Source organism: Poecile atricapillus, chromosome 16 (genome assembly GCF_030490865.1).
Source record: "Poecile atricapillus isolate bPoeAtr1 chromosome 16, bPoeAtr1.hap1, whole genome shotgun sequence".
Taxonomy (NCBI): Eukaryota; Metazoa; Chordata; class Aves; order Passeriformes; family Paridae; genus Poecile; species Poecile atricapillus.
In genome coordinates this window covers 10,373,019-10,433,770 of record NC_081264.1, presented here as the reverse complement: position 1 = coordinate 10,433,770, position 60,752 = coordinate 10,373,019, and the positions used below count along the sequence as shown (strand labels likewise).

The 60,752-nt window shown below is 44.9% G+C and overlaps 1 protein-coding gene across 1 annotated transcript; it reads right to left on the bottom strand.

The window, feature by feature from the left end:
* Nucleotides 1-379: 379 nt before the first annotated feature.
* BICDL1 (BICD family like cargo adaptor 1) lies at nucleotides 380-45,397 on the bottom strand. Its single transcript, XM_058851720.1, has 11 exons — nucleotides 45,062-45,397; nucleotides 40,285-40,500; nucleotides 14,927-15,043; nucleotides 14,247-14,258; nucleotides 12,748-12,894; nucleotides 11,609-11,788; nucleotides 11,147-11,365; nucleotides 9,879-10,022; nucleotides 6,624-6,754; nucleotides 3,981-4,101; nucleotides 380-580 (listed from the first exon to the last, which is right to left on the bottom strand). Exons 1-11 carry the CDS (start codon nucleotides 45,380-45,382, stop codon nucleotides 380-382), a joined length of 1,809 nt encoding a protein of 602 aa, XP_058707703.1. The 5' UTR covers nucleotides 45,383-45,397.
* Between the last annotated feature and the right edge of the window lie 15,355 nt (nucleotides 45,398-60,752).

Genomic DNA, 60,752 nt, shown 5'->3' with positions numbered 1-60,752 from the left:
CCTGCACCGCTCTGTCTTGGGGCTGCTTATTTCCTTCTCCAGCACAAGAATGCTTTTAAGACAATCAGAGGATTCTTCACAGCAGAAACTGGACTGTGTCAAAGCGCCTAAAATATACCCTGAAGTTTATCACTTCACTTACAGGGTAAGAAAAGTTTCTTTCTACTAGAATCACATTGTCAATTTGCAAATCTCCAATTCATGTAAACATTTGGTTCAGACCAGGTGCGGTGTAAATAGTGCAGAGTCTCAAGGGTTAACTCCTTTGCCCCCTTCTTTTTTACTCAGTGGATCAGACTTGGGTCCATCAGCAAGCTGGGCAGCTGCCCCACTCCCCATCTTGAAGCAGGAATGGCTGGAGAATTTTCTCTTTTTCAAATTAATTTTTCTTGAAAAAGGAGAAGAGACGGTTTCCTTCAGCCCCGCCGGGCTCGTCCCCCTGCTGCTCCGGCCTGAGCGCGGGGGAGGGCCTGGCACTCCGCTTGGCGCCGGAGCCACTGGAGAAGGAATAAGCAAGCTGGCTCCATTCCTTCGGGTGTTTGTCCATCAGCTGCTGGTCAATGACCCTGTGCATGTCATCCTGCAGCAGAGGGAGACGACAGGGGCGTTAGTGGCAGCTGCTGCTCGAGGGGAGCTCGCGTGGGGGCGGCTGAAATGGGTATGAAACGTGCAGTGATGAGATGGAGCAGGGATGACGGGAGTGGGGACAGGTCTGTGTCCCCACACGACAGCAGGCTCAGCTGTGCCTGCTGCTGTGAGGCTTTTCAGGGAGTGAGGAAGATCAACCACACAACTGTGAGGGATAAATTGCTCAGGTGGTCTCGCACAGGAGCCCTGTGCCTGCTTGGGACTCTGTGCCACTCCTAAGCTGTGTTTCTCTGCTGTCTGCAGCTTGCAGATGTCCCCCTTTGGGGGAGAAATGAATAAGAAGGACAAATGCAGCTGAAAACAAAGGCCAGAAGAAGGACAGAGATCTGTGCTGAGCAGGTCTGTGTGCTCACCAAGTGGACAGGCAGGGGTGGCAGAGCTGCTGCATGGCCACTGTCACTGGGGCTTCTTTGGGGAAGGTGCCGAGGGGCTGGGGCAGGTGTGGGCCCACCAGATCCTTCCTGGGCTTTGCACCAGACTCACCAAACAGAACTGAGCTCATCCCTTAGACCCCCCCTCCTTCCCCTAGAGCCAGCACAGCAGTGGGAGCTCTGACTGACAGCTCAGTATGAACTGTGGCTTTTCAGATGTACCAGAAATGCTCTGATTCCATCCATGTTTGCACCACAGTGAAGCTGCTTTATACAAAATAATTACCCAGTTCCATTGCCACTAATGATGTGCTAACTCGTTCCTTGAAAACCTGGCTATAAATTTTACAGATTTTAAACTTTCAGATCGATTGCTTCTCCTATAATTGCATACTTAAACCACAGCTTAGTGAAAATGTGTGTACACAAACTAGCCCCACAGAGGAATCAACTGTTCTTGGGTGGTTTGGTCCCTGATTAGGGCTCAGGACACTGTCTGGTGAGAATGAGGATACTCTGGAGGGGCTGGAGTGGTGGAAGTGCTGTTCATTCAGCACAGGACTGAAGGGAAGGTGCTGCCACTGCCCATCAGCCAGCTGGGACTGGAAACTTCATAATGGCTAATCTCTTGTTGCAGTGTTTTCTGCAGGGAAAGGGATTGATAGCCATGACCTGGACCTGAATTTAGGATGAGGATTTCCCCTGTGGGAGCAGGAGGGTGCAGAGCTACACAGACTGGGGAAGATTTGGGTCTTTTTAGAGCAGGGCTGGAGAGAGGAAAGGCAGAGGGAGAGTTGAAGAGGTTGAGGTGAACATCAGTATGAAATATCAGTGAGACACGTTTCCAGAGCTGAAGCTGCCATGTGAAAATGTACAGCACTTGGATTTTGAAGGCACCTCTTCTGCTAAATGAAGTAGGTACCCAGGCTCCTGCATGGCAGATCTGTGTCCTTGATCAACCATACAACAAGGGATGAGAATGATTTACATGTATATTTATATATATATATACACACACCAAAATATCATATATATATATATATAAAAATACAGTATGCACTATTGAGAGTACACTGCATTGGGGTCTGTCAGATGTGAGTCAGAGAGCGAAGCACTTGGATGGGGAGGTTTTTTTGCTTGAGTCCTGTTTTATAGCTTGTATGATTATGTCCTTAGAGAACACTGCAATCTTGCTGACAGCCCTTGGTGAAATGCAGACTAGAAGTGTGCAAGAGCAAAATGTTACCAGATTAAAGCATTCAATTACGCCCAGCTAAAGCAGAGACTTTTATCCTATTTTATCAGAAACTTGCTGCAAACCTCTTTGCAAAACAGTCCCCAGAATACATAAATCACCCAACTTGTTTTGTGCCTCTGTGGCTGAGATGCTGTTGAGGGGAAATGAGGTGGCTGGAAACTATTTTGCTGCTGTGTAGCAACACCTCAGGTCAGTATGGAGACAACTTACTGCCATGAAGTGGGCCTGAACCTGAGCTCAGAGAGCTGATGGGAGCAGGTCTGGGGTTGCTGTGTTACTGCAACAGGACCTGTTCTTAACCTCTAAGCTAGGTTTATTCTAGCACAAAGTAGGTTTCACTTTATACCACCCATCCAGACTGCACTTGGAGCCAGACAGCTCCTATGCAGAGCACAGAGTGTCATTTACTGGACAATGAGGCTGAGAAGTAAAATCCCAGTCTGTCTTTCAAGAAGCTTTCCAGACACTAAATATTTGGATAGAGAGGGTTAATAATATGTGCACCTCAGACTGGCTTTTCCTGTGGTGCCCTGGTAAAGCCTCACCATGGGGTGCAGGATGCTGCCCCTGGCTGGTGCTGGATGGGGAGTGTGGGCAGAATATTGGTGGGTGATGGAGACTCCCACTGGCCCCTCTTGCCAGATGATGGTGAGGGCAGAAAAGGATGTGGGTGATGGTGGCAGCAGATGGAGAGGGGATGGTGGGTGTGGGGAGCTCACCTCAAAGGCAGGAGGGGTGTACGACTAAAGCTGTTGGTACAGGAACTGAGAAAGGCCACTAGATCAGAAACCAAAGGAGCCAGATAGTAAAAAGCCCTGAGGAAGCAAACTGTAAGCAGGAAAAAGAAAAGAAAGAAGAAAAGAAAAGGGAAAAAAAAAAAAAAAGAGAGAGAGAGAGAGAAACGAAAACACAGTGGAGTTGAAACAGGAGCGAGGTTGTATGGGAAAGGTTTCTACTGGTCAGGCTTGTTGTTAGTAAAGCTGGGGTCTTGCATGGTCTGCAACAAATCACTATAAATGGCACAGACCTTTTCTCTTGAGTCTGCTTTATTTTCTGAAGTAGCCCTCCCTTGGTGCTGGTTCTGGGAGGAGGCAGCTTTGTCCACTCTCAAGGGTTCTCTGCCTTCACAAGGGTTTTCCCCACTGACCCCAAGCAGAGCATCTCCAGGGCAGCTGTGGAACTGCCATGACTGTTCTTTACCTTGGTGAAGAACTGGAATTTTAGCTCCTCCTTCTTGATGTATCTTCGGAGTTGGTGAAAACAGTGCACCAACAATCAGCACAACCTCATTCTCCCACCTTTCTGCTCCATCATGGAAATGCACAGACATGCTGTGCCCACACATACCCAAGGTGTGCCTGCCTAGGGACACCTCCTGCACGGACTCCTCCTCACCCCATGCAGAGCAACGTGCACATTTCCGATTCTGCCAGGAGGCACAGTCTGCTTCTCCATTTTAAATGAGTGTTTAGAGCTGTAGAATTAGCAGCTCACAGCCAAAATGCTCAGAGCAGGGAGGGGCAGCTCCCCCTGCGCCCCACAGCATCGCTGGCTCCTGCAGAGCCAAACCCAGCACCCCCAAACACCCAATCCATGGATGCTCAGGCAGAGGACACGACACACCCACAGGGAGAGGGGACACTCCCCCACAGGTGGCCCTGGGGTCATGTGTCCCTTGGCCCCCACCCTGCCGAGGTGCTCACCTGCCAGGCCTCCAGCTGCTGCGAGAGGTTCACCTTCTGCTGGATGGCATCCAGGAGTTGGCTGTTGAGGGACATCATGTCGATCTTGCACTTGGTCAGCTCCACCTCCACCGCGTTCTTCCTGTGGGGACAGAAATCAGGGCATGGCATCTTTTTCTTTCTAAATGAAGAGTTAAGCATATCTAAACAAGTCTACAGTTTATGTCTTTCTCTGGCAAGTCCCCACATCCTAAGGTGTTCATCTCTGCTGTATTCTGGAAAATTGATTAATCTGAAGGGTGGGACACAACTTCTGACATCACTAAAGCCAGCAGATTTCTGATAAGCACACTGTGAAGAATTCTGAAAGAAAATCAGATACACTGCTGTGTAAGATAATAGTATGCCTGGATAATGTGCAAGATCTGCCAATAAAATGGAGATCTAGAACAAGGTCTATATACAAATATTTTCTCTTTTTCTTCTGTTTACATGCATAGAGAAATGGTGCATGCTAAAAATCAAATTACCTGTTGATCACTTGATCAATAAATTGCAATATAAACCAAAAAAAGTCTTAAATAAGAGTAAAATTCTGCTTTCACTTGGGACTTGAATTGAAGGAAGAAATGAAAGAAGAGAGCTTATCACATCATATACTTCTTAAGAATGACAAACTGTTAAAATCGTTTGAATTAAATATTAGGCTTTAAGGAAAGCTCCCAGTTTCAGTGGAGTTCTCCCAGCCCTTGGGAACATCTCTGCTGCATTTCCTCACAGACATTTGGTGGCCACTGGGCATGTCATGCCATGGCCAAGGTTACCCAAAGAGCCCCAAGTGCTCAGTGGCTGAGATGTTCCAGCTACTCCCTGCTTGTGGAAAGGAATTGTCCTTTAAGATGGAGCAATTTCCTAAGCTGCCCAAGCTGCTCACCATGCTGGGAGCACACAGGTGAGCACAAAGCTTAAGTTTTCAATTAACTGCTGTGTGATAGGAAAGCAGAACAGGACTTGCTGGGAACCATCCTTCCTTGCAAACATTTTTGAGAGAAATAATTGCATCTTATTAACTGTAGCTAATTCCTTGTCTCCTAATAGCTCCCTTGTGCTCCCCTGCAGAAGAGCAATTTGGGAATTGTGCTGGGAATTTGTGTTTATATTCCAGGTACTGGTTGCTTAACACTTCCTCTGAAAGGATCCTATTTTCCTATCGCTTCCCATGTTGCCAAACTTCAGCTTCAAGCAAAAATTTTCCACACCAGATGTCTGCCTCGGGCAGTGATTTTATTTCTGTTCAGAGTCAGGGATTTTTGGGGGGATGGGTTCAACAAAAGCAACTTAACCCTTGGGGTGTGAGGTGGGAAGAAAATCACGAGCCTCTCGAGGCAGCAACCAGCTCACTGGGGAGGGATGTTTTCACTTCAGTGACAGGATGCTCTTGTCTGCTTTCACTTGCTGCCACTTTCTGCTCCTTCATCCCCCTCACCTGTGCCCCATTCCTGGGGCTCCTGAACTGCAGGACAGCCAGCTCCAAATATTGCTGCTTTGTTCAGCAGGGTCACAGTGGACTGGAGAAGCTTCCACTCCAGGGCACCTGAAGCAGCCTTTTGCCTTTTGCTGTGACGCTTCCCTGCTGCTGGTTGGATGTTTGCAGGGGATTGATGGCAGCGGCAGTGTTGCCATAGCCACGGCAGAGCCAGCAGCCCACACACTCTAGGAATGTCAGGACTACCTCCCTGCCCCCAGCAGACAGCTGGGATGCTCCTGCTCCTTGCCAACAGATGGAGGTGTTACAGAGGACAGCAATGGGAATTTGGTACCAGCTAGCCCAGCAAGGGCAGCAAGGGAGATCGAGCCACTTATAAAAAGGGATGGTGTGGGCTGATTTAGCTCCTGCACCCTCAGAGGTGCAACCCTCTCCTGCTCCTCTTGTCCTGAGCTTTTCCCTAAGAAGATGGACTGGTGGTGTCCTGGCCCATCTGCTTGTTGAAGGGATTATCAGATGAATCTTTTCTAGCAGAGCACAGAGGGGTAAAGGTGTCTGTCCCTCTTCTCTGGGCAAGGAGAGCTCAGGACAGTTTTTGGCAAACCCGAGGGCAGAGATGGGGAAGGGGGATTTGGGGTATGGGGGGAGCAGAACCACATGGATCTGCAAGGAGGAGGAGCAAAACAAAAAGCCAAACCAGTGGGAGAATCCCAAAAGGAGAACCAGAGAATTACAGAACTGGAGATGCAAAAAATACCTTGGAACAGGAAAGGAGAGGGAATGACCAGAGGAATGGTCTAGGGAAGCCCAGGCAGGCTGTAATGGGGATGGTCAGGAAAGCAGGGCTGTGTGTCCGGAATAGCAAAGAAAAATGTGACAAATATAGGGCAGACCTAGTGTTTCCATTTGGCTCCCTGATGCCCTCTCCTCGTTGCTGTGACTCTCACCAGCACTAGGGATGGCACAAACGTGCTTCACAGAATGCTCCCAAATACCCCCAATTCAGCTGTGGGGCAGCTCTGCCTTTAGTATCTCCTGCCCTGCTCCCAAGCTCCTGGCAGCATTTCCCAAGGCCAGCAAAACCAAGACATCACTTTGTCACAGCTGCTGTGGAAAGCAGGAGAAAGCCACTCCACAAAAGCCGCCCCAGCCTGGCTCTGGCTGTTGGTGCCACTCACTTGGCGATGGCCTCGTCGCGGTCCCTGATGGCCTGGAGGAGCCGTTCGCTCGCCTCCTTGTCCTCGGCAGCGCCGCGCAGCCGGTCCCGCTCCTCCTTCAGCGTCGTCATCTCCACACTCAGCAGCGTCACCTGCGGGCACAGGGAAGCTGTGAAACCCAGCACTGCTCGGGGAAACGCACAAGTGTGGGCGGGGGGAAAAGGCCCATGGGCCAACCTGCAGGTGGAGAGATCGTAGAAAAAGCTGTGTCTGCTGTGTGGGGCTGTTAGTGCTGGTGCCACCCTCCATGAAATGTGCTGGCTTGCCCTGGGATGCTGGCCTGAGCAAGATGTGTCACCAGGATGGCCTCAGTAACATGCAGAACCAGCACTGAAAGCTCTGCAGGGCAGGACCCACCTGTGACACTGCTGTCACTGTGGCATTGGTGCTAAAATGTTGCCCCTCTCCAAGCAGTTTGTCTTGCAGTTTGCACACATCCTCCGGTGTAATTCTGTTGTAATTCTAATCTTTCCAGGGTTAAATTATTGCTAACATAATTTACCAGCAAATAATATTTTTTGAAGGGACTATTACGTCTCCCAAAGTAACATGAAGCCTGTAGACAAAGGATGTGAAAACTCTCTTTCATGCCACAGGAAGGTGTTACTGGCACATCTTACAATTTTAATTAGACTTTGAAATATGTCTGGAGTCTTAAATAGTATGAGAAATGATCTATCATTTCAGTCCTGTGCAGAGTGAGTTAATAGGGTGTGAAATCATGCAAGGATTGCATTAGCACAGCTTCATAATATTTCATACACATTTAATTTCTTTGTCTAGGGCACACACATGCTCTGTTACACTACTCCACCACCTGGAAACTCTTCCAGCGTTTGACCCACCTCCTGCCTCTAAATGCAGCTCAGTAGTGCTTGAATCTTCAAAGAAATCTTTAAATAGAGGGCAGACAGTCAAAAAGGGCTCATCTCATCCAGGGCGTGGGAGGATCTGCCGTTAGTGAGGCACGGCTGGGCCAGGGGGAGGAGGGTGTGAATGTACCCTGTCTGTGCAGAGACTCCCCATGGGACTGGGGAGCTGTGCTGGGGCTGCCAGGGAACCAGGGAGCTGTGCTGGGGCTGCCAGGGAATTGGGGAGCTGTGCCCTCCCTCAGCCCTACATGGGGAGCACCTTAAGAGCAATGATGTGGCAGAGAGCAGTGGTGTTGGGGTGATGTGAAAGGTGCTGAGCACTGCTACAGAAATCCCAGGGGACAGAGGATCCAGACACCCAAAATATGGTGTTTGGGATAGGTTTGGGATTTTAATTGGTTCTGTCTGTGCTTCAGGTAAGAATGGGAGAAAAAAAAAAAGGCAGAAGGTATGAAATAGCTTCTCAGTGAAGACAGAGAAGGGGGTGACTCCTATCTCCACCTGCTCACCTGCTCTCTTGGGCAGGAGCAATGATTGTGTGTGGCACCACAAGATCCTAAAAGCCACTTAGAAGCAGATGCCCTTTGATTGTATCAATACGAGTGCCAGAACAGAGGGATGAGGTGGCAGCAGAGCACTGCCTCCCCCAGGTGGACCAGATTTCCACATGCATCAGTTTTCTGTAGCACTGAACAGAAGACGTTGTTGCCTGTTCAATAGGAGGTGAGAATAATTAATAACCTGGAGCTAGTGTGAGTCTGGATAACAGGCAAAAGCTGTGGGAGACATGTACTTGCTGTGGGAGGCTGAAGCTCCTCTCTGAGAGCAACGGCTGCTGCATTTGTAGCTATGCCCCATCTTTCTCCACATCACACAAAGGTGTGAGAAGAAAACAGAACTGCTGTCCTGCCTTTGCTTACTAAATGTTCAGAGCTTTGGTAGTTGGGGACCCCTAAAAGCAGACCCAGGTTTCCAGACTTGCACAATGGCTGGTCTTCTGGTCCCTACTGGCTGGAGAGTCTGGGGAGATCGGACAAGCCTAAAATCTGTGAATAAGTCTCTAAAGGTCTCTCAGCACTGCCAGGCTGCAGAGATCCAGCCCTTGAGTCCTCTGTCTCAGGTGTGTTTAATGGCAAGGGGGGCTTGTGTGTGGTGCACAGGACTGCAGCAGTACAGCCAGGGCAGTGTCTGGGCTCATGTCTCACTGGGGACAGAAGTCTGGACCTTCAAAAGTGTCTCTTGTGGTGGCCACACTGCTGAGAGGAGCAGTAGGGGAAGGATGGGCTCCAGGGCTGCTCCCCTCCCACACTCTGCCCTGATCAGCTGCTGTGGAAGCAGGACATTTCCCACCCTCACACATGTGCAGCCACCACTGCCAGGGCATTTAATGATTCTCTCACTCTTTCCTCTTTGGTCCCATGGTGGGAGCTCCCACAGCCCTACACAAGGCTGTCAGACCCCAGGTTGTGTTGACTTTCTGAACAGGGATGTGTTCTCCTATTTACTCTCCAAAGGGTGATACAGCACTGCTGGGAAGACTAGCCAAGGACATTAATCCCATTCCCTGCTCCAGTGAAGCTGCTGCTGCTTCTGCTGCAGCCTCTAGATCTCCTCCAGCATCTGGAGTCTTGTCCCACAGAGACAAGGAGTGCCAAGCACCTCTTTGGATGCCTGTGTCTGTTTTGTGCTCTTGGCATAGGACCTCAGACACAGATAATGCTGCAATGGGATTCTGTGCTCTGGGTGTGGAGTTGGTGGTGGGGCTGGACCATTCCTTGCTGCTGAGGTTGCCTCAGCTGGTCCCTGGGGTGCTGCCTGGTGCCAGCTTGGCCACAATTAGGATTTTCTGGGAGTGCTCTTCTGAGGGTTTTGTGATGCTGCTGTGGAAGAAGTCAAGCCCTGCTCCATGCACAGCAGAGCAGCACCGTTATATCCACAGAACTGGTGCACACACCCCACACAAGGACTCAGTGCAGCAATTCAGGTCAGCCTGGATACCTTTGGGTTTCCAATACCCCATATCAAGCAGCCTCATATTTTGAGGTCTTCTGCTGAGAAGAATTTAAATAACAGAGGTTGTCTAAAAAGCGGATTGGGAGAAAGGCTTAAAGGAAGTTTGGCTGCTTGATATGATGCCTCAGATGGCCCCCAGACAATTTGTCAGAAACTTTCATCCTAAATGCTTAAATCCTCTGCGTTTGGTTAAACAAATCTCCCTCATCCAACCATTTTGGTCTAAATCCTCCTGGGTTATTTATCATGTTGGTCTCTTTGATGGATGGCATGTATTGGAGGATGAACACTGGCGTTACAAGACCACATGTAAAGTGTGGGAGTTGCTAACCTGGCTGTGCAGTCGCTGCAGCTCCTCCAAACTCTGCCTCAGTTTCCCCCGTTCTCCCTCCATTAATTCCCTCAGGGCTCGCGAATCCTCACTTGTTCTCCTGATCTGTTCCTCTAAGGTGTCGTCGTCGCTTCGCCGAGAGCTCTGAGAGCGGGAGAGAAATCTCTTGCTCAGATTTCACTTTAAAAAAGGCAATTGTATTAATTTGGTACTAGTTTGGGACAAGGGTACTAAACAAGGAAGAAGAAAATGTCAGTGTGACTTTGGTAGAGTTTTTTGTTCCCATATACCTTCACAACCAAGAGTGCTCAGCCAAGGCTAGTGCTTCAACACATGATGCAAAGAGCATGCAGACCTTGGCATAAACCAAATTTACAGAGAACTACTGCCCATTTGGTAGCCCATATGGCTACAGTCTCTGTTTGTGGACCTTTTACAGGACTTTTACATTTCATTTACCAAATGCAACTTCATCTCTATACTCAGCCTATGGGTACCTAAATGAGGAGGGTGAGTACTCCCTCACAGCCCCCTGCAGGGGCTGCACTGTTTTCCTCACCACAGCACCCCAAATAAGTCATAATGACAATGCAACCAGCTTATTGGGAATGGGAACAGGCCTGATTTGAGCCATAACAAAAAGGGAGATGTTTTGTTTTAATTCTGCACTTCTGTGGATGCTGAGTGGTCCCCCCATGCCACCCCTCCTGCCCAGCAGCCTGGGGACCACATCCTACAGACATCATCTTGTGCCAGCAAAACCCTTCACCTGCCATGGACTTGAGTTTGGCAGCTCCTGCCAAGACATTTCTACCAATGACAATTCATAGGGACAGAACATCCCAACATAGGGGTTATGATGTTTTTGTGATACTATTGCTAATAAAGTAAGGTTATATCCCAAAGGAAATAACCCAACTGTGATATGTAAGGCAATCTGCAATACTTCCACGCTGAAACTCTAACTTACTGGAAATCTCAAAGTAAGCCTACTTTTATTAATTTTCCAGAACAACTCATAGGCCAATGACAGTTGTATGAGCTTGAAAGTTTAGATGGTTTGAGCACTGCAGGCTGAAACCCCACATGCTTTGCTCCTGGCTTGTGCACATCCTCTGGCCCAGAGCTCGCTGCAGGTGCTGCTGGATCCTGAAGGCCCTGATCTTCCAGAAAACCTCTGTGGCTCACAGAGATGGGCAGTCACAGAGCACAGCCCACTCCTTGCATCTCAAATGGTCAGCCAAAGCCTCTCTGTGCCACCAACTTACCGTGGAGTCTGCCCCATCCAGCACATTTTGTATCAGTCTCTTGAGCTCACTGAGAGCTGCCCGCAGGCTCCCGGCTGGCACATCTTTGGCTGATGAGGTTTCTGAGGACTCGTCCATGGAGGAGTCAGTGGACACGGCCGAGTCGGCGCTGTCGTTGCCTCGCAGGTGGGAGCAGAGGTACCGCACTTGGCAGTACGCCTCCCAGAGCTGCAGCCTCAGCTGCAACAAGAGAACCTGGCATTAGCCTAGGGTGTCAGGGCCATGGAGATCCTCCTCCCATGGTCAAGTGGAGCGTGCGATTGCCAGCCCTCACCAATATTTGCCATGCTGGATTGGAAATGGATGCAGAGGTTTACTTTCATATGGTCAAAAGGGTGTTGATACCAGACCCCAGTCCCAATTTTCCAGCCTTTGGTTCAGCTCCAAATCCAGATCAAATGCATTGAACTGGAGGGCAAATACCTGTTCTCGTTCTTGCTCCAGCTCCTCTGCCTCCATGCTCTGCTCTATCTCAGAGAGCAGGGATGTGCTGGTTGTGTGGAGGTTTTGGAGACTTTTCTCCTCGCTGAGCTCCTCCACCTTGCCCTGCAGCTGCCTGTAGGACAGCCTCACCTCCTGGAGCTCCAACTGGCTTTGGTGCAGCTTGGGGAGAAAATCAAGATATCAGAAAAATATTAATGGAGGCAATATGGACTGGATCAATCTCTTGGTTTGTGAGGAAGCTGGGAGGGAGGAATGAGTGACACAAAACAGGCTTTCCAGCCAGGAGGAAAGTACTTGGCTGGTACTGCTATTTATTGGAGCTTATTAACCTCCAAGTGCTATTAGACACTGTTTAGAATCCAGAATATCCAGAAAGATAAAAATAGCAGGTTAATCAGTACTAAAATGAAGAACATTGTGAAGAAGTTGGGACTCAGGTAAAGAAATTTGCTAAAAACAACACAGCAGGAAGTGAATCCAAACAAAAAGTGCTAGCTACATGTTTTTTGAAAATACATACAAATACATATTTAAAAAAGGAAAATATATTCAGGGTTGTTTTGCAGAGCTGAGGATCCAGTGCTTGGTAACCCATAGAAGTGAAATGGAAAAACCTTGTTCTGCCCTAAGGCCTAGAGGTGCCAAGCTTGTTTTCCGGGGAGTGACATTTGGTGATTCATGGCTGTGAATACCATGGAGATGGCTGGGAAACCAGATGAGCACTGGGATCTAAGAGAAGCCCCTTTTGATCCCTCTGGAACAGTGGGATCTAAAGAAGTCCCTTTTGAAGCCAATTCTACTATTAAAAAACTAAATAAAATTAACTGCAACCTCTGTTGATGGAGTCCTCTGGTTCTTTTTGCATTTACCTCACTTCCCCAGCACCCTGCCTCACTTCCTTGCTCAGATCTCCCTCCTAAGCTGCTCTTTGCTGTCAGGATGATTTGTTGATGCTACACATCTTCATGGGGAACACCCAGAACCTTGCTTCCTGCCATTCTTGCATGAGCCATTTCATTCTTCCAGTTGTTCTCTCAGTTCATGGCCAATTTTTTCCCCAAATCATGACTTTTACTGCATCTCCCCATCCCCTCTCTGTCTTACTGCTGAATCCTCACCTGCAGGTCCTTGTCATGGCTTTGTCTCTCCAAGATGAGGACTCGGTCCTGCAGCTCCTCCACGGTTCCCTGGAGCAGGTCGTTCTCCTCCATCATGGCACTGAGGCGATGCTCCAGCTCCCGCTTCCTGTCTGTCAGCATTTTGATCTGCAGGGCAAAGAGAGGCCCTGTCAGACTTTGCAGGGACCAGAGAGGAGAGACACCACATTCCAAAGAGAGAAATGGAACAGCAAAATGCAGAAGGATGTACACAGATGTTCTGTACCTGTATGAGAGAAACTACCTCTGTGTGTGGTTTAAAGCTTAGGAAAGCTCTGAAAGGAAACAACTCCTCCCCCAGGCTTCAGGGGCAGCTCCAAAGGGGCTGGGTGTGCACTGGCAGGTCGGGGAGCAGGCAGGAATATTCAAAGGTATTAAGTGGAGACCAGCCCTGCCCACCCCTTGCACCTTAACATTTGAAAGGCAAAAACTAGTTACTTCTCCTGGCTGGTCCTAATGGTGGCATTTTCTCCTGTGTGGATGCTGGAGAGCACAGGGTGAGCCAGCAGGATCCAGGGTGAGGCTGTGGGATCCTGCTCCTCGCAGGTCTGTGCCACAGAACTGCCCATAGCTGTTCTTAATTTGTGTGTGTTCATCAGGTCCTCACCAGGGACTTTTCTGTCTTTTCACTTATGAAAACTCCTTTCTGTGCTGTGCCTATTTTTAGCCTCCCAGTGATCGGTTGCCTTTAAAATTGGTTCATTTCTTTTAATTGTCAAGGGCAGTGATTTCAGGCGAGGGACAGTGTGCCAAACAAACCCTCCATGACTCAGTTAGCTGGGAACAGTGCAAGGGATGAATCAGCACTAGCCAAGGTCACTTCTTGTTTAACCAAGAAGAAGGAGCTTTTCCCCACATTACTACACACTGGGTCTCTGGGGTCTGGTATGCCAGCCATCCACCAGTCCAGTATAACCCTAAATATTCTCTATGGCCTCCTTTCAGTTCACGGAGCATAGACAAATCCAGCAAATTCACACTGTTTTCTTGGCCTCTTTGGGACCTTGTCTCTTTGCTGCTTTCCAGGTTGCTGGAAAGATTTGGCTGCACAATGGAGTATCAGCCAAGTATGTGGACTAGCTGTTTCTGCAGAGTAAAGGCTGCTGGAGATATTGGAAAGCTGCTGAGGTGACTAATGGTTTCTGAGATGTCTCTACCCACCCCCATCATGATTTGTGTGGGTTGGAGAAAGAAAAATAAGAGGTTTAATGGAGAGATTGTACCTAGAGTTCATATTTGCTGGGCAGACCAGTAATGAACACACTGTAAATAACCATACAACAGAAAAAACATTGCTCTGCCATGAGCCCTGGACCATGGGGAAGGCACAGGGAGAAAGGGATTGGAAAGCAAGATACAGGAAGGAGGTGAGGAGAGAAGGTGTGGCATGCATGGTGACAGGCATGCATGGTAACAGCCATGTACATGCAGGCAAACCCTTTCCAAGCCTCCATACTTACTTCAAGGACCTGCTGCTCCACGCCAAGGGGAGGGGAAGAAAAGGCGAGGGACCAGCAAGGAGCAGGTGGGAGCAGGAGAAAAGAAATGGACAGATTTTAGGAAAAGCTTTTCCATACAGCTTTTAAATAAAAGAAGTGGTTGGGTAGTAGAGCAGGACATCTTCTACCCATCTAGCTCCTGCCTATGTGATCCCCAGTGACCCTGTCAGGCAAGGGAAAAGGAAGGAAGTTGTATCATTCCTGCAAATGTACCTAAGTTAAAACAGGCAGGGGCTCCTTGCTTTCCCAAGTGCATGGCTCAGAGGCAGGAGAGGATTGCTGCTTTCTTTGCAAGCATGAGGAACAGAAGGAAAAAACCCTTGCAGACCTTCCCACCATGCCCACCAGAGTTTAATCTGTACTGGGCAGAGCCCTGTGGGAGTACAGCCATGGTTTGGCTCCTGGAAGATCCTTCTCATCTGTTCTTTTTGCAGGAATGCTGTGGCAGAGGCAGCACTGGAGGATGCTCTGAGCCAGAATCCCAACCAGAACACCATGGAGCAATCCTTGCTGGGGGAGTCCTTTGCCCCAGTGTTGCCATCCCTCTGTTGGCTCCACTGGCTGTGTTTGCTCAGAGAAGGGCATGACACAAGCTCCAGGAGCCCTGGCTGCTTTCTGCAGGAGGGAGGCAGGTGACTCACCTCGGCCTGGAGGCTCTCCAGCCGCACGATGTGTTGGCTGCTGGAGGAATTCTTCTCCCGGAAGTCTTCCCGGAGGGTGTGGACCTGCAGGGAGAGCTGCCGCTCCACCTCAGATGCCTGCAGGGAGACACCAGCTGGAGTTACCCCACAGACCCAAAGCTGCCATCTCCTCCTGCCCAGGGAGACCTGCCCAGATACAACTTCTGCACAAGCCCAGTTTCAGCAGAAACTCTGAATTCTGCATAGTCTGGGTGAGTGAAAATCTCACCTTTGACAGACACTGGGGAGAGCTGCCATTTAAACCATGTTGATTTTTCCCTTGGGGCAGCCAAGGGGCAACAGCCCATAATTTTTTTCCACTGTAAAAAACCACGATGACTCCTGTGTCCCAGAGGAAATTCACTTTGCCTTAAAAATTGTAGCCTAGCTGGGGTTGAGGAGAAGACCAGGAAACACCCCTATTAGATTTACACTCCTAACCTCTGAACATCTTTGGCACAGCCCTCATATAACAAGTACTCTTTGCCTCTGATTCCCAGCTCCTGCCAAGGCCAGATGGAGAAACATCCTCTCCACATGACTGTCAGTGCAGGATCCCTGGGCTTGTCCCTCTTTCCCATTTTGAAGCAGGGATGCCCCACTTATGCAGGGTGATTTGAGGACAGCAAAAAGGCCATTCCTACCTGCAGGATCCAGGCTTGAGGCAGCCTTTACAAATGATAGTTTAGACATGTTAACTATGCTCCAGGCAGCTTTATGGCTGATTTTTACATGTGAACACACTTGTTTAGGCCTGTAAGACAACATAAGGTTTTTATGACGAAATCCTAACGAGACAGTGAAATGGATGGTTTTATTTTTAATTAGCTTCCATCAGATTCCATTACACTTAGGCACAGACCTCCAGCTATGCCACATGGGCTGGAATTGATTCCCCTCAAGGGTGGCATTGCTGTCCTGCTTGGGGTGTGTCCAGTGGCAAAAGCCACAGTGTTTTAGACAGGGAGGGAGGGACTGGAGTCAGCAGCTGTGGGCAGGTTGGGGAATGCATCTTTAGGTCTGGCAAATGGGGCTCTGGATTTTCTCTGGGTGCTCTGACAGTGCCCAAGGCAGAGCTTCACCAAAGGGTGCAATGACTCTGCTCTAGAACCTTGTGACTGGAGCAATGAGCACATAGACCCAGCCTGAGCTGCCCAAAAAGGCAACACTGCTCCCTTTTAAGAAAGTCCCTTATTTTGCACAGTCTGCAGCAAAATATTCCAAATCAGAAGCATGAAGTAAAAGGCTGTTCCAGCTCCATCAAGTGGAGGAAACTGGTGGCCTCAACACTGTTTGCTTGGAGGGGCAGCATCAGACAGAAATGTGGCCACCAAATCAGGCTCTGACCACTGACTTCTGAAAAGAGAAGTGGGTTCCAATAATAAGAAATAATCTTGTCTACCAATTGGTTTTTTGCTCCCTTCTTACACTGTTTTTTTCACTCTTCTTTAAAGCCCCAAGTCAGAACCCTTTGCATATTGCCTAATTTATTTAATAAAGCTTCCTTGCTATAGGAAGGAATTCAGTATAGGAAGGGGTTGGTTATTTTTCTTCCCTTAAGCAACTATAGGTTGCAAAGCATCCTGAGCAGCTATTAATTGGTGACACTAAAGAAGATGGATGGATTGTGCTTTTTTTGAATGATTCACTTGCTTTTGTAATGACTGCTGAAACATCTTCATGCTGAAACGCTCTGCAGGAGCTATCAAGGATGAAAAAGCACCAGATGAAAAGCACTGAAGGATTTTGCCTGCAAGATGCTGACCACACTCCCAAGGAGCACAAGTGGCACCAGAGGAGATGACACACCAGTATTTGACGGTTCACTGTGTAACATAATTTATACGCTTGAAGAATGCTACGTACAGAGAGTATAAATGTACAAGGGAGCAGTAAGGAAACAAGGCAGTATTAATGGCATTGTAAAAATCCCTGGTAAGAAAATATATAGCTGCTCTTGCTCGTTCTGCTCCCCATGCCCAGACAGGAGCAGGTGAAGGGATGAGCTGCAAGGATGATTCAGATTGTGGAAAGTCTGTTATACGAAAGGAGTCTAAAAAAAGGATGGCTTGTTTTATCTCATGCAGTGAATGCTGAGAGAGGACTCCCTATAAATACATCACGGATGAGCACACAGAAGGGAGAAGCGCTATTTAAGCAGAAGCACAATTTTGGCAGAAAAGAAAGATGTGAATAAACCGGATAAGAGTATATTAAGGCTGGCAATAGGAAGATTTCTACATTTCCAAGGACCTGCTGTAGGATTCCTCTTCTGCACCATTACAGTAGTAGAAATGGTGGCAAAAAAAAATAACTCTGTAATGGAGCTGGGTCACTTTATCATGCAGCTTCTTTCAGAGGGCTGCCTGTGACAGAAGGGAAATGAATTGACCTCAAAGGTCCTCTCCAGTACCAGGCTGCTTGCAGGACTATAAGACTTGTATTCACCAGCATTAAATCATCATCTGGAATTTATCTATGTGCTGCCTGGCTCACTGGCTCACACATCTTATTCCCACAGTTATAACCCACAAGGAGGGGAAAAAAGCACTCAGTTACTTTTAGTATTTAGAGCCCTAAAGGCAGACAGGATGTCACAGTGTCACCTCAGTGAACACCATTTGCATACTACCTCATGCAGTTGAGAAAAGCAAAAATAATACTTGCTTTAGCCTCACACAGTGCAGAAAAACACTTTCTGACCAGCTGTTTAGCAGAAGGAAACACAAATGACTGTATTTTGTGTTTCCCTCCACAGGCTAACCAGGAACGGTTTTCATCCAGTTTTTCTAGACACGAAACAAAGTCTTCTGAGCTGAGCTCTGGTCATGGAATCTTCCTTTTCAAGCTACATTTGTTTCAAAGGTTATTAATCCTGCTGCCAAACTACCCTTTCTAATTGATTATAAAATAGAGATTTTAACATCAGCTTGCATTAATTTATGAAAGCCACCTTGACAGTGTCCAATATTTCTCAGGCTTTCTGGTGTATGTTCGGACAGTGTCTGCTTCAGTTCTCAGCACTGCTGTTGATGTGCACCTGCACATGTGTGTTTTAAACCATGAGCTCACCACTGATTACTTTGAACATGCTCTTTTTACATAGTGGCATCAGTGAAGATGTAACCTTCCATCTCCATTTTCTCTTTAATGCTCAATATGGCTTTTGCTGAATGGAAGTGAGTTTCTTCTGCCTTGGCCAGCCTTAGGGCTTTCCCTCTTCATCGCTGTTTCCTAAACATTAAAAGCTAAATCTTTTGTGGTTCTGTCAATCATTTAGCAATGCACTGATTTTGACAGAGACAAGTAATATTCTTTGCAAAAAGGCAGACATATATTGCCCAACATCACAGCTTTGCTCTGTAGTTAAAAATGAATTAATTTCCTCAGTATGAGCAAATTGGCCAACACAGCCACCAGGCAAGATTTGAAACGTATCTGCAAAAGCATAGACATCAATTCACAATTAGATATATCCAATCAACTGTGAGATTTGTTTTCTGGTCTTCAGGCAAGGTTTCAATGAGATTGGGGCAGTGCAAGAAGAAAGGAAGAGCAGGAGGACATTTTGGCTTCTGCTCTAATTAAGGCCTTTTCATCATTGCAAACTTGATTAAGTTTCTCTCATGATTAATTCCCAAGTGCTAAAATACACAAAACTGTGTAGATCTTTGGCGGAAAGAGATGCTTGCCAGTTACAAGAGCTCCATGATGATTAACATCTGGAATATATGAGCAATAAATACATAAAACAAATATAAATAAATTGGACTGCTGATGTTCCTGTGAAGGGGGTGGGGGGGATCTTTGAGAAGTTAGGGATGGACTACAAATTAATGGCCTGTTTAGTCTTAGTTTTAGTCTTATTCAAAAAATCCCTTCCTCTGGGTTAAGATTTGATAAATAAAGCTAACTGTATACAAAATAACTAGCTATAAGTCATGTCAGAAAGAAAAGGAGAATGAAAAAAAAGTTTAATAGACTGTAGCAGGGTGAAGAAACCAATGTTTCCATATGATTTACTTCTACAAACAAGATGATTAAGATTTAACAAAGGATATTGAAGATTTTCTTGCCTAAAATAGCTAAGAAAGAAAAGTCCTAATTAGTGCTAAATTTGTAACACTCAGGAGAGCGTGTTACCCCTTTTATTAATTTGCTAATAGCTGAGTTCAAGGGACTTCCTGTTCCCACTGTGGTCCCATTAACACTTCAAACCACTAATTGCTGCCTCCCCTCGCTGCAGGTTCCAGGATTCCCAGCTCTTCTCTAGAAGGAAAATATATTTGGCTACTAAAACATAACCAGAGGTGGAAACAATAACAACAAATTGCTTTAGATTTATAATTTACCAAAAAAAATATTATTCTGACTTCTGAGGGAAGTCCCAGAGGACGGGGATTCTGTTTTGTCACTGCAGCCAGCACCCAGGTGCTGGAAGAAGCCTGGTTTTCTGGGATATTTGATCCATGCCAATAAATTGCCTGTTTCCCAGACCCTTGGCACGTTGGCACCATAAATCACCCTCAATATTTAGCACATCTAGAGGTTGCTCAGTTTGGGAATCTTTGAGAGATTTTTAGCAAGGCTTTTAATGCAGGTCAACTTCAAATTGTTATTTGAAACATTAGCCTATCTAGGAAAGTTCTTACATAATAGAGGTGCTTGCATGCACCAGCTCTTGAGGTTTTTAGCTTTTATTTGCTGATTTGTGTGCCCAGAAGGATTCCCTGTGGAATTCTCTGTGGAGAAGAGGAGTAGCACCCTGGTGGGCTGGCCAATGCCTACCCAGCTGCTCTCTCACACCCCCCTCCAGCAATGGGGGAGAAAATAAGATTTAAAAGCTTGTGGATTGAGACAAAGACAGGGAGATTACACATTATTAGGGGAATCTGAAGTTCAAACAGTGACAGTAAAGTAAAAGGCAAAGCTCAGCTTGGCCATTGCCTGGGACTGGATTAGCAATGGGGATTTTTGTGGTGAGGGAGAGGATGGAACTGTGATGGAACTGGATGGAACCCTGGTGGGTTGTGATGGTGTTGCTTCCCTTGTGGTGTGAGGAAGTTTTTTTGGGGCTGATGTCATCAGTGGAGCTGTGAAGGGTGTGTGGCAAGTGAGTATTTTAATGACCATTATGAAATTAGCATTTTGCTGAGGCAAGGGGTAGAATTTATTTCCTGCAGGTGCCCAGGCACTGCTGGGGGGCTGAGAGACCCTCTGGGGTGAGGCTGGGGCTGCCCCAGGAGGGACACGGTGAGTTCCACCCCAGCCCCTCTGCAGGGCAGAGCTGAGGCTGTCATTCACCACTGCTGGAAAAATGCACTCATGAAAGGACAAAACACCTTCTGCCAGTGACAGCTGAGGTAAAAGGTGTGAAAAAGCTTCGTGGTTGAAGGAGGAGTAGGAGGGGACTTGGCTTTCTCCAGAGACCTCTTCCCGCTTCTCCCCAGTGCAGCACAAGACATTGGAGCTGGGAAGTGCTGGTGAGAGCCAGGACTGCCCCCATCCCTGCCAAATGACAGAGTGGGGCTGAATCCTCCTCCTCGCTCATCCTTCACTCTGCTGCTGCCCAGATGTGGGGGATTCAAGGCTGAGGAGCTTTCCCTCTGGCAGGAAACAGGCTGCCACAGGCCAGCCCCATTGGGTGGGGGGCCCTACACAGACAACAGGGCAGGGGGACAAGACAGGAAACAAAAGAACACTGTTTTTGCACAAAATGGATCTGTCAAGAAAAAACGAAAGCAAGAGATCTTGATCCAAAGGATTGCAAAAACAAGGAGACTAAGTAATGGAGGAAAGGCACTATTATGACTGTTTTATAAGCATCAGGCTGGGGGCACATTAGTGATGGGAAAAGCCTCACGACTGCAGCATTAAACCTGTTCTGAGAGGATTCTGTGAGACAAAGGGCAGCAGTGGCAGCTTATACTAAGCTCTGCACTACTTCCACATTTCTGGCATTTTGGAAATACAAGAACATGAGCTTTTACTGCTTGCGTGAAAGTGAGAAATTTTTGCTGCAGGTTTGTTCCCTTTCCCATCTGTAGGACAAGTGGAAATGCATAGTGTATCCTTTGACCTCACTCCTATTTACCTGAGTTTTACCATAAAAACCCCAAGAATGTGTTTCTTCTCAACAAGCCCTAGTTATGGAGTGGGTGGCAATGGGTTAATGCAAATCAACTCTGATGCCTCACACCTGAGAGGCAGAGGCCCAGCTGGCTGAGAGAGCAAGGAGCACCTGGGGCTTTCTATTTTGGGATGGGGTGGTCTGGCACCTGCTCCATGAGGTGGAGTTAAGAATGGAGATATTTAGTTCCTTGGTGGAAACATCTGCAAACCTTGGTTCTTCTCAGGCTGAAGCTAGGTTTTCTGATTTTGGAAGGAAAAGTGGTTGCATTGTCTGCCTCTGGTTGCTTCCTATATTTCTCATGACTGGAGGACTCTGAGTGTGTCTAGAGATGGAGAAAAACTACTACTGATTTTTTCATTTTCAAGTGTCCTTGAAAAGTCCTTTCAACAACGACAGTGGACTTTTGCTGCATCACTAAGCAAAGTGTGAAAAAGTAGATGGGGTTTTCCTTGCAATGCAATTGTTATTTTTTTTCTTTCCTGTTAGGTTAGGTGATATATCTGAACCAGTGTGCAAGGCAAACATCTGAATGCTTTGGGAAAGAGCTTAGGGGGATGAATGCAAAATGGCAGCCTTCATCTTGTCTTTTAGTAAGTATTCAGATAACTACCTGATTGAGGCCAAAAACCATTAGCTTGGGCTAAATCAATTTACAGGATTAGGAACTGCTGTTCAGAACAGGAGCAAGGGCAGTTGGATGCCCTATGGGGTTAACCCTACCTATGTGTAACACCTCCAGGTCCATTGTCTGAATGAAAGAAAGAGCTTCACAAGTGGCTGTGGGCTGTTTCAGGAGGTGCTTAAACACGAGCCTCCTTTTTTTTTTGGTGGTTTATTCTTGACCTAAACATTTGGCTCTTGTGGAGAGGAAAATAGAGTGTGTGGAAAAATGAGTCAGCCAGCTTCCTGTGGGAGGGACTGCAGGAGGCACGATGCTTTGAATGCTGCAATAAATTAGCACTGGAGATAATTCAGAGGACAAAGTGTGCCTGGAGGACACGCCATGCTAAGTAGTGCACGAAGTGGCTCTTGCTCTCACTGTGCAAATCCTGCTTTGCAGAAGAAGTGTGGGAGATGGGACAGCTCTGCATTGTGTTGTGGAGCTCTGCACAGAGAGCTGAACATGGGCTTGTTGGTGGCTGTTTGGCTCCTGGACGGTGAGAGGATGAAGGTAATAACATGGAACACCAGCAGGCTCATCTAGTTCTGTGGGGATGCTGCACATCTCCTGGAGTGAAGCATTTGTTACCTATTTGCACATGGAAGCAGAAAGGCTGCAATAGTCAAGTCTGGTGGAGCCACCACATTAATTCACTGCAGCACAGCCTGGTCCTTGTTGCAAGGGGGTCTGGGACCTCCACATTAAATATTTTGTCATTCCCCTTGAGCCTGTGCAAGAGTGCAGTGCCTGAAGTTTTGTATTGCAGAGGGAATGGTACAGTTTGGAAGCTGAGCAGTTCATGTTTTGCATCAGTAAGCTCTGTGGTCTGCTTTCCTAGATAACTTCTAATGCATTTCTAATATTTAATTTCTACTAATAAGTTGGGGTTTTTTTTCCCCTGAAAAAGGCATATTTTACCTTGATAGACCATTTTGGCCATTGCCTTTGATGTAGGTTTTTAATCCAGATTTGCTGGAGCTCAGTCTGTCTATACTACATGAGCTAAAGGCTGAAAAATATTTCTTCCAGTAACTTTCTAGTGAGCCAAAAGTGTGGGTCAGATAAGAGGATAATGAAACAAAAAAATGCCTGACTAGTTTGGAAATAACTGAACTGGAAACATGAATACTTAACCTGGTCATTAAAACCTCTGAAAATTTAAGAAGGTTACAACAGTGGAGACAAAGAAATGTAACATTCCCTCCTGCTCCAAGAGGCTTTGCTGTCTTTCCTTGGTAGCCTGAAGTCAGGACAGCCAATCTCCATTCTTGAAATTTTTTTTTTATGAAATCATTTTAGTCTTAAGACCTTAAACCTGGAGGTGTTCAAATTCAAATGGTTGTGCCTGGAAGACAGAGACAATAATTAAGCTTCTTACAATCTCTTCCTCTGGCTTTAAGCACTCTTTCCCCTTTATTTCAAGGTAAATTAATTGAGTTCTATTGGGGATATCTAATATGTGATGGCAGACTAGCAGCTCTGTCTGCTCTTGCAATCTTTGTGTCTACACCCTATTAAGCTCACAATACACTGTTTTAGGATTTATTAGTAGTAAATCAAGCCAAAAGCTTTCCAGTTTGTATAGACTTGGTGCTCAAACCTGCATTTACAAACGTGTTTGAGTGCATGAAAATAGCGGTGTCCATTCCCATATATGTGAAATGAGTGAGTGCCACAAAAGATGGGACAAAACTCAAGGAGCTGGTTTAAAATATATTAAACTCTCCCAGGAAGCCTTCTGACAGGAAGAGAGAAAACATTTTCTCAAACGTATATTTAAATTTTATGGTAGACTGACCTGGAGATGTTTCATTAGCTTTTAAATCCCTGCAAAGTTTGATTCCAAATAACTTCTATCAGGCTGCTTCTTAAAAACAGTGTTCATGTGTGTTTGCTCATTTCCTTTAAAACTTGATGAATTTATTTCAAAAGTGAGAGGAAGAAGAGATAAGAAGTGTTTTTTTGGAGCTTGGCTTGACTAGAGCAAGATGTGAAAGTGTTTTGTGCAGAAGGCTGATTTCTCATAGCCAATACTGTAGAACTTGTGGCTGCTTTCTGTGGAAAAATAAGGAAACCCAAACCCTGTAGCGAATATTGGCCAGGATGAAAGCTACAGCTTCAAAATATTCCCTTAAAGTTTCCTCTTCACTAAAAGTTTTAACCACAGATAGGTGCAATGGGGTCATAAATGGAAAGTGAATGCCATAAAAATGAGCAAGTTCATCACAAAATTTTGGAAAAAACCCAAACCATGAAACTCATATGGCAGCATGTCACATTCCAACACTTGAATAAAAAGGTACAAATCTATGTTCTTAAAGGATTGTTCTGGAGCTGTTAAGTAACATTTTACTTGAAAATATTTCTTGGTCAGCTAGCATTTGATCTGTCCTTCTAAACACAAAAGAACTGTGCTGAATACCTGTAGACAAAAAGCTTCTAGAGAGATATTATTTAACTTAGCAGCGCTTCTTCCTGTACTTTGTCAGCTTCCAGCTATATCTGAATTTTTCTCCCTCTTGGCAGCATGAAAAGATCTGTTTAGGGCATAAGGTCTTTGGAGCAGACTTTGAGCACAAGGCAGACCTTGCTCTTGGTGATTGCTGACAAAAGATAATTACAATGTGTTAATAATAACATCTGAGCACTTTGATCTACTGAAGCCAAATCTATACTTAATGCATTAACATGGGTAGTAAGTACAGGAATTCTGTCTCCTTTTAGCCCAGCTTTGCTCTGTTTCCACCCAGGTTGAGCCTGTGGACACAGGTGCAGCAGATGCTGGAACACAGCATGTTTACCTTCTGTGCATTGCACAGATGTAAACACTGAGGGGATTAGGTCTTTAATTCCCAGATCCTCAGGGCAGGGCTTGGCCTTCAGAGCAGTCTCACATTCCCAGCTGTACGTAGGGGCAAATATGCAACAGTAATTTCTAGTGTGAGCCAGAGCCTAAGCTCACGGCAGGTGTATTCAAAGCTGAAGATAAATTTTCCAAACAACACCTGTAACCCAGCCTTTGGGAAGCTTGGCAGGTGAGGTGTTCCTCTAGAGAGACTGTGTAGCTGTAGCTGTGGCCAGTGTCTGGATGAGGGGATAGTCTGGAAATATGGATCTCTCCTTGCAGCTTTGTCCTCCTACAATCTTGCTTTTAAAAAGCTCTTGCATGAGTTTTATTTAAATAACATCTTTTGGCAAACTTGCTGGCATTTTGGTACTTTAAGTCCTACAAAAAGCTGTGCTTGGAAATAAGAAAATAAAGCAAGAAGATGTGGAGAGGAAACGTAGCTGAAAAACGAGGTGGGTGCAGCACACGCCGTGGGATGGCATATAAAATATACTATACTCTGCCAAATGATACACATGCAGGGGAATCATTATCAGGGACTGGAAAGAGCCCCTCTCTGTATGAGTTTCAGGCTTCAGTGTATCTGAGTATCACTAAAGGTAAAGTATGCATGGTCCTGTATGGGGGAAGATGCCTCAATCAGCAACCCTTCATGTATTCAGCTATTTTTCTGATGGAAAAGAAGAGCAGCGTTATTAGGGAAGAAAAACCTGCTGTAGCAACATCCCAGCAGCTCTCTTAAAGTAACTGCCTGGGAAAGAGTCCACTGAAAGCGTTACAAAAGCTGTGCTTGGCTGTGGGCAGCCAGTTTGGCACAAGCATGTTAGACTCAGACTCGTACCTGTAGCCAAGGTTTTGCAAATCCAGGTCAGGTGTCATTCCACTGAAAGCCCTTTCCCCCACTGTCTAAGATGTTGCTTAGAGGGATAAGAGTTACTCAAGCTGTACTTTTTTGGCACAGAGGCCGTTGCCTTCTGACAGCTGACTCCATGCAGATACAGCCAGCTCTCAGCAATCCTGGGCTGAGCTGGAGCAGGCACCAGGTAGGTCTGGGACTGACCCACAGCCCTGGTATGGGGCTGCCTACAAACCAGCACCTGTAAGCACTGCTCAAGGTCTTAGACTGGGAAACACTGCATAGACAGAATTAGCAACCTGGCCTGTGTGATGCTGAGAAAAGATCTCTTTTCCCTGTGAAGGTTTCACAGCTGAGGCTTTGGCTGGTAAGAAGCGTGCTTCCCTCCTTCACCAAAGCTCCCTGTTCACCCTCAGCAATTAGTCCTGGAGGAGCAGAGTTTATAAAGACCTACAGCTGCCCTTTAAGAAAAATATTGTTAGTTTTGGCTCCAGTGCTTTTAAGCAGAAGTCAGTACCAATGACATGTACCCTGTTCATGTGCCCTACCTAGGGCCAAAGAAGGGAGCAGGAGACCAGCTGTAAAGTGAAACAAGAAAAACACAACAAAAGTGGTGTAGCAGCGGCTGTTCTTCAGCTTCAAAGACTCCCTGACAAGTTACTGCTGGGAACGTGCTTCATTTTCAAAGCCCTGTTTGAACATGCTTATACCTTACCTGTGGCAACCTTTGTTGCTTTCCAGGTATGTTCATTTATCACTTTATCTTCAGCAGAGAGGGCTGCCTTGCCTGAGTGTGTGTGGATTCTGCTGTACTTGATCGTGGGCTGGTGTACTCCATTTCTTCTGCTACTACAGTAGGATTTTAAACTGGGATCTTCCCTAGCTTTGCTGTACATAAATGATTAACTTTCTCTTCCTCTTGCTGCCTGAAATCAAGAGTAATGTGACCAGCAGCAGAGGAGACTGTGGTATTCAGCTCTCAGCAGTTTTTATTACTCCTGCTGCTGTAGCTGAATTTCTCTATGTGCACAAGCCAGTGGTAGCAGTACTAAATCTCCCGAGCACCTGCTGTGTGCTGGAGTGTCTAAAATGGTGCTGCTTAGAGCTTCTACCAGTACATAGACATGTGAGTGAGTTAGGAGGGCTTTTATCCTATCTGTGCTAAAAATCACCTGCCTTAAGCCACTGATCTCTTTTTCCCCTCCTTGCAAGTCTTGCATGTGGTGAGGTGTGTGCTGGAGCTGGCAGATGGCTGGGGAGCAAACAGGTCCACACAAGCATGCAAACAAATCAGGTTGCTGGTTGCATCACTGCTAACCAGCCTGTGCCAGGACTTGGGTTTTCTTCTGCCTGTCTCTGCCTTGCTTACACTGGCTTCCCCATCACCCCTTGGCTTGGCTGTTTGGTGATCCACCTCCTGGGACATTTCTTCCCCTCCTCTCTCAGCTCTCTCTAGTTGATTAGTCTAAGAGATACCAGCCATGGCTCACTGTTTAATTTGTTTTTAGACACAATGGTGTGCCAGAGATTTGTTTGCTTAATTACAGATATACTGTTACTTCTGCTGTAGTATGTCTGGATTTGGTTTTGTTCCTGAGCCTAGTGCTGATTTCAGCCTACTTCCCTTGGCTCTGCTTAAAGATATTTTTTGTTCTGTTGAGCTAGAGCAGATATCTCCAGTTTGGAAAGTTATAAAGAACTGAGAGGACTGAAGAAGGAACAAGTGGTTTAACCAGGTCACTACTGCAGCACAGGTAGGCTTTTGTCACTTAGATCTTCAACTCTGTAACACTTGTATGTAATGCAGGGCTGCTCAGCTCCATGCGCTGGACTCTCTGCATCTCCTATGTGAAGACAGGTCTCATGTCAGTGCCACACATGGCAAAAACTGGCTTTGGGTGCCCAGGATGCCACATGAGACAACCAACTTCTTCCTCAGCAGACCCACATATCATGTGGAGTAGAGACAAGCTTCATGCAAGTGCAGCATGTGTTTAAACTCTTTGACCTGATGCTTTGGTCATGTCTGCCTGAGCAATGGGGCACAAGGGTACAACCCAGAGCTGCTTCCTCAGAGACAGGAGTCTCAGTACAACCCAGTCAGACAGCATGTGCACATCAAGTGATGATCTGAACCCTGGGTAGTTTTCAGAAATTAATAGCTTAAAGTCCAGCATAATTTTGTTAAGCTCTTGCAGGGATTTGGAATTTCCCAGTGTGATCCCACTGACAACAAGGGACGAAGGAGATAAAGATATTAGAGCCAAGTTTTCGGCACAAGCCTTCTCTCAAGTACTGATTCGAAATACAGCTTTAAGTGTCAAGCTGTGAAACACCAAGTATATCCATGTCTCGAACTTGTTTGTTTGGAGGACAAGACAAATACTACCAGTTAAAAAGCTCTCTGTTGGTTTTCACCCTTACTCAGGTTTGCTGAAAGGGTCTAGGATTTAATATTGTTTATGGCAACAATTACACATTACCAGGAAGGGAGTGTTTTGGCCAGGTCCCCTCACGGAGTCAGAATTTACACGAGGGTTATAAGGCTCATTGGGGCTAATCCCTGCTAGCATTATACATCATCTGACAGTTGCCAAGGAGACAAGGATAATCTGAGTGAAACAAGATATGTGAGAAGGGTATTTATGGACATTTGCCTAACGATGCTGGTAGAATGCACCAAGAAGTGATTATTTGAGTGCCTTTGAAGTACTACCTCTTCTGTCATGAATATGGAGGATTGGTACACATGCAAAAAATATCCCTGTGAAATTAAGGCAGCAGCAGCTTGGCCTTGGTTTTTCCTTTTATCCTGTGGTGGCCTCATCCAGTGCTGTGGGTGATGCATTAAGATTTTAGCCTTTATATTTTTCAAATCCTGTATTGCCTTAGTGCATAACTAAGTGCATAAATCCCACATAAAGTGTTAACTACTGTCTTCACATTTTGGTCAGACAAAACAATTCCTCTAGGCCTAAAACTCAAGGATACCCTACAGCCTCAGGCCCTGAAAAGTATAAACAAAAGTAAATTGGGGGGGAGCAAACTGGGGGTAAATGACTTCATTACCTGAAGCTGTAATTGGAGGATTAACCCCTGATATGCAAACAGACCAAACTTATTTCTGTCTGAAAAGCTCCTCCATCTTGAGTATAGCCTCTGGGAGGCTTTTGACTACTCCAGGTGTATCTATTGAAGGCCTTTAATAACTACTTATTCTCTTCATCTTGTCCAGTTTCTGTTCTAGGCAGCTACTCCAAGGCATCATGGGGAGGGGCAGACAAGGCTTTTACAGTGCTGTGAGTTCCCTGTCCAGCCACCTGCACTCTGTAGCATCAGCAGAGCATACACAAGGATAAACACTATAAAGAAGCCATTTCAGTCTGAGTTCAGTTCAGAGGCTTAATGAAAACTGCCAGCTCCACGTGCTTGAAATATTCACAGGTGCCTCATGCAAAGGTCTCAGGTGCCAAGTGATGTGAGGGGAGGGAGGAGTAGAGATGGTGGTGTACAGGTACTCACAGGCATGGAGGTGTGTGTGCTTTGTCAGTGGCTTTACAGCCAGCCTGCTCATTCCTCCATGCTGCAGGGAGACCCCAGCTGCACCACAGACACCTGGCTCTGGGTGCTTGTGTCACACCCACTGAGCTGTGGGCAGGGTTAGCACCACGGCCTACTTGGTATGTGGGTCTAGACAGGCATTTTGGTAAATTCTGCCACTTTCCCTGACCTGGGGTGGCTTATAGCTCTGCTTAGGGAGATTAAAAGAAGCCAGAGAATTAATATCTTCATTTGAACAAGTTCATGCTTGGAAAGGCTTCTGCACTGTTGGTTTCACACAGCAAAATGTTTTCTTGGCAGGGTGTTCCCTGGCTGTAAACAGGGTCAGAGATTGTTGGAGGAGGCCCATGTCTAGGACCAGGAGTATTAAAGGTGTGTGATCTGGAGCTGTCCCACACTGGACAAATCTTCCCTTCCTGTGCTGAAGTGAGGCAGTGATGTGAAATGAGGGAGAAAGATGCCTGTCTCCTTCCCTCTCCCCCAGTTTGACCTTCTTAAGTCTCTGAGAGTGTCTCTTGATGGAGGATTAAGAAGGATGGGAAGACAGAAGGAATTTCCCAAGTTTTCAATGTTTGATGCAAATAACTCCTTTGAAAGGAGGGAGATGCTGAGAGCCAGCCTGCAGCTGATGGGCTGTCTCGTGATGCCAGAGTTAATCTGGGTAAGCAGAGATTAACTGAGCTGCTGGATTGGATAATGTCTGAAATGGTTTATTGCAGCTTCTGCTGAGAAAGCAGCCCAAGCCTAGGAGACCCCTCCTTGTCTGCAGCTCTGCAGGGTGAGGGCCTGTGCCCATGGCAGCAGTGCCTCAGGAACAGGAAGGCCCCAGGAAGAGGTGGCATTAATGAAATCATCAATTTCATAGGCATTTGGCTGTTCCCCTTAATGCTTCACTAAGAGGCTGATCCCTTGTGCTAAGGTGGAGAGGGAAATAAAGGCTAAGCGGCACAACATTTAGGGAGAATTTGTGCACAAAGTGAAGTACAACATCCAGTAAAGCATAGGGAAATAAATATCTCTGGAATAGAGGCAAACCTACAGGAATAATTTGAGTTGGCAAATCCCTGTGCAACTTCATAGCCGATCAATATATGTTATTTAGACAAACATCACACTGTTACATTCTACCAATGATCTCTCATGAGCAAACATGGTCATTCCAGGCTGTCCCATTTGGCTTCCAAACATAAATCTGTTGAAAAGTACAACTCCCACAAAATCTGAGTCTATTCAAGCATTTTGAATAATTCCCTGTTTACATTTGTTTTCACCCTTTCATTACTTTATGTCCATGTAGAGTTAAAATGCAAGTCAGTTCCAAAGCCTTTGAGATCACTCATTCCTTGTGAGTATTCTGTCAGGTTTCTCTGCCTCATTCTTTAGTATTCATAAATAGCAAGAAGACATGACCTGATGTTAGTCAAACTCTTGCCTGCATAAAAGGGAAACCTCAGAAAGTCTCTCAGATTCAACTCTGCCTAGCTCTTCTTGTATCAGTGCAAAAATTGGCCAGCCCTTCATGACTGGAGTCTACTTGGCCACCTCCCAAAAGTTTCCTTTAATGGAGACCTTGTAGAGTCTCTGGGCCATCTCCTCTACTCAGCCAAACTTACAGCTGTTTGGTTTTTTTTTAATATCAGTCTAATTCTTGTCCTGCAATTCATACACACTGCAGTTTATGTAAGGGACATGAAGAATAAAGCTTATACCCAGTCAAGGAGTAATGTCTGAGCACTAGCTTTACCCAGTTATGTTGTCAGTGTGAGGCATAGAGCACCAAATTCCTATTCCACACCTTAAAAACAAACAAAAAGCTCCACCCTATTTCATCCCCATTCTATAAGATCAAGAGAAAAGCTCAAACTCTTGTGTACTCTGCCTGAGTGGAGAGATTTTTCATTCACTAGGGTTTTGTTTATTGTTTTACACTGACAATTACTGCCTAGTCAGTGTCTCAGTTTCCTGGTGTTCCAATAAAATCTATGCCAATCACTTGTTAACCAAGTAAACAAACAATGGAGAACTCTTTAAGTACTTCTCCAAAAGGTGCCCTTCTTTTGAAATTTGTGGGTGTTTTTGTCCTGAAACACTTCACCTGAAAAAGCAATTGGGACTATGGATCTCTTCCATAAATACAGACCCTTCCCTCCAGCAAGTCTTAAGGTTTGTACCTGTCTAATAGTCCTGGTGTGAGTGACAAATCTGCTGGTCTACACCTGAATTGTAGAATTCCATTCTCCTGGATCTGGGCTTGTTGACAATCAAGTACAATGGTGCTTTGTTCAACAAGTAACCAGGAACAGCTCAGGCTAAATAGTTGCCAAATGGAACAGCTTTTTAAGAGCACCCCTGTCACTACAAAGCTGTGCCAAGTCTGGAAGTGGATTCAGGAACAGACTTTAAAGGATGTAGAGAACAAAGCAGTCACAAGGTTACACTTCATTATCTTGGTGCACTGAAGTGCAAAGGAACTGAAGAATTCCATTTAAAGGCAAATCCAATGAGCAGGATGCTTTAGCTACCCAAACATCTGCAGGTCTTGTAACTGTTCTGTGAAAGCTCTACATCTATGACACATCTGCATGACTGTACTAATCTTGGTAGAGTCACAACCCAGCTGAAACTATGCAAGCAGTCCTTCCTTCAAAAAATGTTCCTTCCATGCTTCAACATTAGAACCTTCCAGGGAGGAATAGTTAGGAGAGGGCAAGAACAGTTAATGGAATTGTTCCCAACACTTCTGACCTCAGCAGTCCCCTTCAAACACTGTCAGGGATCCCATCTATGATGGAAATCTATTGGAATCTACAGAACTGAGCCTCTGCAGAAGGATAACTACCAAGATTGTGAGGCCAGCCTGTATCTCCTCCAAATTAAATGCTCTCTTGGGCTGCTTAGGAGCAGCCTTTTACTCCAGTTGCTCTGACATGCAGGTCCCTTGACTTATGTCCTCATCTGTCAGCTGTTTCCTGTTGTACCCTTGCCTCTGGATACAGTTGTTTCTCCATCTGAGGTGGCATTTCCCATCCCTGGGTAGTGTTGCCAAGCACAAGCCAGCTTTGTATTGCATTTTGGCATCCAGAAATCAACAAGAGTGTCTTGCTGATCCTGTATCTCTGCTCAAAATAAAGTAGGTTCTGCTAAATGCCATTCTAAACAAAATGTTAGTTAAGCTTTAGGCTGTTTTGCAAGAGGCCTCTAATCTCAGGGGTAATTAGAGCACCCAATACAGCTGGCAAAACCCCCTCAGTGTAGAAGAGACTTCCCTCTTGAGCTATTGTCTACTAAATTGCATTTAGAAAAAGCAAGCCTGCTTGAAAAAAGAAGGAATTTGAAGACTTTCATTATAAGGTGTGCAAACCTTATAACCCAGAATGGGTCTTTAAAGATCAAATGTTTTTAATTGGTTTTTTCTTACATAGCTGTTTGCAAAGCTTTCAATCATGTTTGTCCCTGGTTCTAGCTAGTAATGCAGTGGCTGGATACAAACACCTTCTGTGTCCTACTTTCTAGAATCTCCTGGAGGAAGTGTTTACAGCCAAGTGTGAATAAGCAGAAATATTTTGAAAAAATTTCTTCTGCCCATGTGTTCCTACCTCTGAGCTACTGCATAATAAAACAATTCCAATAAACAACCTGGATGTAAACAGAATAGCCACTCGAAATTTTTAGTACAGTGCAAGAGGGAAGGAAAGGACTCATTCAGAATTTTATCTTCTTACTCCAGGACAAGTTCAGCTTCAGTTTTACGTTGGATTCTGGCCTTCAGACGTTCACAGATTAGTGCTGCTGATGCCTCAAGACAGAAGCCTTGCATGAACTTTTGAAATCTCTTCTAGGACCACTTGCTGGAGGAAAAAGATGGGCTATGAGCTGGGCTTAGCTGAAATGCAGGGAAGAAGCGTGTCTGGCTCACTAGCAGGGACTTTACACCTATGTGTATTTGTCCAAGAGAGTGCTCTGGACACTCGTTCCTGCAGATGTGCTGCCCAGTGAAAGGGGGTGGTGGTGAGACAGGAGCTGTGGCTCTGTGATGTCTCCCAGGGCAGCCTTTGCTGCTCCATCCAGGCACCTCAAGTCCCTGATGGTGAGAGATGAGCTGCACACAGCCTGGAGGCTCAGTGGCTTGAGCAGACAATCATTTCTCTGATGTCCCAAGCTGGACTCCCAGGAGATGCTCTGTGCCAAGCCCTGGCAGGGTCACCCTGTGTGGACTCCTGATCTGCTTGCAAGGGGCTCCTTCCACCCAGGATATAAAATGTTTACCTGTCCCCCAGCAGGTTCGGGAGCTCATTGTGGATGGTGCAAACAGGCTGCCTTGGGCTGGTACAGCTCCAGCGCGATGTTGGGGGGGAAACTGCCGTGAGCAGAGGAGGAGAGGTGGGGAGGGACCCGCGGGGGATGCAGAGGCGACGCGGGAACACGTCCTGGCAGCGAGCCGAACCCACGGGGGTGGCAGACGGGCCGCGGCCACCGCCCGCCCGCCTCGGACGTCACAAGTGCGTCTCCCTGCGTGTCCCTGGCTGTCGTGGCATTACAAGCAGAGAAATCACACTCGGTTGCCACGGTAACATCACCAGCTGGGACATGCCGTGCTGTCATCCAGCAACCAGCGAGGGGTCCCCGGGGATAGAGGGGATGCGCCACTGCCCCAGAGGAGCATGAGGGTCTCACCCAGCCCCTGGGACCCAGGGATGCCATCCTTTTTTGCCCAGGAACAGCAATGTGTGTAGTTCCATTGCCTTAACAGTAACTTTTTCTTTCTTTTTTTTTTTTTTTTTTTTTAATAGTAGTTTAATCCTTTTCCTAGGGAGGGCTTTGCTATTCATTAGCCCCTGTTCTATTCCATGCACAGCTTTAATAGAAGCATGAAATGTTCAGGGATTGGAATGGACCTTACAGACCACCTAGTCCCAACTCCCCCTGCCACGGGCAGGGAATCCTCCCACTAGATCAGGCTGTTCCAAGCCCCCTCCAACCTGGTTTTGAACATTGCCTGGGCTGGGACTGCCACAACCTCCCTGGGCAACCTGCTCCAGTGTCTCAGCACCTTCACAGGAGAGAATTTCTTCCTAATACTTAACCTAAATTTCCCTTCTTTTAATTTGTCCCCATTCCCCCTTGTGCTATCACAACAGCCCATCCTCTTTCTGCTCATTCCCTAAGTGCTCATCAGCACTTAAAACCAAAGGACTCAAGGGTAAAAAATCTTACATGAAATGAGTGTGTGCAAAATTCTTGAGCAAATTCTGTAGGGGTGCTCCCCATCACATTTGCTGAAATTTCTTCTTTGGCATTTCCTGTATTTATTCCTTGATGTCTGGATGGCCCTGTTCCTGTTGGGTCCACAAGATCTGCGTGTCCTAAAACGGGGTTAATGAGTGCTGCAGGCTTGGACTGACTCTCAGCAGAAGGTTGAGCCTTTCTCCTTGTTCTCCCAGAGGGATGGTGGGTAAGTGCCACTCAGCAGTGACCTCAAGGTGTTTCTCCATTACCTTCTAGGGCACTGAATCATTTCACTGAAGGACTCTGCAGGCGAGAACACACAGCTGCAGTCACGTCCTGTATTTACAGCTTTAGCATGGAAAGCCTCAGCACTCCAGGCCTGATGTGGCATGAAGCTGAATTATTAACAAGTGCTCTCTGCTAGAGGAGAAGCAACTGGAGAGAAGGAGCCTTTCTCATTAGTATTCCCTGGGTGATCAGGGATCTGGCTATGTGGCGTGAGGACCTGCTGATGCTCCAGAGGGGTGGGGAGCTGGGGAAGGAGGTTACTGGGAGGTTTTCTGGAATCAGTGTTTGGCTCTGTCTGATGCTGGTGTCTGTTTCCTCTCACCACAGCATGTGTGACATAAGTGAGCCTTATGCCAGGCACAAAACAGTGCTCAAGGGCTGTCTGCCTTCCCCCAAGGAATGAGCAGCCCCACCAAAGCTGCCATGACAAGCAGGTACATCATCTCCTTCAACAGGATGCAGGGCTGCCTCTTCTCCTGCAATTTCCCCTTCCATTGAATTTAGACTGCTCAGTGGTGATGCAGGTGAAGATTTGCTATGCAGGACTCTGTGATTGAGGAGTTCAGTATAGAGTTCCTTATAATAAGCTGCTCACTGAATAGGTCCAGTAAACACTTTGAAGAGCAAAACCTGGAGAGTTTTTATGAAAAAGAATTCAGTGTAGCGGCTGATCTGCACCTTGAAAAGTAGGGATAGTCAAAGCAACTCTTCTTTAGCCCAGGTTCACTCAGGATCTTTGTCTGGTTAAAAATAAACCCCTTGAAACAGGATTTAAATTCAGCCTGACTTGCCTCTGTGCTAAGGATGGAGCTCCCAATAGACCTTGCTGGGCTATTGGAGACAACTTAATAAACAAGAAACTTAAGGAGGTTTGCATTAAGCACCTGTATAGATAAAATAAGGAATTAAAGACATAATTCATCATGTAATTGCTACAAATCTCTGTCATGGTAAAAGCAGTGCATCTTGCCCAGCACACTTCTTCCAGTAGCTTTTTTTTTCAGTGAATAATGTGAATTTCTTAAAACCAACATTGTTGCTATGCTGATAGACCCAGCAACCAACCATTCAGAAAAATCTCTTCAAGTAAATAACTGACAACAGACCTGCCTCCCTCATGTGCTCTTGACTATAAAAGGATGTATTTAAAATACAAGTAATTTGGAAAGGAGAATACACTATGGTCACCTTGTTCTTAAGTAAAAACCTGTTTCTTTCAAAGCAAAGCCAGGCAGTGCCTGTCAGCTCTCTAAAATGCTGCATGTCAGAGCATGAAGTGTAAAACTTCAACTGAAATAATACTGAAAGGAGGGTTTTGTGGTTAGTAAATAATACCTCCTTTGGAGAATTGTGGGCTGGCTGCTCCTGTTCTTGCTGTAGCAGAGGGATTGACTGAAACACCTCATTCTTTGTAGCAGCATGCTGGCTCTAGATGCTGAGTGAATCTAAGGAGTTGGTGATTGAGGGCCCCTCTGAGGGATGCCACAGCAGCCCAATGCTCCTCTCTAAACACAAGGAGCTGTTTCAGCAGTGCAAGATGACACTCTTCCACTGCCCCGGGAAACAGATTTGCATTGCAAAAACTACCTGAGCCTGACATTGTGAAATCGCTCCCCTGGGCTCCATGTACCATAAAAGAAGCCCAGCTCAACTGGGAAGGATGAGCCCCGCCCAAGCTACACGCAGCAAACAGCTCCAGGAGCCAGAGCTGGGGAGCAGGAAATGTGTGGGAAAGCCATCTGGTGAAGGCACTCTGAAACAGCGTGGAAGTCTTTTTTCATTCACTTCCTGACAAAGTAGTAATATGTTGTCTCATTATAGGAAGATGAATGCTTGTTATTATTATTTGCATTAGTAACTCCTAGAAGCCCAAAGGTGGGGACAAGACTCTTGCTGTGTTACCTGCTGTGGGCACACGTAAGAGGAGACCTTTCCCTATATACACTCCCCCATAAAAAACCAGAAAGCATAGGACTGTGGTTTTTTCTTTTTTCTTTTTCTTTTTTTATCCTAGTGGGGAATTGAAACAGATGGGAGAGACTGAAGGAGCTGGAACAGAACATGTAATAATTCCCAAGCCTTGACTTTCTCAGCAGAACTGTTCTTTGACTCCTATACTTTAGCTCTGAGCAGTTCTGCTGAGTGGTTTGTACCCTGGCACACTGCTCATGAGGAGCTCTACAGTTTCTCCTTGGTAAACTCGATATTTAGCTTGGTGTGGACACACTGCTGAGAGCTCCTGCACCCTTTGCTATGCTGATACAGGGGGAGGGAAATCAAAGGAATGTGCAGAAGGGATTTTAATCATCATGTAGCAAATTAAAAAATACTGTGGAGGTCTCAAACTTGCTCTTTGGCATTTCAGTCATGTCTTTCACTATGTTCTCCCAGTCCAGCCAACCAAATTTTCCCCATGGTTTAATGCTGTTCTAACCTCAGGCAGTATCTTTGTTCTGCTAAAAGGAGAGAACCAAAGGCTGTATTTCAAGAGAAGGCAAAGTTCCTTATAGCCTACTTACTATTATTAGATATTTAAAATTCTCCTATATCACCACCTCATTGGAAGACCTCAAACCATTTTAAGGACCTTATTTTAGCCTCTTGGTGACAGAGGCAAGAGGCTAATTTTTAGATACTGGAACAGACTTAAAATTCCTATCCTTGAGTTTTCCTTATCAGTCTTTGCTAGAACTGACCATGGATTTTTTCAGTCCCAGGCATTTAATTGCAAGACAGAGTTTTCCAGGTCCCCTTGCTGTCCTTGTGTGGGTGTGTGTGCTTGGCTGGTTGGCATTTGCACCAAAGATGCTTTAGACAATTTATGTGTTGGCTTTTCATCTCTGGGGAAGGCAGGGTTAAAAAAACGTCCTAAAGACTAATTAGTTGCTGAAAGTATGGCAGCAGCAGGAAGGAGGAGGGGCAGGATGAAGGAGATGGTGGCTGCTGCCCTGCTTTGAGGTAAAAGAGGCTGAAGCCCAGGGAATCCAGAAGAAACAAGCAGGACCATGTGGGCTGTCAGCTCCTGAGGCTGACTGTCATTTGGCACACAGAGCCTAGTGCCAAGGGGATACCTTCTCCAGGAGAGAGATTATCAAGTGTTGCTAAATGGGGCCATGAGATGTTAATTGCTAAAATCTGTAGAAATTCAAATTTAAGGAGCCAGTATCTACCAGAGAGAAGCCTGTCCTTGTGTCCTGTGAGTGAAGCAGGATATAGAGTGTTGGATGGGGCAGACTTGAGGCTCTGAATAAGACTGTCATCACTTTATCCCAGACTTCTCATAACCCTCTGCTCCCCAACAACCCATGGTGACATAAATGCAGAACCAGGAACACACGGAGGACACCAGCAACACCTGAAAGGTCACAGAAGCTGTAACAGCACTTCTTTGTAGGACTTTTCCTCTCCCAGTGCTCAGTTCATGATCCCAGGTGAGACTCCAGCCTATGGCAGTATGGCTGTGGGCAAGCACATCCACACAGCTCTTATTTGTCCTTTTTATTAACTGGAAGCCTAAGTGGTAACAGGAGCCAGAACTACATGGGTGCAGGGTTTAGACAGTGCCACTGCCTTGGGAATTACATATGTAACCTCTTCAGAATAAGAGACCAGACACATGAGACTGCAAATACACTATAGAGCAGCATATATGGAACATTAACTGCCAGGAATCAAGTGCTAATATAATGCTGTAATTTTAAAAAGCCTCAGCTAAAGCCCTGAAAATGACAAGATTGTTCCCCACTCTCTTTCAGTTTGTTCAGGTTTTCCTGACTGTGGGAAGACTGTTTACACCCTTGCTATACCCATTGCTGTATCTGACTTACTGGCAAGTTTTGGCCAGGTGACAAAGTCAATAAGCACTGAATCGTGCCTTGGTAAACATCAGCTCTGTCTCTATCAGAGCTTATCTGCATTGGAGAAAAACTGTCCTCCAAGCTGGGAACAGGGCTGGGCTGGAATGGGAAGGGCAGCACCAATACTCAGCATTTTTGAATGTGGCAGTTCTGAAGTGGGCCAATGAAGACCATTTCTGGAACTAATAGGGAGTTAAGGGAACAAAATCCATGCTTGGACACCACATGATGGTTGACTTAACTTGGTGGTCCTCTGACAAAGCTTTGTAGAGTGTCTCTCTGAGCATCTGGCTGTGAGAGGTTCCTGTAGCACAGGTATCATGTGAGGATAATCCCATGTGGTTTACAAGCCCAAAACAAGCTGTCTGGTTTGCCTCTCATACCTTCTAGTCTGTTCTTACAGTTTATGCTTATGCTGGGACCATAACAAACCTTACATTCCCCAGGCAGTGACAGAAATCATACATACACAGAAAATTACTTAGTCACCAGATCTGATGGGAGCCAAGTTCTTAGTCCTGGATAAGAAACCTGACACAATACAGGGCTTGTGCAATCTTGGATGGAAACTCTCATCCATGGTCTGTATGGAATATGCTCTGTTCAGAGAAAAGGTGAAAGATCTGTCGCTCACTTGGGACACATTGCTTTAAAAACATGGATAAACTTAGCAACATTCCTTAGCTAAGGAAGATTAAGTATATTTTGCTTGTTGGTTTTTTTTTTTAAAGCCAGTTAAACAAATTGGACTGACTTTTTTAATCCTTGACAAGAAAATCTGCAGTGGAATGAGGAATGATTTCCTCAAGTGTCAGTACATTAATACCCAAGACTTGCTCTTCTCACCTCCAGAGGCACAGGACAGCTGCATACACAGCTTGAGTGAAGACCGGTACATCTGGCCCTCTTCAGAGTCCTCTGATCCTAGTGTTGTGGTTGGGGTGTCCACCCTCCCAGAGGCAAAATCCCTGTGTCAGCCCCAGAGACTCAGCTCTGACAGAATCTAGTCTGAGAGGTGTTCTTACAGTGTGAGATGGGCCACTTCAGCATGAGTCTGTGTGTGTGTGTTTTTGTTCTATGCTATTTTGGGAATAAGCAACTGATAACAAGCAAATGCTTTTGTCTGCTGGAGTAACTGTTCTCAAGCATTAAAATTATGGTTTCTACTAACTGTCCAGTGGGGAGGAAAAAAATCAAGGTTCTTAATTCCAGAAGACAGGTTAGCTTCTGGGGGAAGGAGCCAGAAACTGTTAAGTCTTTTGCTGTCAGAAAGAAACTCACGCTGCAAGTATTCAGTCAATTAGGCTGATTTGTAGCAGCCTCACTATAAATCCTCTTTCATTCAGAGGCAAGTTAAGCTCTTTGATGAAACATGGCATTCCAAGGAATTTCAGTAGGTTCTCACACACATAACCATGGCAAAGTTATCTGTAGTGACAACACCATCTGAGAATGACATGGTATGTTCAATTCTACAACATTACAGCTAATGTATCTCAGAAAAGGGAGGCCTGAAAAAAGCCCTTCACCCCACTGTTGCAGATTAGCCTTCTTCTTGCATGCTACATTTGTTCAGCCTATTAGTAAATTAGAAACAGATTTTCTAAATCAGTTCTAGATACAAAAACAGTTGAGGGAGACAACTGTGCAGTAAATGACCACTCAACCCAGAAACACAACTGTTTTGACAAAGAAATGCATCACTCCTTAGAAGCGTAAAATCAGTTTAAAGGCAGTATGTCTTATCGGGGCACCTGTGTAACATGACCAGAGGCAGAACTGTTTGTTTCCCTACAAGTGGGAGCTTTCCCACTCCTTTGCCCCAGAGGGGGATGACAGCAGAGCTGTGACCCTGTCCCGTGCCCAGCTGTGCCACCCAGCTGACTCACCCTGCTGAGCTGGTCCAGGAGTCTTTGGTTCTGCTCGGAGAGTTCCTGGACAGCGCGCGTCTTCTCCCGGTCAGCTTCGCGCAGGTGGACCTGCTGCTTCTCCAGCTCGTCCTGCAGCTGCTTCACGTCGCTCTCCAGTTCAGACACCCTTCCTTCCCACTCTCCCTCCTTGTTCTCAAACCGCCGCCGCAATTCGTGTTTCTCTTGTTCCAGGTGCTAAATGATGGGAGGGGAAGAGGTTAGGAAGGGAGGGAAAAAAGGTGAATGTCTCCTTTTCCTCATCTCTGCTAGGCTAAAACCTTGTGCAGGAAAGAGAAGGGTGCTTGAGTGTGCCAATGCCACAGAGATGGCAATTCTACATCAAGGCAGGTCACTGGCACTACAGCCATTTTCCATTTCCAGCAACTGGCCTGTCCTTGGCCACTGGAGTTCAGCACATTGAATTTTTACTGAAATAACTGCCAAAAGAGTAAAGTAGGCTGCATGTCAATAGGCGGAATATATAGGTCAGACAAAGCAATTGATTTAGCAGAGCCCAGCTTAACTCCAAAGCAGTATTTCAGTGGTCAGTGGCGTAATTATTTTAAAATTGCCTTTATAGTCAAAATATACAAACTGTATACCCTTACTGTTGATGAGGAATGCAGATGAGGCATCCTTGTTGTCATATGGGTCTCATGAACAACAGTTGAATCATCTATCCATTTGTTCTCTCTATTCCTGACCTAATTAGTTGTCTGAGAGTTTGATAGTGCACAGTAACTCCATTGTTTGATGCAGTCCGCTCTGGAATGGCAATGGATGCAATGAACTGGTTGCTATAGACATTATGCATGTGCATGTTCTGGGTTCAGGTTTCTTAGAAACCACTCTCAGTTCTGGAGATTCTGCTCTGCTTTGGATTGGCTGGAAAATGAGGGACAGCACAAATCTGGTGAAACTTTTGCATGTTTTACAAGCTCAGTTAAATGAGGGCTTGACTCAAAAATCAGGTCAAAGCAGATTTATGTTGTGCCCATTTGAAAGAATCCTAAACTCTGAGCTTGAATTTCCCCTGGTGACTGGAGACACACATTTACTTTCAGAACAGTCACAGATTTGGGACATGGGCATGTCCCAGGATTAGCAGGGAAACCTAAAAAATGGGAGTCCTCTCCTTGTTGGTTGTCCTCTGATCCCCAGAATAATCTCCTGCGGCTCTCTATCAGGTTCCCCAGTCTTTAAGAAATGTGTCTTAGAAAATAACAGAAACACACTGGGCCAAACACTGGTAGCACTTGCCTATTTCTCCCAGGTGAATTGTTCCCTGGTGAACAATTCCCATGGCACTTCTGATAGGAGGGAAAAATAAACCTGCTAGGCGGAAAAGAAAATTGCACTGCATTTATGTGAAGTGGCTTTTTATTGCTTGTTAGAAACACAGGCTGTGAGGGGGCTGTTTCCCCTGGGTGCCTATTGCTGATGACACACAGCCTCCCTGGCAGGGTCCCTGTCACCTTCCCAAGCAGGTCTGAATGCCAATACCCTCCAGTTTCTCTCCAGCCCTCTGGCCTGTGTATTGCTAATCTTCCACCATTTTTTTGCTCTGCCATGCAGATGCCATGTTCTCTCTTTCTTCACCTGGTCCCCAAATCCTCTCTTATGCTCATTCCAGCTCAGTGTAGAAGCACATTGCTTGTGCCCTTCCAAATCTTTCTGCAAATTCCAGACTTTCATGAAAAACGCTTAAATATGAGGGAAAGTTGATTAAAAACAGTGGCCCATAGCAGAGGATTTCCCCATGTTTCAGACACTAAAAGAGTGAACATCCTTGCAGATGAGAGCTAAGCAGTAATATAAATATTTTAATGCAGTAAGTAGGTCTGAGATCCCAGCACCTGGCCTGTGACAACCATTGCAAAGAAATCCTGTTTGTAGTCCAAGTGTGGCTGGAGCAGCCACAATTTCACTTTCAGCAGCACACTGAAAATTCTGTCTTTTATAGCTCTGCCTCTTTCACTGCTAGGCAACGTTTAGAAAGATCCAGGGCCTTCTCTAAATGGAAAGTAGAACTTCAGCCTGCTGAGAAGCAGCACTGCAGCTGAAGTGCCCCAGACACCCAAATGTGATTTAGAAGCCACTGATAAGCCCTGTCAATCATTTAAAAAGCACTTTAGTCCTTCACTGCAAAAGGAAATCTCCACTACACGCAGCCCCAATAAATGGCCATCACAAAGACTGATGTTAGAAAGAGGTGAAGAATATCAAGTTTACTCTGTTGTGACAGAGGAACCAGAACAGAGCAGTGGGGCACGGACAGGCTGTTGCAAAGAGGAGAAGCCAGATGAGATGTGTTGACTGGTCCCTCCTGCTTCTGCCAGCAGCCATCTCCCCTGGCCTGCCCTCACCCCAGCACCTTCAGGGCTGCAGATCTATTTTCTGATAGGGAAAATTGCTGTCCTCAGTAGGGGAGTTTCTTGTTTTCTGAGTGTCTCTCCATTCACCACCTGCTCATTGATTTTTACACAGAACTTACAGCTTTCTAGAAGATGTTTTCCTCTGAAAACAGCTTCTCTTCAACTTAACTGAGCCAGGCTGGCCCCCATCTGAAGAGATGAAAGCAAGGGGGAGTTTCCCAGCTGATAAAGAGGGTTCATATTGTAAAATGCTTGGACACAGCAGGCTCCTCTGTGGCAGAGGAACAGCAGTATTAACTGCTTTAATCCCTTACAAGGGATAAAACTGTCTAGGATCACATATCAGAATTTATTACAGAACTTCAATTTCATGATTAGAAATAAATTTAAATTCAGGCTGTGAAGTGAAAGGTTTGCCAGAGTAAGTGTATGGCAGGAATGCTGTACCTCAACAATGAACCCACAAAACTAGAACATATTTAATCTTGAGGCAAAGCCTCCAATGAGCAGACCAGTACCTTGGCTGTTGTGAAATGGAGAGGCTTCCCTGAGCTCTTGTAACCAATTCGGAACTGTGAACTGGGAGAAAATATCTCCTTCTCAGTGCTACTTAAACATCATTATATCAGGTTGTCACCAAGGATCTCATCTGAGACTTTGCTTCTTGTCACTGTCAGAAAGTTCTCAGCATAGGGAAGGAGGGAACAGCTGTGAGTCCTTCCTCTCTGCTCCTCTGAAATCGAAAAGCTTATTGTGAAATTTTATTCACTTCAGTGGCAACAGGAGGAGGCCAAGATTTAATCTGCAGAGACTGGAATTATCAAGCTTGTGTTTTAGAAGATTAATGTTGAAATTTGATTTTTTGTATGAAGCAGCACTGGGTTAAATTTGCCAAACCCAGTGGAAAAAAAAATGACCCTTAAGTAGATAACACAAACCCCTCTCAAATGGATAGCCTGGAAAATAGCAATCTGTTATTCCACTGGGAAGTCAGGGTGATAGTAATGGGATGAAAATATGTAAACAGTTGGTTATGTTTACAATCTCTTCATTTACCTTCTGAATGGGCCTGTGAGAGCAGAGGTAAACATTTGTGTGATGTTATTTAAAGTACTATAAAGTCATAGTTTCTCTCCTCTCCTTTTCACCTCTACATTTTGCAAACAGTGAGTCGTATCTGAGGCTCCTGAACTCCCTAAGAGGCAGCTCAGTGGGTACCTAAAATTGAGCGTTTTTCCTTTAACGGTAGGAAAGGTTCTACTCCAACTCCTAAGCAAAACCATATCAGCACAACACCACATACTTGCTTAAAGATCAACATCCACTCTGGCAAATTTTAATACTCTGGGAAATTCTAATCTGATAAACAGAGACACTAAGCAACAATTTGAGCAAATATCACCTTCACTATTTTTCTATTAGAATAGCAAAGGCAGAGAGATTCCCCCGCAAAGAGGAAGGGATCAGCTGAGGTAAAATGACAAGTTTAATAAGAGAGAGGAATTTTTGTCAGGAGAACAAAGGGCATTCAGTAATTTCACAAATCCTCTTGAACTTGAGAAATGTTAAGTCTGTTAGGAAGGAATACAGGACTGTGCAAAAAGGGCTGGTCTAGGGCTGTGACTTGAAATGTGAATGTTAATCCAGCATTGTTCAAACTCTCTCCAGAAAGGTGAGAGAGGCTTTTCTCAGCCTTCTAAGCAGTATTACTTATTGGAAGAAATACAATTTCAAGGGTAGCTTGGAGGAAGAGTGAATAATAGTGCCTCTCTCACAATTGTGCAAGAGAGTTGTTCCAAAAAAAGCTGCCTGCACAAGTCTTTCTCTTTGTAATACCTCTATTTTATCTTTAAAAATCAATAAATAGCTCAATCCCCCGAGTTCCTGGCAGACAGCTCTCTCCAGATACCTGTAGGCATTTTTCAGAGCAAACAGCTAACAGCGATGTATCATTAGGGCTTATCTCCTGCCATGCTTAAAGCCTTGGCTGCAACAGCTTAAGCATAAGGGTCACATATGCTCTGTAGCTCAGTACCTGCTGTGCCAATTTAACTTCCGAGGTATTTCTGTGACGAGATGAGCCGCGCACATCTCTCCCAGGTGGTCCTGGGGCAGGAAAGCCCGTTCTGCAGCCCGGCCCCGGCCCCACACGCTGGCTCTGGGCCGGGGGGAGCGGGACAGAACGGCAGCTTTGCCTTCCCCAGGCCTCGCAGGCATCGCTCAGACCCTTTCTTCCCCGTCACGGCCACAGCGAGTCCCGTGGGCTGCCGGGCAGGGCCCGCGCCCGCCGCCCGCCCCCGGCGCTCGCCGGGGATGGGGCCGCGTTGCGCGGAGAGAACCCGCGGCCGGGGCCGGGCGGGCGGAGCGCGGCGGGGCCTCACCTCCAGCTTGTCGGTGAGCTCCTTGTGCATCCTCTCGTACTGCCGGCTCATGTCCTGGTTGCGCTCCAGCAGCGCCTTGCCCAGCCGCGCCGCCAGCACCAGGTCCTTCTCCTTCTGCCGGATCAGCGAGAGCAGCTCGGGATCGCGGGCGGCGGCGGCGGGCGGCGGCTCCGGCGGCTCCCCGGCGGCGGCCAGCAGCGCCAGCTCCTCCTCCAGGGCCAGCTCCAGGGCGGCGGCCCCGGGCGGCTCCATGCCGCCGGCGCTGTCCGCCTCCGCCGGTGCTGACCCGGCGGCGGGCAGGCGCAGGCACGGCGCCGACATGGCCCTGCGCGCCGCCGCCGCTCCGCTGCGCCCCCCGCGCCCGGCCCGCGGCTGCGGCGGCTGGGCGGGGAGCGCCGCCGCCCCCGGCCCCCGCCCCCCGGCGCCGGGGCCCGGCAGCGCATCGCCACCGCCACGGCCACCGGCGCAGACACTGCCACCGCCACCGGGCACGGGCCGCGCGGGGGAAACCGGCTCCTGCTGGCCCCGGCTGCGGCGGGCAGGTCTCGCCACTTCTGCCGCAGGCCCAGACCAAAAATCCCCCCAGAACATCGGGGAAGCCCAAGGAGGAAATTTGGCACCCCCGAGGGGCACAGCGCGTTCTCCCTGCTCGCCGCCCGCTCCCCCAGGGCTCTAGTGGGGATCTTTTGGTTGCCAGAGCAGCTCTCGGGATCTTTGTGCTCAGTAGTTCACCCCGGAGAGCTGACTACAGCTTCCAACAGCCACCGGGGCTTGCTTTCAATTTCAGAGTGTTTGGGATGTTCTCGGGTAACGTTTGTCCTAAAGGTACCCCCAGTGAATGTTGGGAGTTGTAGTCAGTTCAGCTCCTAGCACTATTCCCTCTATTAGGGGCAGGACTGGTTGGGGTTTCAGTTTTGGTTTTGTTGATTTTCTTAGATCTCCTTAGATCCCAGTACAGAAGGGAGGCTGAGGCAGAATACAGCTGCATAAACCAGTACATTGTCCCATTTGCTAAGACCCTATTCCCTCAATTTCTGATTATACTTTATTTTCAAACAAGGCTTTAATAGTGATTGCACAAAAAACAATTTAAAGGAAACTTCTGTTTTTGATTCCTAGATTCTGCAGAAAGGAATTATAAGTTTCACAGTTTTTTCCTTTGTACACTGCTTTCTTGGGGCTTGTTTTCCTTTCCTTCACTTAGACCTTGTTCATCTGTAAGCAATAGCCCAACAAATCAGTCCAAGGATGTTTTTGGCTGGGACAGTTGGTGACTGATGCAGTTTTCAAGCAGGGCTGGTTCCTGCCTCTGGTCAGACCCAGGTCCCTGGAGAGCTGCTGATTATTCGTAACAGTTATAACTTGAATTGTGAGGATGCAAACTTCCCTCTGGCCATCTGCCACTGGGACTTTGCCTTTCATGGGGATACATCCCAACAACCCAGCTGGGGGGACCTGTTGATGCTTGGCCTTTTTCCTGGCAGCATCAGTTAACAGCAATGCTGCTTTCTGTAATGTGAGCACCTACTCTCCAAGGACCAGGCAGAGACTGGTGCCTTGTGCTGCCAGCACCTGTCCCACCACGGTAACTGTTGGCCCTTATGACCGTTGTGATTTCTTTTGCACTGGTGACCCAGAGGTGACACCTCCTTTATCTCACAGCAATTCCCCCAGGCACTGACTTCTCCAGTCCTTTTGTCCTTGCAGTTCCACTGATGCTTACATTGCTGGAAAGAAGGACTGACCATAAGGTGAGATGGTTTGGACAATATTGGCCCTTTTAAAAGAACCCCGTCCCAAGAGGAGCGGTGATTGCACTGATTTGATCATCACTATTTAAACACAGGAGGGCGTTTAATATTTAAACTGATTGTGAGCACCTTCTGCTGGAAGTGCCTACTACAGCAGATCAAGCTTCCTGGTGTGATTAATGAAATCCATTGTGGCATTAATTTTCATCTCTAATGCTTCCTTCAGTGTATAAAACAAAAAGAGATTATACTGAGATGGTTTTAATCTCCCAAACAAAGCCTGAAACAAACCCCATTGCTGCAGCTGTTAGGATAGGGATGAAGAAAAGCTATTGTTTGGATGGAGAGGAAAAAGCACATCTAAATCAGTGTAATGTATTGTAAATATGCCACCATCTTAGTCAGGCATCTATGCAAGCTTAATGTTCTTTTGGGGACTATTGACTGCAAAACATAACTGTGTTATCTGGAGTAACCCTGGATTAAAGATTTGTTTATAGCACAACATATTATTGACTTCCACTTAAAAAAAAAAAAATAATAATTCAAAACCCATTGTCCTGTGATTTTAATCATTGGTTTGGCTTTTTAGAAATATGTTACTGCTTCTAAAACTCCTTTGTATGCTACTGTATTAGTATTTTATTCTGTATGTGTCATCCCAATCAAGTATCTATGAAAAACTGTTAAGACTATAACAATGCAGTTTCTTTACAGTGAAATGGTGTCATAATCTATTAGGATCCTAAAATGTATTTCAGCTGAGAGCTGGGACAGTTGCTGCCCATAAGTGGACACCCAACTCCCATTTCTCCTCTTCTTGCCCTGCTTCACCTTGGTTATGTCCTTTGGAGAACCTCAGCCCAGCAAATAGAAGAACTAGTTATTTGAAACAAGTCAAACATGAGGTGGTTTTATTTTAATTGCACCGCTGAAGCCTGATGTGAGACTTCATTCCTCGGGTACTGCAATAGTGAGTAGTTCTTGTGGAGATTTAGATCAGGCTTTTCAAGAGCTGATGCTCTTGCAACACAGAATGTTCCTGTGTGTACAGAACAAATGATCTTTCAGCCTGGAAATCACTCCAGGGATGGCCCTTTCTGAAAATGCAAAAAGGCCAGACTGACTCAAGCACACAGAGAACCAAGAGCAAGTGACTGATGCCAGTGATGTCATCACAGAACGCAGAAATGTCACCTTGTCCAGGACATAGGAAGGCCTTCTTTGTGATATTAGCAATCAAGGATGAAAAGAAAGCATAGCTATAAGAGAGTGGTATAAGATTCTTTTTAAGAGGGTCAATCATTCTTTCCTTGCTCAGATCAAAATCTCGCAGGTCTGTGTAAGCTAGAAAGCAAAAGGTTATGTTCTTATGGGGCAAAAGGATGGCACTGACCTTGCCTCTAAGTAATTTTTTTCCCTTCTTGCTTTTCCCCATCCCACAAGTACTGAATCCAGTAAATAAACCATGGGGAGGATTGGAGAATTTGACTCAATGAGCCATCCAGGGCAACCTGCCAGTGCAAATTCCCTATGCTAAACAGGTTCCTAAAAGAGCAAGATACTGAAACAGGCAATCCAGCTTAAGCTGTGGATGCAGCAATGGGTATTGTCCTTCCCAGAGGGTCAAGGAGAGGTGAACTCTAAACTGTGCAGATTCTTCAAGCCCAGTGTCAAGTATATTGTTAAATCTGATGCTTTGATATCTGCATTCTGCCTTGCAGGGATTTCACTGGTTGGTCTGTTCACAAAGGAAGTGTGGCAGAGGGTCTGGACCCTTGGTGGTTACACCAACAAATGCTGGAGCATGTAGGACTGTATGACTTGAGCAGGACAAAGCATTTTCACACATCAGAAAAGCTGCAAATCCAATAAATGTCCAAGTGCTTCAATCAATACCTTCACTTCAGCTGTGAGGGCAGCACTCAGATAACAGGCACTGCAAGGGATCATCCTTTTTTGTTTAGAGTAAGGGGAGAAAAAGATGTGTTGTGGGAAAGCCACAGCCAGACCTGTAAAAGTAGGTTATTGTCCTGTGCTTTTAAAGCCGACTGTGGTGAGAAAGGAATTCCCATCAACATCCTTAATCTTCCTGCCAGTGGGCTGACAGACTTCCAGGGGAGGCAGCACAAGCTATCAGGTTTCTTTTGCCATTCTCTCTCTGTCTGTCTCTCTCTCCCAGCCTCACTCCCCCCATTCTGAATGATTAATTGCTTTATTCTTTTCTCTGTTTTCCTGCACTTCATTTCTGACAAATACTTTACTTTTTCTGGTTGTTTGTGTACCTCTGTGCCGAGGTGTTACAGCCACAGCCTCCTCTGCTGCAAGAGGTACAGGCAGCCTCAGAGAGTTTGCAGTTACCCTAATGAATAATTAAAGGATATATGTGTCTTGCTTGCAAAACAGGCCAGAACTGCAAAGCCAGAGATAAGACTCATGTGTGACCTTTCTTTCTCTTTGCTTCTGTAATGTCCAAATCTATCCAGTATGTGTATGCCCAGCTTTTCTCTGATGCTGAGGAGGGAAATACAGGATGGGAGCAGAGCTTGGTAAGGGTGAAAAAACCAGAGATTTATCATTAAACAGAAAGGAAAGAAAGCTGTTCTGAGTTTTAGCCAAGGAAGATAAAAATAAAAGACCATCCTGATTTTTCTCAAGGCTCAATATCCCCACAGAGTTTCTGACAAGTTTTTTTTTTCCCAGGATTATCAATATCTCATCAGGTAGAGCAGAAAGACGACTCATCCACCATGGTGACTCAGGGGAAACATCCCTTGACTGCTAAGGGGGTAAAGCATGGCCTAGATGAGTCAGGAGTGCCCAAGGACAGAGCCAACACCATGCTGTGCTCCCCTACCTGTGTGTAAGGAACAAGGGGTGCAAAGGGAAAAGAATAGGGGAACAGTTTGACTTGTAATATGACACATAGGAGTTAGAGATGTAACTATTTTGTACTACAGGTTTTAGTCTCTGTGAGTTGTGAAGTTTGGAAGCATTCTGTAACAGTCTGTCCAAAACAAAGCTGACAGTGCCCGGGAACAAGCAGAGCTACTCTGGGCCTGGAGGAGTTGCATGGCCAATATTTCAGCCCAGTTTGATCTGTTTGGGGTAACCCACCAACAGTTTGATGGTTTCACACCTGGCTCTGATCTGGCACTCATGCACCTGGGGCTCCTTATTGGCTTATCATGCTTCAGGGAGACTCTGGACATAGGATCCAACCTGGCTCCTACTTAGTGGGATGATCCTCCAACGCTTATGCCAAGGAGGCTCCCATCCTCACACACCCTTGCTGGGATTGCAGTGTGCCTTTGGCAGCATGTGACAGACTGCTGGAGCTACTCAGAACTGCTGGAGAAGCTGCAGAGAAATGTGGAGGCTAGCTTTGGAGCAAGCTGCAGGCCCCATGGCCTGCCAGGCCTGCCTGAGAAGCTAGCCTGGGAAATTCATGGGAGGATTCCAAACAATCCTCAAAGACAGAAAACAGCCTACAGGTGCTGTTTGTCTGTTCCCGTGTTTTCCTTGCAGGAGAAGGTCAGGGGGGTGGTGAACCCCACTGACCAATGATGGTAATGTAGCACTTTACTAACCAATAAGAGTTTCCTTTCTGTACTTTCCACGAACTAGTCTATATAACATGACTGTAGCAATAAACTAGAGATTCTCTCCTGTTCTGACTCCCTTGAGAGTCCGTGTCGTTCTTCCTGCCGTTCCTAATTAGAACGACAGAGAAACAAAAAATGTCTCAGGGACACAGTGAGCACAACAGGGAGCAGAGCTGGGCTGGGGATGTGCAGGGTGGCACTGCACACTCACATGAGAGGTGCTGGGTCTGAGTGCTCCCACACAAACCCAGCCATGGGCTGGCTGCTTCTGCAGGAAGGAGTAAAGATGTAATGGTTCCATGGGGAGATGTACATTTACATCTAGACTGGTGCTGTTTTTTAAATGAACTAGGTGTTTTCAGCAGTGGGTGTGAGTTCTCCCTCTTGAGTCCTACCACATGACAATGTTTGCCAAGCCTTTGTGAACAAACACTCCTATTTAGAATTATAAAGTAGCTCGTGCCTTTGCTCTGTGAAGGCACAAACTGAGAGAGCTGTTCTTGCTTGTATTTCTTTACAGCAAACCCTTAAGTCCTAAAATTACCTGTCATGGTGTGGGCCATGGAGTTCTGCTACCATTAAATGATGACTCTGTGCTTTGTTATAGGGAAAAATATTTGTTCACTGTGATCTCACTCTGCTTCTTAGGGATATGCTGTGATTTGTAATGATTTGTTTTAGGAATGCTGGTCTTTGATCTGGCATTATTGCATTGTAATTGACCATTTTGACACAAAGCAATGTGGGGTTTAATGCAGCCTCTTTCACTCACTGTTGTGGTCAATTATTTCATGATAATGGCAACTCTGCCAGGTATTTTTGCTTCATTGAGCAATTATGTTGTTATGGAAACTGGTATTCTATAAATTATCTGAAGAGAGGCCTGATTCACTTCTTGGGAATAAGAAATTTTAAAGTAAAAAGTACAGGATAACAGGATTGTTTTATTAGCTGTATACTTACTTGTAAGTATAATTACTAACTTGTAAATGTAATTACTGACCCTCAGAGCTGTTAACTCCTTGGTGCAAATACCAGCGGTGCTTCTGGGACCTTTGTGCTCCTGCAGGATCTGCTCCATTGTCACATCATTAGGAGCCAGACAATCCTGCCCAGGGGGAGGCATCCTGGGTATGTGCAGCACAGAAGCTTTCAGAGGAGCTTTTGCAGCACCCATTACCTATGAGAGTAATCCCTTTTCATGCCCTGAGCTGTTTCCTCAGCACTTTCCAAGAGCACCGATAAACATGTGGGTGGAAAACCATCGAACAGAAGTAATTAAGTTGCTCCTGGTGAGCTAAAGCTCATTCTACATGGATGAGGAACCCTGCATTAGCTTGAGGTAGTCAGTGCTATTCCCCGTCATCTTTCTCCTTTTTCACACTTTCAAACTGTGATTTCTTCTGTTTCTTTTTAACAGTTGAGTTACTAAAAAGAACATGGTCACCTTTAACACGTTCAGCTCACAGGACACTCTCTCCCTGGGCCCCAGGAGTGCTCTGCACTATCAGGGGCAATAACCTCTCCTCTTGGCTCTGGAGGCACCTGGAAATCTGTCTTTGCTTCGTCAGCCTGGCCATGGGGAGACCTGCAAGTACTAGGGAACCAGTTTCCAGATGATAATATATTTCCCTGGGTTTAATTTGGGAGGCAGTAATCAACCTTGCTATAAAAATAGCCAAGCCTTAATTTCTCCAGAAAGATGAAAATCCTGTGTCTTCTCATCCTAGTTGCTGGTTTCTAAATCCCTTCAGTTTTGTCAGCACCCTTCCATTTCACAGAATGGCGAGTTGCCAGACTGGTGTATCATCTCCCTGGGGTCTGCTGCCCACGTAGCAGGTATTCAAATTCAAAATAGCAGACTTTGTAAGAGTGCAGGACAGCTTCAGCTGGCAGGAAAAGATTTGGGTTTCTTACAAATGTGGTTAAATATTGGTGTATGAGAACAATTCACAATGAAATTAAACTTGCTATGAGTGATTTCCATTTTAAGCTCATATTATGTATAGGAGTTTTCAAGAGAAAAAGAATTGCCAAATAATAGCTAAGCCATACTGTTGAATTATGGGTATTGCTTTCTGTTGTTTAATTACCTGCAGACTGAACTGTCCTGTTGGAAAGGCAACAGCAGAACAGCTTTCATCTTGCAAAAGTATTTCTGTAGGATTAAAAAGTAAATCATTTTCCATCACTTGTACTGCTCAGAAAACGAATGTATCTTTTTTGCCCTGTGTGGGGACTTGAATCATAAACAAAAGCAGGTTGTAGAAAGCTTCTTTTTTTTCTTGTTTTACTGCAAGCATAAGAACTCCTCTGTACAGCACTGTGCAAAGATCCGTGGATGTGGCACATGGTATGTGCTTTTGGAGAGGAAGCACAACCACACCTTTCCCAAAGCTACACACCATCCCTCCCTGTACTGTCTGCTTTCCAAGGAATCTAAAGCTCTTCACAGAAACTATAATGCACTGTTATTCTGTTTATTCTACTTTCTATTTATTTCTCCATAATGAGGCAACTCTTGGGGTGACACTGTCCTGTAATCCCTGTTACCCTTTCACAGAGGGATGAGGAGAAGCCAAGGCTGTAACTTGCCAACAGTCCCCAATGCCAAGGCATGCAAATCTCACGACCGAGTTGTGACCTATGGTCTTAACCCTTAGATCACAGTTTCTCTTCAAAAGCCAAGTCACAAAAGGAAAACAAAAGAGTTCCTGTCAATATCTCTTTGCAACGACTACACCACTTCAGTTTTTGAGTCAGACTCCCGAGCATCAAGGAAGGAGCTGCTCAGATACATAACAGTGATGGTATAAAACAGCTGAATAGAACAAGAGCAAGAGAGAAGGTTGAAGATCCAGAGGGCTTGAGATCAATACATAAGGAACATGGAAAGCACGAAAGAAGTTGGTCTTAAATACTAGCAAGGACCAATGGAGAGAATGAATCCATATTGCAGTAATTTTACTGGTATGTTTTACAGTAATTTTTTTAGATTTTAAATTGTATGATAAATTGTTCTTGTAATTTAAGAAAGTATTTTTTTATTCCTGCTGGGAGGACCTAGTTGACATCAGTTGTAAATGTGTTAGGACAGAAAAATCAAAGTGTTTAACTGCTGCAAGGCACTCTCATCATATCATAATGCCTTTTGAAGCGGTAATTCAATGATTGATCAGAGGAGATCTAATTAACTGACTACATTATATGAAAAAAAACAACCATAGAGAAAGCTGTGATACTCTGGGTATCACATTCATCAGAATCTTTGCTCTGCTGCATGGATGTGGGTGTTCAAAAAGGCAGGAAAAGGCAAACCTTCATTCAATAGATCACCTAAAAATAAATTTCAAGATTAAAAGTTTCCTTTCTCTTCCTATCCCACCTTTCCCATATTATTGTTTTGCATACCTCTAGACATTTTAGGAAGTGCATAGACCATATTTGTCACTAAAATATTCTGCATTAAGTTAGCTACTTAAATCTAATATTCACCCACACATTATCTATATGGGGGTGAAATTTAGATGTGAACATTACCTTAATAAAGTGCCTTCTATTCTTGTTTCCCATTTTTGCATTTTGCTGTACAGCATTCCATGCCTGCAGGGGCCAGGTGAGTTCAGTCACATTGGGAATGACATTTATGAACATTTAGTGCAGCCTTGGTGTGAGTTCACAACCAACTTCTCCCATGGGGTGTGTGAAGGCAGTGATGTGACAAAAAGGGAGCCAGATTCTCTTCACCGGGATCAATGAATATGTTGACATGCTCATTGTAGAAATATATAAAGATATAAAGATATAAAGATTTGGTGCATATTTTTCTTACTTGATGGCCTTTCATCCTGGATGTAGAGACTGATAAAACTTCACAGCAATCCAGGCTCTGGGTTTGGCTGAATGCCCTTCAGTGTGTGATTCTCCTCTCTGCTGGAGATCAGGTTATTTTATAAAGCTTCACACCTTTGCCTACCTAGAATGACATGAAATCAGCCTTGTTGAGCAGGAAAGGAAGAGTCAACAAAAAATCATATTTTGTACATTATTTCAGTGCTGTGTGTTAGCTTGCCATTTATTTGGCCATCCGGTTTCTTTCAGCAACACTATGCTATTAAAAGTATATCTTAGCTTAAATAAACATGTTTTTGCCTATTTTAGTTATCCTCTTTTAGGCCAGTGTCAGATGTAGCCTTATGTGAAGCATTTAATTAATTTTTATTTTCCTTCACTTTTTTCATATAAAGCCATCATATAGACAAATGAGTTTTGCTTCCCCAAATTTACACTTAAATTGAAGAAATTTCAGTGAAAGCCAAAAATGAAGGCAGCAACTACCTTGCAAACATTCCATTATTGCATGTCCTCACAGAAGAGCCCGAATGGTTTCCCATTCCACAGTCTGGCTTATAATCCTTGCTATTCCCTGGGTCAGTTTTGTGCTATTCAGTATAAAATACACACTGTGTCAGTTTTACTCAAGTTATTTAACTCCAAAGGAATAACCTATATACAACTAGCTGAAATATTTATGGGTTTGCCCTTCAAGTGTTTTTGTTTGTTGAGTGTTTCAGAACTTACTCAGTGGGAAAAAGGAGATGCTTGCACATAACATGATATGTCTGCAGAGCTCAAGAAATATTGTCTCACTTTTCAAAGCACACCAACATCCCTGCCCAGTGCAGAAGCCTCCTGGGAACTTGCTGTGGGCATGAAAGGTAAGAGCTTACTGTGATTTTTAGTGCGTCTGCACATGTGTCATCCTTGGTTGCCTCTCCTTCTCTCCTGATGACTTATCAGCTCAATAAGGTGAAGCATAAATAACCTGCAGTGCTACAGCCACCAGAAATTGGAAAATCATTCAGCAGCACAGCCTAAGAGCCACCCCCAGACAATGGGAGAAAGACCTGTGGGTCAGGGAGGTGATTTATGGGAATCATGTCTCAACTGCTATGGAAACTCCACCTAGAGTTAGAAAAAGAATCTGGAGTAAAAGAATCTACCCCTATGAAAAAGTGCCTCACTCTCCACTTCAAATGTTTTGTTTTAAAAGCTGGAGCTGTATTTACAGAAATTAAAATGGGGTTCCCCTGTGCCAGTCTTTTGTATCTATTCTAACATGCTTCTGTTGAACTTGTCTGGCTTTCCACTACCATTAATTGTATGTATTGTCTGCAGAACCCTTCCTTTATCTCAGTTCTTTGAAGAATAAGAGTAGTCTGAGTAGCTGGAGAAGGCTGCCTAGGCCAGTGATTGTGTTTATAAAACAGAAACATTATGTTCCTCTTTATTTACAGTCATTGTAAATGGAAAATGCATCTATTGTTTGTGTTGCTCTAAAATTATGTATCACTCTTTCAGACACCTGAGGACCCATTATCACTACCTGGATTTTTGTGTTTGTCTGTGAGAGAAAATGCCCTTTATTGTCCTATCTCAGAAATACCACCTCATCAATTGGGAACCAATTTAGAATTCTTTTAATTCAGCAGATCATTAGAATATATATGACACTTCCAGGGAAAATTAAACCATGTGGAAGCAATAAAAGACTGGCAGTTATGTCTGATCAACAGTAATAGTCCAGCATCTTGGGAGAAAATAATGTATTTTAATTCAGAAGCCTATGAACATTTAACAAAGCTGAATTTTGTATTTTTAGCCCATTACAAAAGTACCAGTATTTGGAAATTTGTTTCCTGTTGTCTTATGTGCATTTTGTTGTTGTTGTTTTGTGGGTTTTGTTTGTTTTGTTTTGTATTTTTTTGGTGGGGGTAAGGGGGAAGGGTGAAAAGACAGACAGCTGCAAGGACTTGCAGCACATTCTAATTCTTTATTTTGTTTGACCTGATTTAACAAGCTTCCTCTGTTGAAATATCATCGTCTATGTCGGGAATTATGTCAGGAAGCACAATATGTGCAGTGTGGGTGAGTGAGCTTGCAAAAACTGTCAATGAAGATCAATTATAGGAATTTTGAATTACACATTAGATAAGAAGCAGATGACTTTTTTTCCCTTGCAACTGCGCTGTTAACTATTTTTGTCTAAATTAAAATACAGCCATAGAGGCAGTGAAAATCTGTCAGTGAGCGTCACAAGCTGCCCAGGCTTATTGATCATTTTCTTCTTTACGACTGAGGTCCTGCAGAGCTGTGGTTTTGGCACGGAGCTCTGTGCAAATGAAGCCAGAGAGCAGCAATCCACTAACAACCTCCGATTTATATGCAGCTTGGGCAGAAATGGCCTTTTACAAATGACTTGGTAGGCACGAAAAGAAAAATCCTATTTAGGAGGTGCCATTTTCTGATGGTACTGCTGAATGATGCAATGGGGGCTGTGTGTCCTTCTCTCACACCACAGCGGGGCAGGCAATGACAGGAGGAGACAGACTTGTTCTTCCTGCATCTTCCTTGTTTGTAAATACCTTGGATCAGCCTGTTTATTGGCTATTTCTGAAGGTGGAATAGCATTTTGTGCCCCAAGAGGCTACATGTAAGGGGGAAGACTTTTACACAGCTGTTGAACACCACTGCCAGCATCGCCTGGCTGTGCCTCTGTCTCAGTTTGGAGCTGAATTCCAGAAAACAAGCAGGATTTAAAGAACCCTTTTGAAGAGAGAAGTAGCAGTCCTTATTCACAAGAACTAGATGATACATCATCTTTTGAGGCTGGGATACTGAAAAGCATCAGAAATGAAAGCCAGGGGAACATGGAGAGGACAGAGGTGCAACAAACTATGCAGCTTATATGCAAATCTCTTTTATTCTAGCATCTTGTATTCTAAATAATCTTTGCTTTGTAGTATCTGTTCATGGAGGAATAGGTTGATGCAGAACCCAAACTCCTCCACTGATTTAAATGCTGTCTTCTGGAGGATTTTAAGTGGTAGCTGTTTGTTAACAAATAACAATTACTTAAGATAGACTTTTTTTTTTTTTTAGTTATTGTTTTTTTGTCATTTTGAGGTTGGCTATTGGGCTTTTTTTTTGATAGCTCTTTGATATGAAAAGCTGGCTACTTTCTGCTTCATGCTTAAAAGGTTTAAGATGTGGGGTGTGCCAAGTCTGCACCTCTCCCCTCGTTTCCAAGGGACTAATTGTTTTTAATTGCTCTCATCCACTGGCACAATTCATTAATGCTGCATCTGATCCATTTCAAATTTCAGAGAAGCAATGCACAAGGTCTGAGGAAAACTGGAGAGCTAAGTGGTGAGAGAAGAAGAAAGAAGAAAATATTCTATCTTGGTACTTAGGTAATTAATTCAATTATAGAGGAATTTGAAATAGTAGCATAAACCTACCTTTTATTAAAAAGTTATTTTCAAAACAAAAGTTGACCTGCAGTACTTCAAAAAACAGGGGAAAAAAAGAAGTAGATTACAGCCATCTTTTATTCAGGAAATGTTTATTCCACAGAAACTCTTCCACATGGAATTTCCATTCCTCGTTCAATATTTGTATTTTTGTACCCAGCCTTTGGCTAAAAATGGCAAAATGCAATTCCTTGGCAGACCATGAGCATTGCACCATTGCAACAACTTCCCACCTTCCCAATTTTTTTTGGAGGAAGAATATACTGGGTTTGGAGCCTTTTCTTTCCAGGTAGTAAAGGAAATTTAGAAGTGTGAGAAAACAATGTGAGCCAGGCCAATCACCATGAGAAATGGTGAAGAGCACTCCAAAAAAAGCAATTTGACCATGCAGTGACCTCTAAAGCAGCCAGAAATTGTCATTCACTTCCTTTATGAACCTTAAATTACTTCACTGTTTGTCAGTGTTATTTCTTAATCACTTATTCATCACAATTCTTAACATGGAAAAGCTGTTTAAAAATGAGAATCCCACAATAGTCACTGTAAAATATCTCTTGGCCTCCAAGCAAACATTATAGAACTAATTCTAGAAGAATTAAATAAAGTAACATGTAGGCTGCCATTGCCGAGTTCTTTGGGACAGGAATGAACACACCCACTCAGAGCAAGAACATCTAAAATCCATAAGGCACCAAAATCGTGATTCCAGATTAAAAAAATAGGCAGGCAATCAAATCTAAATTTCTTTTAGTCTTACCTGGAAGAGTCCTTTGACATTAAAACTGTCATTGCCTCATCTGCTGCTTTTATTTATACTCTGCACAAAGTGCTACTATTGTTCTTTTTTACCCTATTCACAGTGCCCACCATGCTATAGAGCTGCAGAGCACAAATTATTGGTTACTGGAATTTCTGGAATAAATTTTCAAAGGAAAAAGACAGAGTTTCTTTCAAGTTCAATTACACAAAGAATCCAAGTCTACCTTTGCATCTTCAGTCATCAGAGTTAGTAAAGATTGTGTTTTTTTTTTCTTTTAAAAGGCTGGCATTATTTTAATAGACATATTTTGTTTAATCTATTTTCATATTTAATTTTGATACTTCAATCTGATGGGATTTGTTTTTGTAACAAAATATCTGGGCACTGAGGTCCAATCCCACAAACAAGTACATTATTGCTGTAGTTGAGGAAAGGACATATTTTCTGTGGATAAGTTGATTTAAGGCAAAGAAAAGAGTCCTGCTGTGAACATCTAGAATTCATTCCCCCTAGGACCAACATATGATTAAATTTTAATAATAAGTTTTAATTGTGCTCTCAAAATAATTCTGTCTCTTCACATAAGGGTATTGCTGTTCTCTTTTTTCTTTTGGAATCTAAGTAAAATATAACTGGATATGGCCATTTTTTACATGATTATTCTATCGAAATTCCACAGTGTTATGTTAGATGCACTCACCATCTAATAAGCAGTACCTGTCCTGTTCTAGGTTTTATCTTGTAAACCAGAGTTGCCTTCCATTCTCCATCAATGAAAATATGCAAATGGTTCTTTAGGATATTTAAAACAAAACATTTTTTATAATGGCTCAGATACTTTATCAGTTTTGCTTTAATTAAGCTCCTGTCACCTGTTGCTGTGCAACATGTAATTCCCATTAAGTCATGACAAATGTAGTTTTCAGCAGCTCCAGGAGATGTTAATGTGAACACATCAATATTCATGTGTCTTGACAGATCATGAGGTTTAATAAATTGCTTTCTATGAAATAATTTTTGTGGAATCAGGGGTGTTCCTGTGATAGCACAAAGGAAGCCTGAAGCTGAGATATATAAAATATCATTTGCTTCTCACTGCATCTACAAGTTTATAAATTATTTCTCTGGAAAGTAATGAGGGATTTGTTTTAAGCTAAATATGAAAAAAAAAAAAAAAGTAGAAGACAATTAGAATTAAAAAAAAGCACTTCACTTTCATGTGGTTAAATGCTCAGTTTGCACATAAAGAAAGATTCTTAGTGACCCAATTCTGTTACTATTTCATTTTGGTCACACCAGAAATTTATCATGATTATGTTTTGGCTTACAGGGAGATTCAACATATGGCTGTGTGTTAGGAGAGTGTGGTCAGAACTGAGCAGTGTGTGCTGGAATGAGAAACCCTCAGAACTGGGATTTGGTCTGAAGAGCATCATCACATATGTCTGTTTGCATTTTTATGAATAAATCAAAAGATAGATGACAACTATGTATCTAATAGGAAAGCCCTGTGTTTTAAAAACTGTTTTAATGGATTTTACTTCTGTAAATATAAAGAAATATAGAAGCAATACATAAAAAAACCCAGAACATTATAATTGTATAATACAATTATTAGCATATTGCTAATACTCATAATGTTTGTGAATGTATGAAGCGAATGCATAATCAAAAAAAGGCCTTTAATATTTTAGTCAAAATAACCTTGAAGAATATTATCTCTGTGCCTACCTTCTAGTGAGAGTCTATGGAAGAAAAACCAAACAGCCTTTCAGGTCTTTAAAGTTTCATTTCCTTTTTGCTTATCCCAGGATGATGACAGCAGAGTGGTCTTTTTCCAAAAATTCTCAGGAGGAAATTAAAAATACTGCAGAAGGAAAGACAATGTAATTGTTTTCCTGGTGATTATTTCTCTTTGCCTTCATAGCTTTGATAAGGAATTTACTTCCCTCTTCCATAACTCTTCCCAAATGTGTATTGTGCAAATATCCCTACCCCTGTAGTGTGCATGACTATTATGTCAGGTTGGATATTTTGTGATAGTTTGGGAAAAGAAAGTGGAATAAAATGTGTCAGGAATCTAAGGATAATTTAGGTCCCATTAAGCAGTGGTGCTTAATGCTCTACTTAACAAGGGTTTATGACAGTATTGGAGTCAGCCAAGTCAAACCCTTTATTTTGAAACAGGGAATGGTAACCCAGGTGTGATCAGGGTTAGGGCTGGAGAAAGAGCTTGGTTTATTACAAGCTCTTTTAAATATT

What these genes read in the sequence shown, in the direction of transcription:
- BICDL1 (XM_058851720.1), bottom strand. Translation starts at nt 45,382, where the DNA reads ATGTCGGCGCCGTGCCTGCGCCTGCCCGCCGCCGGGTCAGCACCGGCG. An exon ending in TGGATGGGGCAGACTCCACG is followed by an intron (nt 10,023 to 11,146) that starts GTAAGTTGGTGG and finishes TCCCGCTCTCAG; the next exon opens with AGCTCTCGGCGAAGCGACGA. An exon ending in AGCAGCTGGAGGCCTGGCAG is followed by an intron (nt 581 to 3,980) that starts GTGAGCACCTCG and finishes CCTCTGCTGCAG; the next exon opens with GATGACATGCACAGGGTCAT.